Source organism: Hevea brasiliensis, chromosome 6 (assembly GCF_030052815.1).
Source record: "Hevea brasiliensis isolate MT/VB/25A 57/8 chromosome 6, ASM3005281v1, whole genome shotgun sequence".
Taxonomy (NCBI): Eukaryota; Viridiplantae; Streptophyta; class Magnoliopsida; order Malpighiales; family Euphorbiaceae; genus Hevea; species Hevea brasiliensis.
The window spans coordinates 17,478,339-17,550,427 of NC_079498.1; the positions used below are offsets into that span (position 1 = coordinate 17,478,339).

The 72,089-nt window shown below is 32.1% G+C and overlaps 2 protein-coding genes across 3 annotated transcripts in view; both read right to left on the reverse strand.

Moving 5' to 3' along the window:
• Window positions 1-26,200: 26,200 nt before the first annotated feature.
• LOC131180773 (protein ROLLING AND ERECT LEAF 2-like) lies at window positions 26,201-46,632 on the reverse strand. The gene is made up of 6 exons (XM_058148437.1): window positions 46,339-46,632; window positions 44,032-45,197; window positions 43,494-43,565; window positions 35,299-35,513; window positions 33,360-33,586; window positions 26,201-27,291 (listed from the first exon to the last, which is right to left on the reverse strand). The coding sequence occupies exons 2-6, from the start codon at window positions 45,134-45,136 to the stop codon at window positions 26,619-26,621; spliced, it is 2,292 nt and encodes a 763-aa protein (XP_058004420.1). The 5' UTR covers window positions 45,137-45,197; window positions 46,339-46,632; the 3' UTR covers window positions 26,201-26,618.
• Window positions 46,633-71,782: 25,150 nt separating this feature from the next.
• LOC110655157 (uncharacterized) overlaps window positions 71,783-72,089 on the reverse strand; it is a 9,810-nt gene continuing 9,503 nt past the window's right edge. For both annotated transcript variants that reach the window (XM_021811362.2, XM_021811361.2), the window contains one exon: window positions 71,783-72,089. This exon is cut by the window's right edge and continues 107 nt beyond it. In XM_021811362.2, the coding sequence (XP_021667054.2) occupies window positions 71,954-72,089 (136 nt within the window). In that variant the 3' untranslated portion in view covers window positions 71,783-71,953.

Genomic DNA, 72,089 nt, shown 5'->3' on the forward strand with positions numbered 1-72,089 from the left:
TCTTCAGAAAAATTGTGCCATTATAAGTCTAGTTTCATGTCCAATTGGCCAAACACCAATTGAACCTACACATCCAAAGATATGGCAGTCCAAACAGGCTGGACTCACAGCCTCCCTGCTGCTGTCACTAGGCAGCCTACCCATTTCAGTTTGCCATGCAATAGTTCACTCCAAATTATGGTCAACTTATCTCAAATGGTCACTAATTGACCATTAGAATGTTCTTTAACAATTTCATAAGCAAAGTCCAATTTTTCTCCCAAAACCCTAATTCCCATTATGAGTTTTCACAACATACCTTAATTAACTAACTAATTCATTATCCTTATAATTACATACTTTAAACATAATCTCTAGTTCACTCCAAGTCCATCAAAAACACTCAATCTTGTTCCTTCCTTAGGGCTGCCGAAATTTATGGTATACATACACATAAATTCCATTCATTTAATTCACAAATCCTTACTCACTTTAAGTCTTTAACATGGAATAAGAGGGATTTAGGTATAGATAAGCACTAACCTCTTTGCTCAACTTATTGAACTTGTGAAAACTCTAAAATTTCTCTTCTTTGTGGCTGCCTAAAGCTTCCTTAGGGTGTGTAGATAAGTTTTAGTGAAGGTGACTTAGGGTTTTGGGGGGGAGATTTAAGAGATTTTTAAGCTTGATTGAAGAAGAAAAATGGAGGACCTCTTGGCTATGGTGCTGCTGGAATTTGGGGAGGAAGATGGCTGTTTGTTTTTTTAATTCTTTGGTCTTTATTTGTCTCTTTTATTAGTTAATTAATTGGTTGTTTACATGTGATTGGTGGAAACTTTAAATGACATCATAATGATGTCATAAATGAGCCTTTTTTCTTATTTTCTATTCTTTTCTTATCTACTTATTTTAAATTTAATTTTTAGCAATATTTATTCACATTTTATGTCATAATAATTATTTACTCAACTGGACAAGTCGGCCAAAAATCGTCTCTGAAGGCGAAATGACCAAAATGCCCTCCGTTTGGCTTAACGGGTCAAAATTGTCTGTACCGATTGAAAATTTTTTCTAACTATTTTCTTGGCATTCTAATGCCATAGGAACCTCAATGACCCTTCTCTGGAGTCCCAAAAATTATTTTATGAATTTTTCCCCGGGTCTAGGGCTCCTAGTTGCGAGAACCGCAACTTCTCTCTGGGTTACCCATCGCTTGGGCACCGGCTCATTTAACTTGGTTGTATTTTATTTCTAAAATTTTTACTAAATTTTTCTTATTAATATTTGAGTTAATTATGGTTCCTGACTTTAGTTTAAATATTTTTCCGAATGTTCTAGCTGTCCGGACCGACACCGGTTACTGGAACAGTAGAATGTACGGAGTTGCTACCGGGAGGGTGTTACATTTCTGGTGCAATTTGAAAATTTCTGGGTCTGATCTGACGTGAACAGTATTCTGCAGAATTTGATTACAGTGGCAGACTAATCTGTTTGCTAATTTTCTTGTTTGCTAAGTGCTTTACCACTGCTTCTAATTCTTCGTTGGCAAACTGGTAGTCAGGTTTGATTATACTGAAATTCTAAGATTATTTTTCTTTTCTAAGCGCCTATTCTGTATTTTTAAAAGGCATATTACTTAAATAACCCTTTATTTAAAGCAATGTCTCATTATGTGTTTAGAGGGCAAAATAGACTTTTCATATATTAATCTCTAACGCGGGACTCAAAAATTTGCAGAACCATCAGTCTTCTATGCTTCTCCACTGATACACGGCATCAATCACTCTGCAAAATCTCCATTTATGTCTTTTGAAGTTTAAATTTCAAAATTTTTCCCTTTTCCTATGCATCTCTTCTTAAAATCTGATTGAACGCATCTTCTCTCCATTGTTAACCCGTTTCACTCACAACCCTCTCAACCATCATCTCCCTTCATCTTCTTTAAAATTTTTGAAACCCATTTGCTCTGAAACAAAGCTATCATTCCGCATTCTTCAAGACAGAAAATCCCTAAATCCTTCCTATTCATTCTTCGATATCTCTCTCACTCTGCCGAAGGAAATCATTCAAAATTGATTCTCATTGGGTTAAAATTTTTCAACGCATTCTCTCTTGTCGTCATCGATTTGTGTTCTCTCTATAAGTATCAGCTTTCTCTATCCCTACTGCCAACTTTTTCTGATTTGGTCATGGCACGGTCAAAAGGAAAAGGCAAAGAAAAGGTCACCACACCCTCATCATCTTCAGATTCTACCAATGCTAGTGTCCCTACATCACCTCCTCCATAGAGAGAAGTTCTTCTGGTCATTAGAAAATGAAAAGAAAAGTCCAAGAAGAGGACCAGTGAGCCTGTCTAGGAAAAAGGTTCTAAGAAGAAAAAGACTTCAAAAGCTCCAATTGTGCTTATGGAAAGGGCCATTCATGAACCAAGGTACATTCACTGGCCTGCTTTTAATGAAGTCTCTATTCCTTTACAGTCTCTGTTTGAATATAAAAAATGGGACAAATTATGCTCTAATACTGAGGGAATATATGTGGATTTAGTTTAAGAATTCTATTAAAATTTGAGAGTTGATGATGCTAAAAGTGATGAATCTTTTAAGGTTAAAATGAAAGGAAAAGTTTATAAGGTGACAGTACAAAGGTTAGCCAGAGCCCTAAGCATCCCAAACAGTGGGAATAGAATATGTTCTCACAAAGAAGTATTTGCTGTTGGAGGGTTCAATAAAAGAGATTTTGAGGCAGAAGTATTTAAAGGAGAAGTGAAAGATATGACTAGCATCACCCATGCTCACCAGCACATCAAAATTCTTCATAGCTTCATCATTTATGTGCTGAATCCTAAAACTGGTAGTCCAAACTATTTAAACACACTTGATCTCTGCATAATTTGGCATATTGTGAATGAAATTGAGTTTAATCTTGCCTACTTTATGCTGAAGCAAATTATGAAATGGAAACCACCCTATAAACTATCCTATGCCCATCTTCTTAATGGCCTATTTAGAGACTTTGGGATACCCCTGGAAACTGAAAAACTTAGAACAAATATGATCCTAATTACAAGTCTGCAGAAAGATGATGATGGCAGAAAACTAAGGTTTGAACAAGGTGTCAGTTCTAAGGGTAGTGCAAGTGGTGCTTTTGATGTTGAAGAAATTCTAGAAGAAGTGAATAATTTAAGACAATTTGTTGAGATTGAATTTGGAGAAATACAGATCTTTTCAAAATATTCTTATAAATGCACTTGATTCTAAGATTGATGGAACTTTGATGTTGATGTATAAAATTGTGGAAGAGCTATTCAAAATCAAAGTTCATTTGGGTCTTTCAAGCACTGAAGCTGGAGAAACCAGTAAGGCTGCTGCTACTGGTTCTGTTCCACGAACAGAAAAAGAAAAGGAAACAGAAGAAGAAAAAGAAGAGGAAGAAGAGGAAGAAGAAGAAGAGGAAGACGAAGAAAGAAAAGAAAAAAAAGGAAGAAGAAAAGGAGATAGAATAAGAAAGAGGAAGAGGAAGAAGAGGAAGAAGACGAAACTGAAAAAGAGGAAGAAGAATCCAATGATGGTAATGGAAAAGGAGGCAGCAAAATAGGAAATGGAAATGACATCAGTGACTATGCTTCAGAGCAAGAACCACAGACTCCTGCTCCTGCTGCACCTGCTAAAGGAAAGACAAAATCAGCTAAAGAGGAACAAAGAAGCAAGCAGAAAGAAGAAACTGATAAACCATCTGGCAAAAAGGCTAAAACTGGTAAAAAGCCTACTGCAGAATTCGGTACTACTGCTGCATCTGAATTAGCTGTTGGCCCTATTGTTCTCTAAATAGCTGGAGCTGCAATGGCTGCTGAAATCCTTCAAACCTTGAGTGATAAACCTATCAAGCCAAAAAGGGTGAAGATGGCTGCTCCGAGACAAATAAAAAGAAGCTCTAGGCTGAAAGGATAAATCCTCATACTAGATGTTTACTGATTTTATTTTGTCTGACAGCCTATCTCTTAGTTTGCTACTCTGTTTGCTATTTTTAGTTTTCTGGACTTTAATTAGTTTGCTATATTATCTATTATTTTGTTCACTGCACTTAAACTGAATTTTGATTTATACACATATGCATGTTTTCTCTCATGTTCTTTTGATGCTGATAAAAAAGGGGAGAAGTGAATGAGTGATTTTGTTGATATATTTGAGATCAATATACTGTCAATATAGCTTATGAAAATATCAAATGCATATTTAGTTAGTATTTTTAGTCACTTGTGCTTATCTAGTTAGTATTTTAGTCACACTTGCCTAAAACTCCCTGTGATAGAAAATGCTTATGAATATTTTATTGAAATTATTAAGGGGGAGTTATTTGTTAACATGTGTTGATATAGGTACATACATAGGGGGAGTTATTCCCACATAGACATCCATACACATACTCACACTTGTCAATTCTTAAATTGTGATTCAATTAAGTTTTGTCATCATCAAAAAAGAGGAGATTGTGACCCCATGAGCTCAAAGGAGCATAGATTTTAATGATAACAAAACTCAATTAGAATCAAACTAACCTTGTTTTAAGTATTGTGCTTCTCAAAGAACAAAGACTCAAAGAATTATGATGGATTTGTGCTTTTAAAGAAAGAATGACATTTTAAGATAACACAGGACGAATCAAAGGAGATAAAGGAAGAAAAGGTTACCTTCCAAAGCTGCATTGAAGATCAAATTTGAAGGTACATGTAGTATAAAAGTCAGTTTTAACTTTTAGGATTACTTGTGAAAAGAATTGAGGAGTAGAAGCCAATGATACTTATTTTTAATCCCTCAATTATTTTCTTTTAAATATCATAAATGGCTTAAAAGCATTTGATTATGATTTCGTGTAAAGTTTTAAAGTTTTCAAAGTTATACAGAAAAGTTTTCCTTGTATGCTAACTAGTTTGTTACTTGTTTTGGTATGCTAACTGGTTTGCTATTTGTTCTGGTATGCTAATTGTCTCAACTCTGCACAACATCGCAAAAAAAGACAAAATAACGGCTATTTTCTTGAAATTTGAAATTGTAACGTTCAAATGAGTTCTCAAAAGGTCAGAAATGATCCAAAGCTATAAATACACTTACTCTTGGCCATTTTGCACTTAATGAAAGTCTCTCTACTGTTCCTAACCTTTTAAGATCATTAAAGCTTTGATTCAAAGTGCTCTAATTGTTTTTATTACTCATCATTGGCTTACCTACTCATCTCTTCTTTATAGATTCTGTTGTATTGAGTGAGATTGAGTTTTAAACACTTTCTTATCATTTATGAGAGGTCATTCAAGCACCTATTGAAGCTTGATTGTGAAAAGTGTTTGGGATAACACTTAGTAGAAGTGTGAAGCTACTTGTAAAAGCTTTGGTGAGAAGATTTGTAAAGGGCTTTTGTCTCTTGCCTTTAAAAGAGAAGATTAGTGGAGTGAAGACTCAAAGTGGGATCTTTGAGAGAGTGGATGTAGGCTAGTTGAGCAAAATCACTATAAAAACTCAGTGTTCAATTTTCTCAACCCTTACTCTTTACATTTATGCATTTTAATTTTCTGATTGAAGTGTTTTTGCTTAGATGAAAGTTGATACTATTTAATGTTAACTCTGCTGCAAACTGAGATAATTTGTTTACTGTTGAATCTGTTGATATCTGATATAATTTGCTTACTGTTATATCTGCTGTCAACTAATACATTCTGTTTACTGCTTTGTTTGCTGTGTTGTGATTTTATTCAGATTACTTAAATTCTTACTGAATGCCAATATATCTTATTAGATCAGTATACTGAATGCTTATGAGCTAACTTTGCATCAACTTATCAATTGAGCAGTATTGCATATATTTCACAGTAGAAAATTAGGTTGAAACAAGCTGCAATTTTTCAAAGGTTTTGAGCAAGAATCGAAAATTTATTTTAAAGTTCAATTCATCCCCCTCTTGGACATATTTTGGGACATCACACATCTCATCAACATTATATGGCCCCTCGTGGGCCCTCCAAATCAGACAATAGTCATAAACTTGAAAAATTATGTTTTAGTCCCTATAATTGATATTTTGTAAAAATCCACTCAAACAAGCTCTAAAAATTCTAAAATTTTGCCCCATGGTCCTTAATAAATTTATAAAGCTATCGCAAAAGGAATTGTAATTTTTTAATCACCCATGAATATTTTATTTAAGAATATTACTCAATTCTATAAGTTTTCAACAACTAACATATTCTTAATTCAACCCAATTCAATATTTACATATTTAAACTTCTATTCTCAAGCTTCAACTAATCATATAAAATTTAAATATCATAATCTCAGACAATCTTATATGCCTATATGCTAAAAATCTAACTAAAATCCATCTATATTTTTCAAAAATATTCTACAATCACTCAAAAATTCAACAAACACCATAGAATATCTCCAAATAATTTTACTTTCATCATATATTTTTCTTAGAATTTTTCTCCAATTTTTCCTGTTTAAGAAACACTGTATTTATGCTCCACAGACTGAGAAATAATGAAAATAATCTTACTCGAAGCTTATCTGTGTCTCAAAAATTCAAAAAATTTATGAGGAAGCCTCTAGAAGTTGAATCATCCTCAAAGCTCATCGGAGCCACCACTAGAACTAGGGGTGTGCAGTTTTCGGTTTAAACCGAAAAACCGAACCGAACCGATTAATTCGGTTCAATCGGTTCGGTTTTAAAATTTAATCAGTTCGGTTCGGTTTATAATTTTGATAATTTCGGATTAATCGGTTTGGTTCGGTTATTTTCATAAAAAAATCAAAAAAACCGAACCGCACCGAAATTATTAATATATATAGGAAATAAAAAAAATCGAATCAAATTGAATCGAACCGAACCGAAATCAAAGAAAACCGAACCGAACCTTAAGATTTTTGAGTTTTGATTTTTAATTTTTTTTGTTTTTATGTTTTTATTATTTAGATTTAATGTTAAAAATATGAAATTTTATAAATTTCGGTTTGATCGGTTAAAACCGAACCGAACCGATATTTATTGGTTCGATTCGGTTCGATTTTCTCTTATCAATCGGTTCAGTTCGGTTTTTAAAATTTTTTATTTTCGATTTTCGATTTTATCGGTTCGGTTCGGTTCAGAACCGAACCGACCGTTTGCACACCCCTAACTGGAACCACCACGCACGGTGGCTGGCCGCTGATCGCCGGTGACATCTGCCGAAACTGGTTACACGAAAATATTCCTCTCCTTCTCCTGAGTCAATAGGTGGTCTTGGATCGTCGATCCAACGGTCGAATTGTCGAAAATCTCGTTGAAAAGTAAAAAAAAGTTAATTTTCTCTCTCCTCGCCGGCGCCGGAAACGGCCACCAAATCTGGCGAGGCTATTCTCATCTGAAAGAGCTCACTATTAGGAGTCCATAGCCACTGGAATCACTCCAATCGGATATCGGGATTGTCGGATATGAGCGTTTAAAGTTTTAGGACCCATTTTTCTCTCTCCTGTCCTGCAGCCACTGCTGCCTCTGTTGGAGGTCGCTTGACGTAGGCTAGAGGTCGCTGGTGGTTGCTGGTGCCGCTTAGGGTGTTGCCAGCCAGTGGGAGGGGTTGCCGGAGCAAGAAAAGGGAGAGAGGGAGAGAGATGAGAGGGAGAGTAGTGGTGGTGGAGGAAAGAGAGAGAGAGAGAGAGAGAGAGAGAAAATTCAATTTTTTTTTTTTTAAAACTGCTGTAGCAGCAGCAGTTGACAGCGGGTGTAGCCCACTACTACACACCACTGTTACCTCCCAATTCTTTTTTTTTTTTTTTTAAGTTGTTACATATCTAACTTTATTAATTATTAAAAAAATATAAAAATAAAAATTATTTATAAATATAATACGGATTTGAAACAATTTACAAAAATAATGTTTATTTAAGAAAATGTTAACAGGAAAGAAGTTTTCTTGACAAGTCAAATGAATAATTTTTTGTCAGAAAATTCAACTATATATTTCTTTTTGAAAATACTACTCTCAATAGCATTTTCACAAGCAAGTAGCTATATACTTTTAAAAACACCACTCTCAATGGTGTAGCTACATACTTTAGGAGTGGCATTTTCAGAAGAGTGGCATTTTCAGAAGCACTTAAAATAAACAACAAAATTATTTAAAAGTGTATAATTATCATTGTTTTATTTTTTATTTGGTTTATTTTAAATAATTTTAAAATTGTAAAAATCATTTTATTTAAATAATTTTAAAATATATATTTATTGTGCACTCATTAAAAGGAAAATGATTGAATAAAAATAACAGTAAGAATACAAATAGAATAATAATGTACACTTTTAAATACCTATAAAAAATAAATTAGTTATACGGGTTATAAGTGAAAAATTAAATATAAAATATCAAAAATAAAATTTATAATAAAGGTTAACATTTACCTTAAAATAATCTTTGTTAACATAAAATTTATTTGTAAAATTAGAAATTAGAGATAACTATTTAAATATACCCAATGATTTAAATTTTTCTTACTTATAATTTCTTATTTGATTGATATACGGATTAATTATTAAAAAAATGTAAAAATAGAAAGTATTTATAAATCTAATATGGTTTTGAAACTATTTATAAAAAAGATATTTACTTAAGAAAATATCATTGGAAAATGAGTTTTATTGACAAGTCAAATCAATTATTTTTTTTTTGTCAAAAATACAATCATTTACTTTTGAAAATGTACCAATGACTTTTTCTAAAGCATATAGTTATATACTTTTAAAATACCATTCCCAATGATGTTTTCAGAAGTACGTAGTTATATGCTTTTTAAATGTCACTCTTAGTGGCATCTTTAGAAGCACGTGAAATAAAATATAAAATTATTTAAAGGTGTATGATTATTATTTTTATTTATTTTTTCTATTATTTTTATTCAATTATTATTTTTTAATGGGTATACAATAAATATATTTTAAAATTATTTAAATAAAATAATTTTTTCAATTTTAAAATTATTTAAAACTAAAATCAAATACAAAAGTAAAACAATTAAAATATCATAAGAACTCTACCTAATTGACAAATTGGAATTTTATTTTATTTTTAGTGTGTCTTAGATTTTTTTTAGGGTAAACTCTAATATAATATATGAAATTTGATAAAATTAATAATTCAGTCCATATATTTCAAAAATCAAACAAGTTAGTTTATCATTTTTTATTTTGTTGATAGATTGATTCATTTGCTCAATTTCTATTTAATTTACCATTAATTATAGTAAAAATCTCAAAATGCTCTTAATTCTATTTTCAATATAAAAAAAATAATAAGTTTTGATGTTTTGTTTTATTAACAAAATAATATTTTAGATTTAAATTTTATATTCAATTAGCTAATAAATTTTATGTTTAAATAATAATATTAAATTAAATTTAAAATATAATATATACACATATTATATAATATATATATATATATATATATATATATATATATATATATATATATATATATATATATATATATATATATTACACTCATTACACTCATTAAAGGGAAAATGCTTGAATAAAAATTAAAAAAAAAAAAACACAAACAAAAAGTAATTCTGTAACACCCCTATTTGTATAGCCTGGTATATTTCACTGTTCCGGTGACCGGAGTCGGTCCGAACAATTAAGGGGATTAGAACCACACTTAAGACAACTAGATAAGCCATAAATACAAATAATTAGTAATTGTCAATTAGTTAAGTATAAATAAGAAAAACAAAAACATAAGAAGTTAAACGAGCCGAGAGTCACAGCGATGGGTGACCTTCTCGAGAAGAATTGCAAAGTCGATTTAAACTCGAATTTTGAACCATAAAATCTGACGTTGCGGTCCTTAAGACCATTACAAACACAGTGGAAAAGAGAAAATCACGAAAAAGGTTGTTAAGCCAGTCAAATAATTAGGTCAGGGAGCCAGAAGAAATATTGAATTATTTGCAAACTAGGTTGAACCGGCGAGGGACAATTTGGTCAATTGACCCCGAGAGCTGACTCATGACCTAACTGTCAAATAAAATTAGAGAAACGAAAATTTCAGAGCCGAGAAATTAATTAAAGAACCAAGGAAAAATAAATGGAAAAGAAAAAGAAAAGAAAAGCCTTTAATGACATCATGCCTCCCTCATATTATGACATCATAAGTCCAATTTAATTTTTTCATACACATTTTGACCAAGTTAAGATCTATTATTAAAGATAAAATATGAAAATGAAAAAAAAAAAATTAAAAGTCAAATTTATCTTCTTCCCATTTTGGTTGCCATCTCTCTCTCCCAAATTCTCTCTCAAACCTCCATTATCACCCCAAACTCCAAGCTTGAAATTGTTTCCTCTCTCCATAAATCTTTCCCTAAACTAGTAGAAAACCTTAATTTAAGTCATTATTTGGAGAGTGGACGGAAGAAAGACAAGAAGGAGAAGAAAAGGAAAGGAAAAAAAAGAAGAGAATTGAGGAAGAGGAATTTCAAGTGAGGTAAGCAATCTAAATTGACAATTTTAGTTTATTGATTATGTTTGTGGTTTGAGTAACCTAGAAATTTATTTACAATCAAAAGAAAACATTTGTGGAGGACCAAAGGGAATTTTGGCCAGCCTTTGAAGGGGGATGAATTTCATGAGTTTGATTGCATTAAACTTGTTAGAATGCTTGAATGAGATGTAAGAGTATGTTAAGATGTGTTGAATCAATCAAATGTAATAATTAGTGTGAATTAGGGTTTTGCACTTAGGTTTTAGGAGACAAAATTTGGAGAAATGGTGAAATGATGTGTTTGACCTAGTTTGAAGTGAGAAATGGTCATTTGTGACCAAATGAAGTGTGTTGGAATCATTTGAATTGAGGTTAAATTAGGATTCAATGTGGTCATGCTGTAGGCAGTAGGACAAAGGTCCTTTTGAGGGACCAAAACTAAAAATTTATAAGTCCAATTGGTATGAGACTAATTGGGAATGAAAATAGACACAAAATGACACAATTTTCATTTAGGAATCATGCCCAAAAAGTGACCAAAACCTAGTGAACAAATTGACCAAATCCGAAAATTCTCAGTCTGACCTGTACAAACTGACCAAATAAATAGTGTTTGTTCATTTGGCCATAACTTGAGCTAGGCAGGTCTAAATGACCTGAAATTTTACCAGTGGACAGATGAGATATAGACCTAAAACTTTCATGAAGAACACAAACCCAAATTATGCCATTAACCAAGTCATTTGGCCACCCAAATTTGGTGACCTAAAACTGCCAGAACCAGAATTTGCCCAGAAATCTGGGTTAAGTCCAATCCGGCAGCCATGATTCAAATGGCTATAACTTGAGCTGCAAAACTCCAATTGGAGTGATCCAAAAAGGAGAATAAAGTTAAGACAATATGAAACATTTTCTATGAAGGAAGTTCTACCAAATTCTAACAGAAAAATGACCAATGGAACAGTGTAACCTAAGACACCAAAACTGAAAATTTGCAAATTTGCCTAAAAGACTTGGAATTTGAGTAAACAACCAAAACCAACAAATTTAATGACCAAAATGTGGTATGTGGGTGAAGTTGGAATTCCCATACCTATTAAGCCTTAGAAAGTCAACAAATTGACTTGAATAGTGTAGTGAATAGTAACCCCAAAACACAAAATTTAAAGAACGTCAAGATTAGCACATTAGAGCTAGGTAAAAGTGAATTTAAATTTATTTTTGGATTTATGCTAAGTTATGTACTGAAACACTGTGAAACTGTGTGTTTCAGTGGAAAAGAACACCTGGAAAGAACCCGAGGAATCGAGTTAAGGGCAAGAGGTGACTCGCTTAAGGTTTATGCACAACGTATAATTTTTGTAAATTATCTTCTGCATATTGTTTTGAACAATTTGACATATTGAATTGTAACATTACTATGATGAAGTATTTATGATGCTTTTGATTTAAATTTTTGAAAGTTATTTGTGTATATTTGAAATGGCAATGTTTAGTAAATTGTTAAGATAAGTTTTGAAATCACAGTGTCATGACCATATATTTGAACACCTCACTAGCATGACTAGTGGGGGTAATCAGTTTCGAATTTTGATTCCTTTTTTGGCTGAAGTGTTGAGGTATGTGCCAATAGAAGAAGAAATTGAATGGATATCAATATATTTGAGCTAGCTAGCCTTGTAATGTGACTTCTCCTTAGCCTTTGGCTATTGAGATTATATTTGTTTCAAAATGGCATGATATAACTGTGGGTTTTATGAAATGTGATTTGATACTTCAAAATAAAATTGTTTGGATTAAAATCTCATAATTCATGTTTTGTATCTAATTCTCATGTTCAGTCCCATTTTTGAAGAAATGTGATTTAAATTCTGCATAAAGATTATTTTAGTATGTTGTGCACCACTAAGTCTTAATACTCAGCGATGACTGTTGTTACTGTCGCAGATATAGAGACTAGAAGAGCAGCAGAGTGAGTTGCTGAGGACAGAGAAACTACCTGCTTTGAAGCTATCGGGTATAATTTATACCCTGACTGTAAATATTTATTTTGATGTATGTAATGCACGTAATTGTATGGACATGTAAAATTGGTTTTGAGCAGCTTGTACAAAGTTTGTATAAAGTTTGTAATAAAATTTAGTTTGAATTTCTTTTAATGTAAATTTTTAGTATGATGTATATATAGATTGTTTATCTTTAATGAAATATAAATGAAAGAAATTCATTGACAGTATCTTGATGATTACTAAATTTTTGAAAATTGAGAAATGAGGATTGTTGAATTTTGAAACTTGAGAAATTGGTTGAGATTGATTGTGAATTTGAAGAAGTGGTTGAAATAAATAATTGGAAGTACTTTTTACAGCAATTTGAAGAACGTTTTCTCAAAATACAGACGGCACTCTGCCGAAATTTTTATAAAATTTATGGAAAAATAAAATAGGCCAAAAATTTTAACTAGTTTTTAACTTTAATTAAATGATTTTAATACCTATTAGAAAATGCTCACCACTTATAAAAGTAAGAAAATTGTTTTAAAATCCCTTGTAGGGTACTTAATGAGTTATTAGTAGGTGAAGTTCGGTAGTTCATTAGATATTTTACGGGATCATGTTATGCCTTACAGAGAGGTAAGGTGTGACAAATTCAAAAGTATATGCTATATATTTCTGAAAATATTATTAAAAGTGATATTTTTAAAAGTATATGGCTGCATGTTTTTTAAAATGCCATTAGAGCGTTTTCAAAAGTATATGATTTTACTTTCTAACAAAAAGTTGTTAAAAAGCATTTAATATGTCAAGAAAACTCCTCTCCCATTAGTATTTTCTTCAGCAAACACTATTTTTATAAATAGTTTCAGGTTCACATTAGATTTGTAGATAGTTTTTATTTTTATATTTTTTAATAATTAATCGTGGATAAACTAACATATTTATTTTAATTTTAAAATTAATATTTATTTATAATTAAATATGACTTTAAAAATCTAATCATATTAATTATATCATTAGATATTAGAAGTGCATTGTATATTACTAATTTTCTATTTTAGCAATTTATATGAATTTCAAACATTTTTTTCTTGTTAAGGAATTTTTTAGTTTTTTCCTCTATTTTTCTATGTTTTGATTGGATCAATTAATATATTTCATTTAAATTTAAAAATTAATATTTATTTATAATTAAGTATGACTTTGAAAATCTAATTATATTATTATTAAATATTAAAAATTCATTGTAGATTACTAATTTTCTATTTTGTGATTTTTAATATTTAAAATATTAAATATATTATTTTGTGATTTTTAATATTTAAAATGTTAAATATATAAAATATACTTAATAAAATATTCAATTCAACCAATTTAATATATAGTTTTATAATTTAATTAGACTAATTTAATCAATTTAACATATAGTTTTATAATATATTTAATTAATAAAATATTTAATTAATAAATTTATAAATATCGCAGAACTCTCTCTATATATATAAAAGCCATGTTGCATTTTAAGTTATAGTAACTATTATGGTTATTGTTATAACCATACTTCGAACATATATACTTATTACATTAATTAATGCATATTTAATATTAGTGTTTAAAAATATTAATTATCATAGTATTTTGAAAAATATAAATAATATTTGCACATAAAATTTCACAATATACACAGTTATATAAATCACTACATGAGAAATTATTAGCTTATACATGTGAACAACAAATTTACAATTCAACCTTATAAAAATCCATAAATATTTAATCATAATCCAATTACTATTATCATTCATTTTATAATATCCAAACTTTTTATTATTAAAATAATATCTGAGGTCAATAAAAATATCTCTATCAATATAATTATTTTTTATATAAAAAATAAAATAAAATAAATTATTAATAATGTAAACCCGTGAGACACGCAAACACTACTAGTATGATAGTATAATAATATAACAAAAGCAAATTATGGAGAACACTGATATATGAATACCATTCACAAATGATATTAATTTCACTCCCTCCATATGAGTCACTTTTTCTTTTTTGGTCAAAAAAATAGGATAATAGTTTCATTAAACATAAGCACATTACAAATATGAGCCAAAAGAAAAGATTAACAAAAGAAACCCCGGCCCAGGCCTAAATATAGAGTAAGAATCCCAATTAGTTTATAGTACCCAAGCCCTAAAGAGATAGGCCTAGGGCTCAATACAATGAAACCTAGCAATCATCGTTCGACCTCCAGAGAAGCAATAGCTGGGAAGACAACCTCACAATAATAGATATCAAGTAGACTAAAGCCCAATGAGGCCACAACACAAATCCTGACCAATTCAACGTCTCAGATGCTCTGACACAAACTGACGAGGAAAGAAACTTGATAGCTTTAAGTGGCAGCATGTTAGAACGCTTTGACTTCTCAATCTCCTATAGTCATTAAGGGGCCTGATGCTTAGATCAAGCATTAGAAATGTCCCTAGAGGCACCATAACTCCTAGAGTAGAGCCATAGTAAACACAAACATTGAAACCCCACAAGCACCTGCATGTAGCATGAACACCACAAGGTTGACTACAAAGCATATCTTTAAAACGAACTCCTTCTCTATGAAAAACACAACTTGCAACCCAAAATCAAGGCAAAACAAATATTTACACCCCTACCCGGAGGTGGAGAGGGAGGAAACCCACCTCTGGACAAGGAAGATAGCCATCCTCTACTTCGTGGGGTAGGAGACGCCACACAGTTCACAGAGAAAAGGAGCTTGGTTCCCTAAAGGAAAAGAAAAAAAAACGAGAGAACTTTCTAGCTTACAAAACGACAGAGAGAGGCTACATATAAGTCATGTTTGGCACACTACTTTTAATGCAATGAATATATTATAATTTTCCTATAACAAAAGTAGGTATATACCATGATTTTGATTTATCAAATATAAAATATATTATACTTGAAATTAAATGAAATATATCAAAAGATTGAGTTTAACTTGTTTAAAATAATAAAAGAAATTAATAATTTTATCATTAATCTAATAAAATTTATCAAATACTAAGTATATTGTAATTACTACAATTCTTATCTATGTATAAACAACATAATTATTTATTGCACGAAATTTATTTGAAATTTTAAAAGAAATGTATATTTTTAGTACTATTATACATGTAGAACTTAGTATTGTAAAAAGAGATACTGAATACATATGTTCACCCCTGAACTTTACTAAAAGCCTCATGGCATTTGGATTTTTCAAACATCCCATCTTACGCCTCATCATTGATGAATTGGAAATAAGTGAAAATTTCTACTAGATTATCAGAGGGAATGTTATACAAGCGCTCTTACATATCAAAATGATGTTAATATGGATAAGGTGTCCAATACTTATCTTACACATTTATTGTGCATAATTTTTTTTTTTAATATTCTCATGTAATAAACTCTCTCTCTCTCCCTCTCCTCTCATAAACTACATCGTTTTGTTGAGCCCATCTTTTTATCTTCGCCTTTTTCTTTTTCTTCTTTTTTTTTTTTTTTGGTAATTTTTCAAAGAAACATACAAAAGATTGTTGTGTGTTTTATAGGTGAGGCTAAAAGATTTAGTCATTTGGTGGGACAGTTGGTTAAGTTAAGGTCGTCGAAGGATACCGGTTGAGAATGGCAGTGTGTTTGGTGGGTGCAGTTAAAAGAATCGAGCTCACTAGGTCACTGAGTTTAGAGAATATTCTCAATGTCTATCCAAACTCAGACCTCTTTTTGCACAATCCTTTTGATGGAAATACCTTCAAGTTCTTGCTCTTGAAAGTGCCCCCCCAGATAGCCACCATTTGCATCTTTTAATTCAAACCCATTCTGGAGACCAATTAAGGCTGAGATTCAAGTACTCACCATCATGAAATGTAACGCCCCTGCACCAACCACTAGAGGAATTGTCCGCTTTGGCCCACTCCATCCTGACCCTCACGGTTTTGTCCCATAGGTGGAATGGAAAACTTCTCAGGAGGTCACCCATCTTAGGATTTCTCTCAAGCGAGCACGCTTAACTCCAGAGTTCTTCCAACTCTCTAAGCCATTCCATCAAAAGGCGCCTCCAATGATTAGTTTCCCCCATTTCAATGTATGATTCAGTTCATTTCTGCCCCTCATTTGGACAAGGGCACCAGCGAGCCTTGCCCTCCCAGAGGACCGCTCCAGCCGAGACCTTCCCTTTCCGCACGGGATGTTACAGGCCCACCAGCTTCCGCCTGGTTCATCCCCGAACCACACATCTACTAAAGGGTGTCAGGCTCTGATACCATCTGTGCTTTCAAAACTCAACCTTATGTACTCGTGCCTTGCACCAGATAGGCACACCACTTAAACTCATACTGACAAAAACATAGTATTTCTTGGAGTACGTATTCCCATGGCAGACCTCAACACATGGGTGGTAACATGAATTAGTGACTCGGTTACCCTAGCATGAGCTAGAGTTACATCAAGAGTTGCCATCAGACCAGAGGTTTCGAATTAGTTGCAAAGTAAAGGTGACACATATAAAGTGAGACCATTTGGTCTTTGGTATGGGATTTTGGACAGTTTTTATAGTACGATGGATGTTTTACCTAGAGTGTAGTGAGAATAGTATCTCCCTTGCATGGCAACAAGGTGCAGAATACGACTTTGCTTCTAAAAGGAGACAAGATACTATGAATGATGTTTATAGCCTATGAAGTAACATTTTAAGAAGTTTGCAATGTGATAAGAGAGCAGATGGCCTAACGTGATTTTGGCAAGGTGGTAGGTGCAATACTCCTTTTGCAGTCAGTTGTGATATAAGACAAAAGATTACTACTAGTGATGGTGACCTAAAGAATAGTATCCCAAATGGGACTGTAGAGTGTGGTAGAGAGTAATTGGCTCAAGTATCCTGAAGAGGATATAAGTTTCATTGTAGAAACTATAAGTGATCAGATCAAGATGGATGTAAAGCCTTTGAATTAAATGAAGGGTTTGGATGCCTAGTATCTTAAGTTTTAGCTAATTGAGTAAACATGGAAAAAAATAAAATATTAAATAATAAATAAATAAATAAAATAAAATTACTGTAGAATCAGTTCTCGAGGTAGTAAGGGTATTATAGAGGCTAAAGGATAAGAATAGAGATCACACAATAAATGTATGACTGCAATTTCTTGAGTTCCTTCCTAACTTCATATTGTTCAAAATAATAGTATAATCTAATTATAATAGTGTTAAGAGTAATAAATTAGCGAAAATAAATCACAGAAGGCCAGTGGATAGAGAAAGTGCAAAATGAAAATTTGGATAATTGATTGCAGATGGAACATAATCTAAATGTCAGTGGAAGTACTAGCTAGAGTGGTCAAATGACCAAATCTGAGTAGCACAGATATGTGATAACCTGGTAGAGACTCTGAAAGATACAGTTAGCAAGTACAACGGTCATGTTAGGAAGAGGAATGGAACTAGGGATAAAATAGTTAATTTCTATTTTGGGTCAGATAAAAATAAATGAAAAGACAACCTGAAGGGTGCAAAATAAAAGGAACAAAGTTAAGATATAGGGTAGGCTAAGTGTTATTCTTGGCAAGGTGAAAGACAAGGATGGAGAACCCAAAATGGGACCACATTAGTGAGAATAGTGATGGAGGTATGGAATCTAGTAATGTAATACTCATAGCATGATGTAGTTGAGGTAGTGTCAGGGGCTGGAATATAGAGCTTGGAGTTGCATGATTGGATCATACTCTATCTATTCCCTATCCCTAAAGTGGAGTAGATAGCAATGGGATAAGAACCATTTAAACTTCTAACAGTATGAGGAAAGTTAGTTGAGGAATGCAACCAGAGCAAGTAAAAGTTATAGGATGTGCAATGATGTCTTGAACTATCCTATCAGGCAGAGGAGCAAATTAATAAGTAATGAGTTAAATAAAAGTAAATCTAATAGTATAACTAGGCATGATAAGCAAGAGCGATGGTGGAAAATGGTACATAGGCTTAGGTCATGAGTAGAGATTGTGAGCTAGCAGCTATGGGGTCTTCGATCAAGGGTTAGATGAGCATTTGTAGTATGACCAATAGGGACCTTTCATAAGGAAACGTGAATGAAAATAAGTAACAAAATGACAGTAAGAGACAGAGCGGGAAGAGTATGTATGAGTGACAGTCATAAGTCACTGAGAAGCACAAGGATGAGAGTTATGGCAGTAAGCATGATTGGAATCCATTTTGAAAGAGTCTATTAGTGAGAGGCATCTTCTTGAATAAAGTAAAATATAGGGATGCAAAAGAGTTAAGGTAGGCATAAAAAGGTAGAAATAAAGTACAAGTGGAGATAGAAAATCTTAAGATGATATATCAGGCAAATTGATGGTACAACAGAAGGATTGTTGCAATTGATATCTTATAGAAAGAGATGATGAAATTTCAGGGAGAGGACCATGAGATATAAATAGTGTGCTGATGTCAGTAGGAGAAGATTTCTCTTTCTCTTCAAGTTTAGATCATACTTTTGGCTCCGAAAGTCTACATAAGCAAGGGAAATAATGTTGAGATGACCTAGTATTTAAGAACCTAATGTTAAGTATGAAAGGACGAACAGAGTAGTGACATGAATTAAGTTGAGTTAGTTATCAGGGCTTGCAACCCTTCTGAACCATAAACTGGAGGAAATACTATGGGTAGATGAGTTTCAGTGGATGAAATTATAGCTGATGGTTAAATTTGAGGGTGAAGTTTGGAAAGCTGTGGGCAGTATATGTGGTAATATTAGGGAGAATGGACACATGAAGTATTTTGTTTAGAATTAAGGCATAGCACACCTTTCCCACAACCATATCAGTTCAAATGAAACTTATAGTTTCAAGGGCTCCTATCTAACCATGATAAGCGATTTCCTACAAAGGGTAATAGGGAATGATAACTTCTTATGGTCAAGTTGGAAAATAAGATACAAGAAGAATTTTCTATGGTCAATCATAGGTGTTACATGATGTGAAGGATATGCTGGTAGGAGCCAATCGTAAGGTTAGAATTCTGAAAGTGATGAAACTAGTAATCAAGATAAGACTAAGAAATAAAAAGTAGATTAAAATTGATGATGGGATGGACATCCTTAAAGGAAAAAGTATAAGAATGAGAGAGGACAAAGGTTAAAGAATAAGTACAGCGGATTGAAAAGATATCAACAATAACAGAAACACGAAAAGGAAGTGGATAAGATCCAAAGGACAGGAAGAAAGCTCAGTAGAGTTGGTTACAATGATAAGAATAAGGTGAAATAAGTATGCTAGGGATACACTAAGGGATGGTTAAGACAAGCTATAGTGAGTTGATAGATTAAAGGAGTAATGTAGCCTCGACTTAAGTGACAATGTGTTAGCCAGTACACCATATAGTAAGAAGCTTTAGGAAAAAAAAAGTGAAGACATTTCCATTCCGGAGGAGGAGTGGGAAATGATAAAGTCGCATGAACTGGGGTATCAGGGAATATAAACACTTTTGTCATGTGAGAGAAGGGACCCAGTTCACTTTCTAATATTGATAGATGGTGTAAGGTATACTTGGCACTTGGAGGGAACTCCATATGACTAGATGCATAAAACAGACAGGAGTTGGTCCAAGGACCTTAGTTATGACTCAAAGTAAAGTGGAAATTCGAAGAATCATAAGAGATGCACAGGTGTTGACCACTGAGGTCATAAGACGAGTAAAGATTTCAAACAAGATGCCTAAGTTAGGTGCTACGGGAAAGCTTCTCATAGGATGCTTTAGGATAAGGAACATAAGTCATGTCCTTGGGAAACAGAAATTATTGAAAAAGGAAGAATAAGAACAAAAATCACTAAGAGACGTGTTAGGGCACAATGTAAGAGAGCTAACCACCAAGTTGATTGAAGTTATGAGACATCAAGTCAGGAGCAATGGGGTGTAGCGAATACTTGAAATGTCAGAAAAATGGCCAATGAATAGTTACAAGATAAGAGCCCTCTAGGCAGAGATGATGATAGTTAGGACACTATAGTATAATCAGAGAGCAGTAGAATGTCATCTATAATATACGAAGAGTTTGAAGAATAAGATATTTTACCAATCTCTGCATAGCTGGAGGAGTATTGATTGCACTTGTTCTAATAATCTTCTTTTCTTTAACCTTAGTTTGTTCGAAAATTTGGGGACGAATTTTTCTTAAGGGGGGAAGAATGTAACAACCCAATTTTTCTAATAAATATATTTTATTTTTCTTTTATTGAGCTGATAATCTATTGATATTTTATTCATGGATTTAAATTAATATTTTCACAATGGTAATTTTTGTTAAATGTGTATCATTTTTTTTCATTTATTATTATTATTATTATTATTATTATTATTATTTTAAATTAAAAACTAAAATTTCAAAGAATTAAAAATTTGGACCTAAGTGAATAACTTATGAAACTTTAGGGACTAGCTTTGTAATTAAAAGAAAAAAAAACCCTAGAAAATTAAAAATGCAGTAGCCCCCCCTCCTCCTCTCCCGTGTCACTCCCTCCCTCTCACTTTCTCCCTCTCATTTTCTGGCTAGTCGGCCAGCACCAACGCCGGCAAGGCATTGGTGGGACTCCCCCACCTCAGGACGACGTCAGATAGCGATAGCCACGGCAGCAAGCGGCAGGGAGGAAGAGAGAGAGAAAGAGAAGACAGTGAAGGAAAAGAGAGAAATTCATGCTATTTTCCAGCCACCAATGCCGGCGATCCAAGCTGCCATCAACTCGTGACAAACTCAGCTCCATTTTTCGACTAGCCATGCCCGGAATGATGAAGTTTCCAGCAAGAAACGAAGAGAGAGAATGAGAGAGAAAGTGATAGCAATGCCTTTCCGGCCATTTTCCCGGCGATCAGACTATCGGATTAAAAATCCGAGACCACTGATGGACTCAGGACAGCGAAATCTTTAAGAAAGGACCGGTCCCGCTTCGATCGGACACCGTTTGAAAAAGGCAATAATCGGACGATCCAAATCGCTTAGTGAGATTTTCAAACTTATTTGATTCCCAAAATTTAAAAATAATTTTATGATAATTATTAACAAAATTTAGACTTAATTTAGGTGTAATCAGATTGAGGATAGCTCACTGGCGCTGGGATCGCATTTTCAACCAGATTCGGCTGCCTCATGGTCCGTCTTAGAATGTGGTCGATATTATAGTCAACCCTAGCATTTTCAAATGTTCTGGACACGTTCCAAGTGTCAGATTTGGCAAAGATAAACCTAAACTCTATATTGCTCAATTTTTGCCTTGTACTGGATTAGAATAAAATTAATAAAATATTCGTGGATGATCAGAAAATTATGATTCTTTTTGCAATAGCCTTACAATATTGTTAAGGACCACGAGGCAAGTTTATAGAATTTTTAAAGTTAATTTGGATAGTTTTTTAAAAAATATTAGTTTTGAAATCTTATAGTTGAGTTATCTGGTGTTGTGATTATGCCTAGTTTGGAGGGCTCAGGAGGAGCCATATAATGATGATGAGATATGGGTTGAGTTTAGAACTGTTATTTGAATCATTTTACAGGTTGGGTAAGTCTCAGGTATAGAGAAAACTCTGCCAGATTTCCGGCATGAATTAGGTTATCTGTTTTCTCTTTAAAATCTTATTTTGAATTAGTACTAATAAATCTATAATATAATTATCTAGGTGATTGAGGTCAGCTATTTTCTCCCACCCAACAGCCACAATAGCCTCTGGTATACTGTGAGTAAATTATTAATTTTAATTATAATTTCAATATTATTATATGTTCAGGCATGCTCATGCATCACTTATAAATATATCTATGTAGTTAAATGCTAGGCATGTTTTATATTGCATTCTTAATTGATGAAGTGCCATGAATATTATTTTATGGTAATTTGGAGCAGTGTGCGTATGTTAACGTATGTGTGATGTGTGATATGGGTTATGGATAGGATGGGTAGACGTGGCTGGAACTTGACTCGCTGGGACCCGATCCTTTATGGATAAGTCCGGGTAGGCACAACTCGAGATGATTTCGCTAGCCCTCGCATTTGGTTTATTAAGCGAAAGTCTAGCTTGAGAGATACTTGCTGGCAGAGGTTGGATTAAGAGAGCTGTATAGGAGATCAACTCCCGTATATATACTGTTTGAATATGATTAGGTGTGTGAGTACTCCAAATTACCTTTTTGCCGTTATAATGTAATTTGTATGAAAATTATGATGGTGTTGCACTCTACTCTTTAGGATGCATAAGCTTTAGATAGCTATAGAAATTGTACTTAAAATTTGTATTTTACTCTCTGAATTGAACGCTCACTCCTGTTCACCATATTTTTTCAGGCTACAGGAGGAAACCTTTTTCAGAATAACCTGCTTCTTTTCTCGCAGGTTATCAATAATTACTTAATTATATTTATTATTCTCTAAATTTGTAATTTAGAACTCCGCATGTACTAGCAGTAGCATTAATCTTGTTAGGAACTGTATGAATTTAAGTTTTTGTATTAATAAATAAAAATTTTTTATGATTTTTAAATAATTTGTAAATAATGTAAAAGGGTTGAGCTGGACTCTCCTAATTTTAGTTCCTGATAATTATTGGGTTAAGTTGGTCCGAAATAAAATTATAATAGTTTAATTTAATTTATTTTATATGCATGTTGGGCCTAAATTTTAGGTCTGGTCATGGGTTTGGGAACAGTAAATCTTACTACAGACCTCGGGGGTATTATACCGGCTCAGGTCCTAGTGTCGGTCTGGCCCATAGGTTGAGTCGTGACAATAAATTACCCAAATGACATACAAGTGTTTCTCTTTTGAAATTATTATAATTAAAAAAAAATTTAAAGTGAATTTTCATTGTTGATTTTTGTTTATTTTTATTTGTTTTTATGGGAAAGAACATAAAGATAAGACAAATATACATCATTTTGAAACTAGTTATGTGTTGTTTCCTTTAATGGCTTCTAATGGATTTTTGTGTAGTTTCATTATGTAAATATTTAGGTTTTCCAATACTAAAAATGGTTTTGGCGTTTTGCAGACCAAGACAGACCATTACCTACTATATGTACATTCCTAACCTTCTAAACAATTCAAATTTGTTCAACTTGTATGCCAATTTTCTTCTTGATTTCTTGACAGAATCCTATTCCTGTTTGATCCAGGGTCTCACCCAACTAAAATTGCATATGACCATTGATTTCGATTATATTCTTGATAATTTTACTACAGCCAAAAGAGGAGGAAATGATGGTAAGAAAGACAAAGCCCACTCCCAAAACAATTTCACTACCAAACCCAGTCCTAAAAGAAAAGGCCAAAGGCCTAAAACACAAAACAAGCCCTAGGACTAAACAAATGGGTAAGGATTGGAAATCCCAACCTGGAAGCCATCAGCAGATGAAGCCATCAAAAAAAGGAACCATCAGTTTAATATCAAGATGAGCATAGAGCTTTCAAAAAGCACAGGCACAAGAGAGCTTCATAAAAAACGAAAGCATGCAAATCACCCAGCCATGAAGAACCAAGCCCCCAACCAAAATAACCAGAAAACAAGCCCTCTTGGTAGAAACCATTTCAGTCGAGGGAATTAAGGACCAAGGAGATGCTAGAAGAACTGAGAATAGGGATGGCAAAGCTTGGCGTCTTAATCTCATATAGCAAGACAAAAAACAGATACCCACTCAGTTCCTCTTCCTTTAGATAGCCTACTACATGGAAAGACCCTAAGATGAATTGCTTTACATAACCCAAATCAGATCTTTAAAATCCCTCACAAAGAAAAGCATTCCTAATCTGCAAGCTCACAGCCAAACAAACGATCCAAAACTATTAACTGTTGGGATTTGATTTAAAATTATGGGCATATCCAAGTTTGTTGCATTGCGTTTTTTTCAAAGTTTGCTGAATTAATTTTCTAACATTAACACCCAAATCTAGGAAGAGGAGAGTGTAAATCCATCTTCCCGACTGGGAAAGAGCATCCCCAACCCCTAAGATCTGGGGAATGACCACTGATCAGACGAAACTAGGATGATTGACGATGAGATAAATGGGTTTCTCGCACTTATAAGGGAGACGGAGCTCACACTTAACTTGTCTAACTTCACGCACATTACTAACTAGGATAACAGGGGTTTAATAATGCCAAAAACTAAAAATTTAAGTGTGTGACGGGACCAAAGAAAATATAAGGGTACCACTAGACTTTTAGTAAAGATTAAGGGTAAATTTATATACTCAACCTAAAAAAGAATTAAATGTATCGAAGTTCAATAAAAAATTAAATAAAAATTATATGTTAATTAGATTATTTATATCTTCATAAATATTTTAACTTCATTAGTTTTAATACATAATGATATATGCTAAGGACAAATTGCAAATTTGATTGCGCAATTTAAATAAATCGTAAGCTTTTTAATACAAATTGTATTTTTCATGAAAAAAATTATACAAGTACAATTAAAATAATATTTCCCGTTTGAGAGATTAAAAATATGCGTTGATAGCAAATGAGATTCTTTCAAATTAGTAGTAATATTTAATTAAATATAAAATTAAAAATTGAGTCAATTAAATTTTAAAATTGTATTGATAAATTAAGTTAATTTAATATATTTTTTTTCTTATACTGTCTTGCCTATTCAAAGATTCAATAGAAATTTTAATAATTTATAATTTAATTCACGAAATTCATAAAAAGTTACAATTTAATCATATTATTTGCTCTTTATTTTTGCACTCTTTCATCCTTTATCTCCTCTTTCTTTATACTTTACCTAAAAAAACATCATAATAATAATAATAATAATAATAATAAATACCATCCTTTCATTTTTTTTTTACTTCAAAATTACAAATCAAAACCAAATATTTAACAATTCCAACATTACAAGTATTTCTTTTTAACCATTATCTTTAGAAAATATTATTTTAAAAAATTATTAAAACAATATAAAGACTAATTTAATATTTAATAAAATATTAAACACCAAAATATTATTTTTAACATTCAAATTCAGCTGCTCTCATGTCTCTTTCCCCTAAATGTTGAGCAAAGCTAAAAATGGAGACTAAATTTATCAGTCTCAAAGTATAATCGACTCGAATTTTATCTTTTCTGTTTAATTATACAAATTGACCATTATTCCTAATAGTATGCTTGAGAAGAGCTTTTAGAGGTAATTTAAACTAATAAACTTTATTGGAAAGATAAGGTTTTTTAAACTAATAAACTTGATTGAAAAGAGTTCTTTTTTTTTTTTTAATGAAGATGAGGTTTACCTCACTTTTTCAATCCATAAATTAGGACTCTAAATAAAGAGAGGAAGAAAGCATAATAATGAGAAGAATAAATGCCTCTGCCCTTGCCCTCATCAAAGGCTAGATTAGAAATTCTGTGCACTTAAATGGAGCTCACAGCTTCAAATCAAAGCCGAGCTCCACACTTTGAGAGGCAAAAGCACAAGAAACTCAAATAGAAGCTCAAAATCACCTTAGAAGGAATACTCCACAGCTAGAAAATCCCCTCTTAATATTTACAGACAAAAAGCAGAGATCCAAACAGGATAGGCACCCGAATTCATTTACTTGAAATCTAGTTCAAAACCGGAAGACAGAATGAAGTGTTGTTACTGGGATCAATTCCAGAATATAAACCCAAGCACATGATAAATGTATACAGGGAAATGTTAATATTAAAATGCAATGCTTAATCAAAATATTTAACTGGGGTGGAATTTGATCTGAGTTCTTATAGTTGCTGAGAAAAATTGGTGACGACTAAGGAAAACTATACAGGTCCTTTTACATTGAAAAATTACTCTATTTATCACCATCAGCAACAGGCGATAACATTTTTTTAAACTACAAACTCACCCCTCCTCCCTTTATACCCACTCTTACAAATTACTATCAGCTTCTTTATTTCATTTTTGTACCACAAATGGCTTCCACGTACTCTTTTATTACTTTCCTCATGTACAAATGACCACATCCAACTGAACTCTGTGCAAAGATCTTCATTTATCAGAATTTTGAACACTGCTGCACAAATGAAATTCTGAACCTTTCGCTGCAACCAAATTCTTTTTTCAATTAAACAACTTCTTGTTGGAATGGAGGTTGTGTGGGGGGATTCTTAGCATCCTGGATGGACTTATGGAGCTCTGCATACATTTTCACAGAACACTCTGCAAAGTTATTCAACTGACCAAGAAATCCCTCCAAGCTCAATCGGAAACGCTCAAAACCTGATATACAGTCTTCTGAAGCTTCATCTCTCAACAAATTAATTCCTAAATCGCTGCCATTTCCTAGGTTTGCACTCTTCCCTTGATTTTTTTCTTGGCGGGGTAAAAGGTTAGCAGTTTCTCCTGCCAAACCCTTTATAGCCTCCACAACTGCCTTTGCAGGCAAGTCCTCAAGCTTCTCCAACCAGACTCCACAGGTGACATATATTGGAGGGCCACTTCTTCTCAAAGTTAATGAAGGGGATGGTTGTTTCCTTTTCTTCTTTGTAGGTTTTTGTGGAAGACAGACACATTTGAAAAGCCAATCATTTATAGCCTGCAGATAGGACTTCTGAGCACCAATCCACTTTGTAAAACATGATGACAGAGAATCAAGTTCATTTTCTAGAAGGATGGTAATCTGCCGATGTGACTCTGACTGTATAGAGATTTTAGCGCTCCCATTGTTGTATGCTATTGATATAATGTGGAACTGAAGCTTGTGGCAACCAAACATCACCTGCCACATCCGGCTTAGCCTGCCATTGTCAGCAGGGGTGAGAAGTTAAAAGTGCTCACCAGAAATGTTCAAATTGTAAATGCTCCTTCTTATTCATTCTACAGAAGAATGATTATCATAAAAGTTGGTTAAGATCTCAGCATACAGTTAGCAGTAGGCCAAAGCATGGAAACCATGTAATTGATGACATGAAAATTGGATACACTTAGCTGGAAACAACAGGCTGGAGAAATCCCATCACACAAATGGTGCACTGGATACATACACATATGACACTGCAAATCCAGTTAGTATAACTACTAGCATTGAACAGCAGAGTCAGAAATTAGAATAATACGCTGACTAAAACTTGAGATAATTTTTCCTTTGTAAGAGAGAACAGATTCCACCGATCTCTCAGAACTTGAGGGCTATACATATCAGCTAGAAACCAACTTTTTTGTCATATGTGATTTTTTATGGAGGCTACCATATCCTAATGAGACTGACAAGATACAGTGTTCTATCATAAGTAAATACAACTACAACTCACATTCACACATGAAGGGATGGGAAAACCATTTGCTGCCAACAGCAGCTAGCTTCAAGACTGAGAATCAAAAAGGCTCAACCTGAATGAAAAATCCTTGCCCAAAATCTGAGGACCTATCCAAATTAACAGTTTGCTTGTGGCAAAACCACATGGGATATGGCAAAGGGATGTTAATCCAGGCTTACTAGTTACAATATAACAAGTCTTCATACAAAGCGATGGCCCCATGGAATCCAACTCCACCAAAATAACTACTCCACTATCATAGATAACACAACTTTTAATATGAAAGAAACCTGTCATAAATAAGCCTTAATTTTTTTCCTAAATCAGAAATTAATTCAGTTAACCATAATTTTGAAAAAATGAATCATGATTTAGTTAGTGACATTCACAGAGTTTTGGGATAATCCAATTCTACGATACTGATACCTATTTCATTCTCATTTAACTAAATGGTTATTTTTTGGGTGATAAACTGGTGGACAGGTGAACCAATCACACTACCTGATATTTTCATACTTAGGCCAGACATCCAAATAAATCATTTTATCTATAGCAGTTATAATATATTGTTGCTTTCATCAACATATGAAGTTGAACTTAAAAAGTCTCTTAACACTACTGAGTACTGACTTGCATGAAGAGCATCCGAGCATCCAGGATTTGAGGCTGAAAATTGTCATGAGTGTTATGGAAAGTCAATCACTATGTTATGGAAAGTCAATCACTATATTATTTCTCTGTATATTTTGTATTCTGTATTCCTATTTAGGATTTCTTATTTAGGATTTCTTCCTAATTAGTAGAACACAATTATAGGAATCAATTGTATATATATACCCATGTACAGATTAATTGAAATCAATGAGAATCATCTCTTTCTACATGGTATCAGAGCAGGTCATCAATCTAGGGTGACTATTTGTTCTCACTACCCAGCTCAGGAGAGACCTTGGCCGCCGACCGGCCGTTTCAACCCAGATCAACATTGCCGGCGTCGTCTCAACCCCCTCATTCCACCACTGTGTGCTGTTGCCTGATCCAGTATAACCATTAAAGGACTTCTGAGGTTTGGCTCTCAGATCATATTTTGGTATTTGCTTGATTTGTGATTTTGGGTTATTTTGCTGCTATAAGCATTTTGGATTAGCGTTTCGGTTAGTTTTCTTTGTCTCAACAAATAGCAGACAATAAGAATGTTATTTCTGATGTGATTCCGGTGATGACTAAGATCACGGAACACAAACTTAATGGTTCGAATTACCTGGAGTGGAGTAAGACTGTTAGGGTCTATTTGCGTAGCATTGATAAGGATGATCACCTTACTAGAGATCCACCCACTGATGATACACGACAAACTTGGCTAAGGGAGGATGCTCGGTTATTTTTGCAGCTTCGGAACTCGATTCATAGTGAGGTAATTAGTTTAATTAATCATTGTGAATTTGTTAAGGAATTGATGGATTACTTAGATTTTCTGTATTCTGGTAAAGGGAATATCTCCCGTATTTATCATGTTTGTAAGGCATTCTACCATGCTGAGAAAGATGATAAGTCTCTCACGGCTTATTTTATGGATTTTAAACGGGTATATGAGGAACTTAATGTATTGTTGCCTTTTAGTCCTGATGTGAAAGTTAGCAGCCTAACAGAGCAACCGGCATTATGAGTTTTCTTGCAGGCCTTCCTTCGAGTATGAGGCGCTAAATCTCGATTCTCTCGATTCCGAGATTTCCTCTTTGCATGAAACGTTCACACGGGTCCTTCGTGCAGAGTACTCAATCTTCACGACTGCGGTAGTGCTCTTATTAGCCGTAATCCAAATGGACAACGAGGGTAATAGAAGAGGAAGTAGAGGAGGAATTACGAGCAGCAGTAATGTCGTAATGGAGGCTAGTTCTAATCAGGACTCAAGAGGAGTCATTTGTTATTATTGCCATAAGCACGCCATACAAAATATAATTGTCCGTAACCCGGAGAAAAATCACCGATCACGGATGGCAAATATGGCGTGAAGAATTCTCTGATATCTTCCTCTGAGAAAACTATTTTGGTATCTGCAGGATTTTGCACAATTTTCCCGATGTCGTGCATCTCTAAAGCCTACCGGTTCCTCACATCGCTGCGATCATTGAGTCGAGTAAATCCACTACATGCCTTATGTCTTCTTCATCCAAATAGGTTATTGATTACAGTGCGATGGATCACATGACAGTAATTCTAGTCTTCTATCCGCTTTAGTCTAATCTCACTTCCTCTCATTACTTTAGGTGATGGTTCTACTTCTTGTGTCATGGGTTCAGGCTGCGAACCCGACCGTCAATTTCTTTGTCTTCTGTTTTGTGTCTACCAAAATTCTCTTTTAATCTACTTTTTGTTAGTAAACTTACTCGCACCTTAAATTGTTCTGTTTCCTTTTTTCCTGACCAGTGTTTGTTTCAGGATCTTACGACGAAGCAGATTATTGGTAGAGGATGCGAGTCAGGTGGTCTCTACATTCTGGAAAATCATGTACCGCGGTCGCTTGTTTGCTCCAGTACCTTAACACCTCTTGAAGCTCATTGTAGATTGGGTCATCCTTCTTTGTCTACCAAGAAGAAGTTTGTGTCCTCAATTTGATCTTTATCGATCTAGAATGTGAGTCGTCGGTTGCAAAACATCATCGTTTGCCTTCTGTGTCTAGAGTCAATAAACGGGCTTCATCTCCTTTTGAGTTAGTTCATTCTGATGTTTGGGGTCCTTGTTCTGTTACATCTAAAACTGGATTTCGTTATTTTGTTACTTTTGTTGATGATTACTCTCGTGTTACCTGGTTATATTTAATGAAGAATCGTTCTGAGTTGTTTTCTATCTTTTGTACCTTTTGTAATGAAATCAAAACTCAATTTAATATTTCTGTGCGCATATTAAGAAGTGACAATGCCAAAGAATACTTTTCAGCACAATTTCAGCCTTATATGACACAAAATGGCATTCTTCATCAGTCTTCCTGTGTGGATACCCCATCCCAAAATGGCGTGGCCGAAAGAAAAAATCGTCATCTTCTTGAGGTAACTCGTGCTCTTCTTTTTCAGATGAAAGTACCTAAACACTTTTGGGCGGATGCAGTTTCTACGGCATGTTTTTTAATCAATCGTATGCCGTCTTCTGTCCTTAATGGGGATATTCCTTATACTACTTTATTTCCTACAAAATCTTTGTTCCCTATTGAACCCCGTATTTTTGGTTGTACCTGTTTTGTGCGTGATGTTCGTCCACAGGTTACTAAATTGGATCCAAAATCTCTCAAATGTGTCTTCCTTGGGTACTCTCAGCTCCAAAAAGGGTACCGTTGTTTCTCTCCTACTCTTAATCGTTATCTTATTTCTGCAGATGTCACATTTTTTGAATCCACTCCATTTTTTCCTCCATCATCTGTGTATGAGAGTCGGGGAGGAGGATGATCTCTTAATATATACTGTCCAACCAATGTCTAGTCCTCTCCCACAGCCTGTTCCTTCTGTCTCTAGACCTACTCGACCTCCCGTTGTTAATGTTTATTCCAGGAGATTGGAGATTCCTGACTCAAATCCTCCACCAGCTACTTCGTTAGGAGATCCTGTACCTCATACTGATCATGATTCTGATCTAGACTTACCCATTGCTCTTCGTAAAGGTAAACGTTCATGTACTTACCCTATCTCTTCTTTTGTTTCTTATAATCAATTGTCTTCTTGTTCTCGGTGTTTTGTTACTTCTTTAGACTCTGTTCCTATCCCTAATACTATTGATGAGGCACTGTCTCATCCTGGCTAGTATAATGCTATGAAAGAGGAAATTGAGGCTTTAGATGCTAATGGTACATGGGAACTATTGCCTTTGCCCACTGGTAAGAAAGCTATTGGTTGCAAATGGGTATATCTGATGAGTAAATCTGATGGTTCTGTGGCTAGGTTAAAAGCACGCCTTGTAGCAAAAGGATATGCTCAGACATATGGGGTTAATTACTCTGATACTTTTTCTCCGGTAGCTAAACTTACTTCTATTCGCTTGTTTATCTCTTTAGCAGCTACATATGATTGGCCCCTGCATCAATTGGATATTAAGAATGCTTTCCTTCATGGTGATCTTCAGGAGGAGGTGTATATGGAGCAACCACCTGGGTTTGTTGCTCAGGGGGAGTTGGGTAAAGTTTGTAGGATTCGGAAGTCTCTTTATGGCTTGAAACAAAGTCCTAGGGCATGGTTTGGGAGATTCAGTGAAGCAGTACAGGAATTTGGTATGCAAAAGAGTAAGTGTGATCACTCAGTATTTTATAGGCAATCTGAGGCTGGTCTAATTCTCTTAGTAGTCTATGTGGATGACATTGTCATCACTGGGAGTGACTCTGCAGGTATTTCATCTCTTAAAACCTTCCTCCAAACTCAGTTTCAGACCAAAGACTTGGGATTGTTAAAGTATTTCTTGGGTATCGAAGTTATGAGAAGTAAGAAGGGCATTTTCTTGTCTCAAAGAAAATATGTCCTCGATCTATTGACAGAGACAGGAAAATTAGGTGCTAAGCCTTGTAGCGCACCAATGACTCCAACTTTACAATTGTTAGCAGGGGATAGTGAGTTGTTTGAAGATCCAGAGAGATCTGAGAGATTGGTAGGAAAATTGACTGACCGTACAGTCACTCGTCCTGACATTGCTTATGCCGTTAGTGTGGTAAGTCAGTTTATGTCTTCCCCAACTGTTGCTCATTGGGAAGCCTTGGAGCAAATCTTGTGTTATCTGAAGGGCGCTCCAGGAAGAGGTTTGCTATATGGTAATCATGGGCATTTGAATGTTGAATGTTTTTCAAATGCCGACTGGGCTGGATCTAAGGTTGACAGGAGGTCAACTACTGGATATTGCGTTTTTATTGGAGGACATTTGGTGTCTTGGAAAAGCAAGATGCATAGTGTTGTTTCTCGATCTAGTGCTGATTCCGAATACTGAGCCATGGCACAATCAGTATGTGAGGTAATGTGGATACTTCAATTACTAGATGAGACAGGTTTTAAGACCTCCCTGCCTGCGAAATTGTGGTGTGATAATCAAGCTGCTCTTCATATTGCTTCTAATCCGGTGTTTCATGAGCGGACCAAACATATTGATATTGATTGTCACTTTATTCGTGAAAAGATTCAACAACAGATCATCTCAACAGGACACATCAAAACTGGAGAGCAGTTAGGAGATATTTTCACAAAAGCTCTGAATGGAGCTAGGATTGATTACATTTGTAACAAGTTGGGCATGATTAACATCTATGCTCCAACTTGAGGGGGAGTGTTATGGAAAGTCAATCACTATGTTATGGAAAGTCAATCACTATATTATTTCTCTGTATATTTTGTATTCTGTATTCCTATTTAGGATTTCTTATTTAGGATTTCTTCCTAATTAGTAGAACACAATTATAGGAATCAATTGTATATATATACCCATGTACAGATTAATTGAAATCAATGAGAATCATCTCTTTCTACAATGAGCAAATCAAAGTGGCAACTTGAATTAAAGAAACATGACAAGGAAGCACATACCCATCAATTAATTCCTCAAGTTGTGGCTGAAGTTCTTTGTCCCGCAATTCCTCAATCGTCTTAGATATGGAATCGATTCTATGAATTGCAACTCTAATTCTTGAGTGTAGATCCTTAACAACAGCACGAGTTTTATCAATTTTTTTGTTGTTGTTTTCTCCTTTAGATTCCAGTTGCCTAAGGATTGTGCGCTTGGCATCATACTCTCTTCTGACCATCCAAATAGCCTGAAAGAGAAGATATGTAAATATATTTGCAATTGAAGGAAATACATACGTTATTCAAAATTCAACTTTCAAGAAATTTTGAGTGTCATGAATTTGGGATTTTTTTTTTTAGTTCAAAATTTGTAATGAGTTACGTTGGTTAGTCATTAAAGCCAACCACATTACTAAATGTTATATGCTGCTAGATATGCTACGTGGTAATGCCATTTAGTGCATCTCAATTGACATACTATCTCAAGATCCCAATAAATTAAACATTGAATACATAATTAAGCTACCAGTTGCATTATAGCATCAATTAAATAAATTATAAAATTTATTATAAACTATTAAATGTCCAACATATTATATACATATATAAGCAATACGAAAATTAAGAGTAATTGCAGTTGTTGAGTTAATTAAAAAAAAATGATGTTATATCATTCAAGATCAAGTTTACATTTTTTTTTTTTAATCTGGATGTTAGCTATTTTCATTCAAGGATAGATTGTCCACATGACCAAAACATCCATCCTCACCCCAAAATTTTGTTCTCTCTCCCAAATCTGGTGGTGCAATCTCAACCATCACCACATATTGATTATCTTCTTAAACTCTGCTGCACCATTACATTACCATGCAAAACCAATCAAAACCTGCTACTGAACTAGGCCAGAATCAATTTGAATCACTTTCTCCAGCACAGGTCCATCCTCCTTAAACCCATTTAAGAATCAAGGACAAACAATAAGAACTACCAGAAATTATCATCAAGACAAGCAAACCCATCATGTATTTGTAAGGAGGCAGCAATATTATGGGTGATTCAAAAGTTAGAGATGTTTCCCTTCAGGCGGCCAGCCAATGCTTCTTCTACATTGCTCTCTTTTCTGATACTTTTTAAAAAAGTAGTCAATTTTTTATAGATATTTTAGTAACTTTATCACCAAATATAATTACCATTTTATTAGTTGATAACAGGCATTTAAGTCGAGGTGAGTGCCACTTAAATTCTCCTTTTATATATAGTATTAGATATCAACAGTACAGCATAATGGGCAAATTTAATAATTATATTTCTTTGACATTTTGATATTGTGCAAACAGTTTATTGAACATGAACAGATGGCATCATAGCATTTCTTACTTGAAAATATAAGCTTTAAACCCAATCCTATTGAGTATAACTATATGGTTTTTTTTTTTTTTTCTTAATTCTACTGGGTTTCGGGGTATATCTGCAGCTTCGTCTAGGATTGGTGAATTCTTTTTCACTTCTTCAGCAAGTTATCTTACGTCTACCTCCTTTTCTAGCCTTAATAAATATTGATTGTTACTAATTTTCAATTTTGAGTTATGCCATGTCAAAATAACCAACAAGCAATGCATCACACAACCCCTGGAAGGAAAAACTAACCTATGAAGCAATATATTAATCACAGCTGCTAAATAAATAGAAAAGGAACATAGACAATTTGACCACAATTTGACCAGTGAAATAGCTAATAATCTAATAGGGATAGGAAGCAAGGAAAATGCAAATAGTTAATGTTCTTATTGAATAATAAAAAGATGCAAGCCTATACAACTAAAAGGTCATGCCTAACCATTTCCACCAGATTTATCGATTTCTCCTATCAAATGAATTAGGCAAACAAGTAAATAACTCTGCATATCAATTGAAAAACATGTTTAATAACAGTCCTGTAACTATCAAGAAACCCAAATACCTTTACTTCATCATAAAGTTTCTTCTCCCAAGCATATAACCTATCCAATGTCGAAGCATGACTGCCTGAGATCATGCAAGAATTTTCAAAAATATTACCATTGAGATCTTCAGTGTCATCCCCTGCATGTGGTCCAAGAGGATTCCTGGATGAATATGATCGTGACGATGTTGTCCTATGCCAAGTTAAGTATTTCACAGAATTTTGAGCAGGCTCTGAGAAAACATAAAAAAGAATTAGCGGAGTTGTTCTGGCAAAGAAATGAAGCACTGTAAGTGCAAAGAAGGTAACAAAATTACCATTAAGAGTATGCTAGTTAAACAAGTAGAGTAACTCAGCTTCTCAAATATTCATGACTATCATGTTCTTATTGCTGTCATGGTATGATACTTGTAATGTACATATGCCTAAGTATAAACATCATAAATAGGAAATTTCACTGAACAATTTAATCAATCAATATGCATAAAGCTCTTCTTAGAGCATGTTTAGCATTGTTGTTGCTAATAGCAACTTTTAGACAAAATGTTAGAAGGAATTCTCTTTGGTAATGGACTGTAGATTTTTATTTCATATGCCAAAAGCTAATTTTGAGAAAAATTTCATATTTGAAACTTTTGCAGATAGCTATTCATTCTCTAAAACGAAGAATTATCATGCACGTTTGATAGCTATATGCAATAGCACTACCAAACATACCCTGAAAGTTGGAAAGCAAGTGCTTCAAACACTCTGAACTGCAGCCCCTGACGCGGGGCTTGGAGTCCCAAACAGCAAAGAACACACTCTGGTGTGTTCCAGCAGTCCAGAACACACCCAGGGTTTGTTCCACAAGGCACAACAGAGGCAGAAATTAGTGTTTCCCTCTGGCAGCTTGTGAGGATGTGTTTTTCAGGTGTTTTTCAGTCCAAACACATTTCCAAGTGTATTTTTAACAGTTCTAAGCAATCCTAACATGATCCTACTTGTTTTAGGAAAGTTTTTTCTTGTTTTGGGAGAGTTTTAGCTTGTCAAAATTCAATTACTTTATTTTCCTATTTCAATTTAGAATTTTATTTTTGATTTCCTATTTCATCTAGGATTTATTTAATTTTCCTTTTTAAGTAGGAATTAAATTTCTTCCTATTTTAATTATGATTTCCTGTTGTAATTTAGTTTATCTCAACTTCCAAGTTAGTAGAGTTATTTTCCTATTAGGTTTAGGAGTCCTATATCCATATAAATATCCTTATATTCTAGGTAATTTCAGTTCAGGTTTCTATTAATAAAAATTGCAGAACTTTCTGTCAATTTTCACTCTGTGTGAGTGTGCTTTCTTTATGAGCTTCACACTGCGTTAGGGGGATATCAATAAGGGTGTGTGGTTCCAATTCGTTTTTTTTTTTTTTTGCAAGAACTAGAACTGAACTTTGGTTCTTTCATTTTCTTGGAACCCAAACCAGAAACAAATTTCGGTTCGGTTCCAATTCAGTTCTAAGTATTTTTTTTTAAGTTCTGATTCTAGTTTCAGTTCCAATTTCGATTCTGATTTCAATTCAGCTCTCAGTTCCTACACTGAAAATTATAATATCATTGTGTTCCTTTTAAAAGAATAAAAATAATTATAAATTTTTAACATCAAAATACCAATAATAATAATAATAGTGCTAACATTTAAATAACAATACTAATATCAACATAAAATATCAACAAAGAAGCATAAAAATAAATACTTATTCAAGAAAAATACTAAAATCAAACTAAGAACTCTCATATAAAGAATATAAGTTAGCACCAAAATAATAAGTCATGTAATATTCTCATCTCAAATATAAAATACCAAATCAACAAGTATAACATAAAGTCAAGCTTTATTGTCATATTTTCCACTTTAAAAAACTCTAATCATCTTCCAAGTTCCAAACCTTCCTCCAATATGATGGCACATTCATTTTCACACAATTAATTTCATTACGTGACAAAGAAAGTTGAAAGAAAAAGTATGACTAAAATACCATAAAAATAATAATACTAACATTTAAATAACAATACTAATATAAAAAAATATATTATATATATGATATTAAGTATATTATATTATTTTTACTTATTTCTAAACTATATAGTATTTAATTATAAGATACATATATAATTAAGGATAAGAAAGTATATTATATGACTAAAACGTATTTAGTCATATAATTAATGATTATAGGGTGATTAAATACATTGATAATTAAACAGAATAAAAGTTAATATTAGGCTATATATATGTGTACTTATATAAGAATAAATTATGATATATATATATATATATATATATATATATATATATATATATATATATATATATATATATGTAAGAGTGTGTGTGTGTGTGTGTAATCGATTCTTCGATTCAGTTCCGGTTAGATTCTTGATGAAGAATCAAAATCAAATCAAAACAATAAAGTAAGTTCGGTTCAGTAAGATTTGGTTCCTATAGTAACAATTCTTTTTCGGTTCCGGTTTAGTTTGATGCAATTCTTTGGCTCAATTTGAGACCCCTAAAACTGTGCACACCCCTAGCTATCGGAACCAGGAAATCGCCACAATCGAGATGACTTACCTTGATGGAGGTGGCAGTTACGGTGATTCTCATGATGATGATCGGGGAACTAGAGCCCTTAACCATAGGGACAAAACATTGCAACGGCGGGAGCAATGTTTGGAGCAATAGATGTATTTCAGATTCGAGCATATCTAGAGACACTTCAAAGAAATTACATATTGTCTTGGTGCTTAGACAATAAAACAAACAAGAATTGGATTGACAAAAGAAGGCCAGTACATGGGCAATATATCTATGATGAAGATTTGGAAAAGGAAGATAAATATCAGCCAATTAGGCTAATAGGCATTAGCAGCATAGTAGAGATAGGAAAAGAAGCACGAATTAATCAATTAGAACTATTTCTAATTTCTATGGAAATCTCAATATACAAGAATTCTTATATTGGATCGTGAATGTGGATAGATTCTTCAACTATATGGACATAGCACCTGAAAAAACGAGTCAAATTGGTAACTCGTCGATTAAAGGGTGGTTCTTCTGCATGGTGGGAGCGATTGCAATCTAGGAGAGAGAGGGAAACAGACCAATCCTACATGATTTATAATGAAGTATTTGTTGAAACAAGAATTTTTGCCTCTAGATTGTGAGCAACTTTGCCAACAAGTCCAACCAAAGCCAATAGTTGTTGAAATATGAAAAAGTGAAGAACAAAGGGCGCTTCGGGATTCAACAATGCAGCTTGAATTCGAGGAGCCGAAGTTTGAATAATCTAAATTAGAAACTATAATTGAACTTCCTTTCGCTATGGTTAAAGATGAAGAGCTTCAAAATGTGTTCTAAGCATTGTGGTTAAACTCGGACCATACTAGTCAGTCAGACCGGTTTAACTGAGAACTAGACTCTGATTTGGTTTAGTTTAACTATTACACTCACATTTTATGAAAACTGGTATGAACTGGATACATGGTTTTAAATAACGACCGTTATTATAGTTTTGAAAGTGCTCGTTACGCGATACACTGTTATTTACAAGTAAGTTTTCAGTTATAGGTGTAACAGCCATTACAACTGTTATGTATTAGTAACGCCCGTTATTTACTGTTAGATAACGGTCGTAATATCCGTTACACCAATTTTGAACTCTGTATGCATATACTTCTCTGGCATTACTATATATATTTCTTGTTCTCTCATTTTCACCCAACTTGCTCTTTTCTTCTTCTACAAAATCTCTCCCTTATTGTTTGCTAACCTATGATCATCAATTCCACTCTATTCTACAAAGCTACTTCTTGCAAAAAGGTGTGTTATTTGCTGTTTTTTTTTTTTTTCTTTTCATTATCAATCTCCTCTCTTTTTTTTTTCTTTTTTTTTTGCTTTTTTTGCATATTTGTTAAGAAAAATTTATTGTTGATGTTAAATTTGTTGTTAAGTTTATAGTTAGACAGGTTAGTTTATCCAATCTATAGGTTTATTTGATGTATTTGTATCATTATATAATTATGTATCTTAGTTTTATTTATATCTACCAATATATAGTCATTTTATAAACTTGGCAAATTTTCAAAAAAATTTGTGTAGCATCAAACCTTTACCGTTACGTTACGACTGTTATAGGCTTGTTTCCGTTATCCGCAACCGTGACTTGAAACCATAACTAGATGAGTAAACGATGAATCGATAACCCAGCTAGGACTAGAACGAGTATTCTGATTCCTTAAAAAAAAAAATTTGAAATGATGGCTACAAGTCTCGAACCTGAGACCATCTTTAGATATTTAATAGCCATGAACCACATCAATTATATCTTTGTTGTTGACTCAACTCATATGTATACACACACACACACACACACACACACACAATTATTGCTTTATTAACTTAAACTATATTATATTAATGAAAAATAATTTATAACTATTAATGTATGGCAAGAAAAATAAAAAATTCTCAACTTTACCCATTACAACATAATAATTAATGATGCAAATAACTTATTTTACTAATATGTTAATTTAAATTATTAAATTATTTTCTATTTTATCAACCTTTTACAATAAAAGTATATAAAATTTTCTCTTATCAACATTTATTTTTCATTAATATGAATAATTTTATTATCATTAAAATTTTAATCTTAAGTATTTCTTTATTATAAATAATTAAATATTATAATTTACAATTTTATTATTTTTAAAAGAAAATTTATATATTTTTATTTTAATAATTATTCATAAAAAATATATAAAATTATTAATTATAATAAAACATTATTATTAATTTTATAATATTTATTTAATGATATACTAGATAAATCTTGATTCGAACTCAGTTGAATTTTTAAACCTTTGACCCTCAGCCTTTACTGGTTTTGACTAGGCCGGATTTCAAAACATTGGTACAATTTTATTATTTTTAAAAGAAAATTTATATATTTTTATTTTAATAATTATTCATAAAAAATATATAAAATTATTAATTATAATAAAACATTATTATTAATTTTATAATATTTATTTAATGATATACTAGATAAATCTTGATTCGACCTCAGTTGAATTTTTAAACCTTTGACCCTCAGCCTTTACTGGTTTTGACTAGGCCGGATTTCAAAACATTGGTCCTAGGGAATGAAGAATATCTCGCCATGGAGACTTCGATGGAAGTTGAAGGAAAACAATCCATGTAGACAATGTTGGACATCCGGAAAATTCAAGTTAAAGGGATGATAGATATTGAAAATCTGCCCAAACTCTTTAGCCTCTATTGTTTTTGTTAATTTTATTTGTTCAGTTGTTTTTCTAGAGACAAAGGCAAGGGTCAAGTTCAATTCATTCTTGTTCAAATCTCCATTGCTTACCTCATCAAAGAAGGCAATGTGGTTTGCTTCCCCAATGAAGATTTTTATTCTCTTTCCATTCAAAATATGAGGAAGAGTTTATTCCAAGTAGGGGGGAATGATCCGGGAGTTATCTTGTTTCACTGCAACCCAAGAACGAGTTTTTCCCAAGCGAGGAGTATGACGCGGGGTTTGGAGTTCCAAACAGCAAAGAGCACACCTCTGATGTGTTCCAGCAGTCCAAAACACAACCAGGGTGTGTTCCACAGGGCACAACAGAGGCAGACGTTCGTGTTTCCCTCTATGGCAGATTGTGAAGATGTGTTTTTCAGTCCAAACATGTTTCCAAGTGTATTTTTCAGCAGACCTAAGCAATCCTAACACGATCCTACTTGTCTTGGGAGAGTTTTAGCTTGTTAAAATTAGCTTATTTTATTTTCCTATTTCAATTAGGATTTTATTTTTATTTCCTATTTCATCTAGGATTTATTTAATTTTCCTATTTTAAGTAAGATTTAGATTTCTTTCCTATTTTATTTAGGATTTCCTATTGTAATTTAGTTTATCTAAACTTCTTAGTTTGTAGATTTGTTTTCCTATTAGGTTTAGGAGTTCAAAATCCCTATGAATATCCCTAAATTCTATGTAATTTCAGTTCAGGTTTCTCTTGATAAAAATTGCAGCAGAGAATTCTCTCTCAATTTTCACTCTGTGTGAGTGTTTGTTCTTTGTGAGCTTCAAGCTGCATCAGCCCCTCCCATGCAATGAATATACTCTTCACAACTATGTGACTTGATTCAACTGGACTTTCTCAACAAAGCCCTTAAGGAATAAACATCAATACAAATTACAAAAGTATATCAAACGAACAACTTTCATGGAACCACTCCTCTAGTAAGAATAATTACACAAACTACTCTTGAAATGTGTTTTCTAGAGAATATAAATCCATCCATACATTATTGTTGTAGCAAAACAGCAAGTTTGCTATAGCTAAAATTATAAAACATGCATGAGTAGTGAGCTCTTACTGAGAAAATGAGCTATTCTTTTGAAAAAACAAAAAAAAAGGGGAAGATTTTATTGAATATGGCAAAGAAAAGTACAAATAAAAAGTTCAACATCTGAAGAAAGACAAGTAGGAAAACTTCAAACAATAAAGTGGATGGCATTATTCACTGATATTTCATTGCTATGACTACCAACATTTGTGTTCAAGTGGTGCTATTTCCCATGTAAATGGGTATATTTGGAGTTCAACCTTGTGTGCACTATGATGTGTACTGTCATGAGACATTTTATTCACAGTTCAGAACCACCAGCAAAACCAGAATAACCAAAATCAGTATTGAACCAAACCAAACCAAACCAGCCAGTCCAAGATTTTCTTTTTTTTTACAAAAAAAAAAATTGAAAAAAAAAAATCAACTGCTGGATTTGATCAAAACTGGAACCGAACTGAAACCAAGGGAAACCCTGGAGAACCATCTCCGGCCCCCCTGAGCTTCTGATTCAAGCCCACAACTGGCCCAAAACCAGCCCTTGGCCACCCCTGGATAAAGGAATAGACATTTACAAAGGCTACCATTTTACCCTTTTTTAAGGTTTGGAGTGGGAGTGGGATAATAACTATGTTTTGTTGGCCCATAAAAATAGTAAATTATGTTCTAGTCCTCAAGTGTTGCCTATAATTTATACAACAAGACGATGTTTTCTATAATTACAATCTCATCCAATCAAAAATAGAAATAGTGATAGTGATCAAAATACTTTTATTAGGTTATAAATTTAAGTATATATAGAGCACTAAATTATTGCTTAAAAAAATAACCCACATAAATTAAAGAAAACAATGTTAGTTGTAAAACAACATCTAAGACTCTAATGCAATATCAGTTTGGGGAAGTAATTTGAGAGAAATTTTTGTAAAAATGGTGAAAATTTAAAGAAAAAGAAATTAAAAAAAATAACCAGTGTAATTTTTTATTAAAAATAATGTAATAACCCTTAAATACAATATTGCACATCATAAGGTTATTTTAGGCATATCACTAATTTTAGCATACAAAACATTATTAACTTAGACCTAGTTGTTATTATTTAACCAAAACATAGGAGGGGGTTGTAATTTTGAGAAAATGTTGTCCTAATTAGTAATTATGGGCAACCATCAAGGACTAAAATGTAACCCCCAAAAAAGAAAAGAACATAAGCATAAATTATCTTACAATATTGATCTCCAACTAACTCCATAATTCTATTTACAGATAATGTATCCAACCATAGCTTGGGAAAATTACTTGAATAAAATAGTAAAATTTACATAAATATTAGAAGAAATATTCTACCAATATCTCCTATATACCTACTTTCATCATAATAAATAAATATGCAGGAGAACGCTTTGTTGCTCATGAGAGAATCAAATAGCACAACACTGAGACTCATTTCATACCGATTATGGATAAAACAACTAAGAGTAGCAGGCCAGTTGCTTGTTCAAATGACATGGTGCAGAAGGAAATATATGATTTACATTCATTACAAACAATTTACATTGTTAAAAAAATTATTTCAATACTTCAGTCCAATAAATTGTGGATAGTTAGATGGCATTTACTTTTGGGATTGAAACTGTAAGGATAAGTTAGAGAAACATCAGTGAGTCATCCAAACGGTCAAAGTTCATGCCGATTGCATCTTAAAGATAGGCATTCTGAAAGCAACTCACTGCCCATATAAGTGTAACCCAGATATGAGGTCTGACTGTTTTGTAACATGTAAGAGGGAAAAAAAGTATAGCATAGAAATAAGGATGTTTACCATCTTGAGCTTGACTAGGGTCTTCCCCACAAGAGAAACAAGCCTTGAGGAATGTTGATACCATTGATTCATCTGCCAGTGAAAATATGCTAAGTAAATGCTACAACTTACTCATATTAGAACAAGGAACCTCAATATATAATTTTTCAATGGCAAGAGATGAAATAGAAATTTCTTTTTTGATTATATGCAAGAAAGCCAATCTAGTCTTTCATATAATAATATGGTTCATAGGTCTTGCTAGAAATCTGGGGAGCCCAAAGCGCCGAGGTAGAATCTTTCTTAATTGACCTTATTAAAGAACACACTTATGGGTTTGAAACCACATCCAACCCAAAACTTCAAGGCAATGGGTCTATAAGTCTTTCCCACTTATATATCTCTCACTCATCTCATCTTCTTCCAATGTGGGAATTCAACACTTGCACATTCCCAACTATAATAGGAAAAAGTATCAAATATTATTGTTCCAAGTATCAAACAAGCCCAATCTCATAAGCAGATATACTGATGGCAGAAGCTAAGAGATTAACCATACTTTCTTTTGCTGCAACTATTGGACGGAAATGCAACTTATTTGCTTCAAGCATCCTTGGAACTTCTTTCCCAGCATCAGAAGCTTTTATGAACAGATTTTCAACATCCTTTATGCTCGAAAATAAGTCCTTGGGGGAAATCTTATTTTCAGTTTGATCTTCTCTTACATTTGTTTTCTTTGTTTCAGATGAAACAGCCAGGGCTGAGGATTGAGTTCTCAACGGTGACAAATCAGGAGAGTTACTTTTCTCCCCATTAAATAACTCAGTCTCGGAAGCTGCACTTACAGTAGAAGGCATAGCAGGTGACGCACTAGGTGCAACATGATCTTGTACCCTATTAAGATTTTCAAAACTTCGAACCAAAGTATCTGCAGGAGGGTCATCAAAGTCATGTTCTGAATCTTCAGATTCTTCACTTGCATGAAATGAATGTTTCTCTTCTTCATCTTCCAACTCAGGAATTCCCTCCTCTTCCCTAAGCCGTCTTAAATCATCAACATTCTCCAACCCTGGCTTCTCTTCTTTCACTTCTTGAAAAGAAAACTGATGGTCATCTGGATGAAAAAGTCCAAAGTAATCCCATGGCGGAGTTCCTGGTGGGACTGAAGAAGCTTCAAATGGTGATGTTTCAGGTTTTTCAGTGGAAAGAGGTGTAATATTCTGTGGGGTACTAGATGAGGTTACTGTCCCTGTAACAGCTACAGGAGGTTTCTCTTCAACTTTTTTGGAAGAAAACCCTCTAAATTTCATGTGATTTGCCTGAAACCGACTGGAGCTGGGAGGAGACGGTGATGGAGAAAGGTTTGCATCCACAGGGTGTGATAAAGGTGGAGAAGAGGTTGAGAAATGTGAAAGGGACTTCTCTACTAAAGCAAAAGGCTCTGGCGTTGCATTAGTGGAAGTGTACAATGAAGATTCAGTTGGAGCTTCAGATTCAATAAACTTCCTTAGAGCAGTTCCTGTATTTTTCAGTGACTGGATATATGTAACATGAGCTGCAGCAAGTGAGCACCTGCCATCAAGTGCCTGCCTTACAAATTTCTTTCTTTCACGACAAAGCTGCAAAGCCTTATCTTCTTCTATTTTAGAACTTGTGACCCCCATTTTAGCTACTCTGGATGTATCGATATCCCACTAATTCAACAATTAAGGAATGGGATTCTTCCTGAAAATTAACCAGTTTCAGATAAAAAAATCAAAGAAACTTCTAAAAATCCATATAGAAATAGACATATATAGATCCTACCAAGTTACAATTCTTCCCTAGCATACCTAATTTAGGAGGTAAAAAACCAACCAAAATAACAGACATGAAAAAGTAGCAATGTTACAATAACTAATTAGTCTTATGTTCAAACTGATGAAGTAAGACAGCACACCCAGCTTGTCATAATTGTGAGATGTGAGATTAAGCATTGGATTCAAAAAGCATGCTTCGTTTGAAGATCCATAAACCTAGAATTCTGCTTGTGTTAAAGAAATCACACAACAAATCTCTAGACATCTTTAGTCTTTAACTTTAACCAAAAGGCCATGGAAATAAATAACTCAAAAGTTGCTCAAAATCGAAACATAAGCATAAAAAGAAGAAAACAAAAAAGAAAGGAAGGGAATCTCTATGAATATTCATGCGCCTAAGCTTCAAGCGAAAAACCACTAGAACTGTATTGCAAAATAGCCATCAAAGCACAAAATCTCCAGATAATAAGTTTCTATTATATCATAACCCATACGCTCCCTGGCCACAACTGCCAAATCCACCTAACCCCCACCCTTTTCCACTTCTATAAAAAAAATTAAAAAAAAAAAGAGTTCATTGGCATGTTATATAGCCGTCCATATTAATTAAAATCAGAATAAACTAAAAAATTTAAAATAAAATAAAGATACGATCAAGAGGAGGAAGGAGAGATGAAATGAGGTATAGTACCTCAAGACTGAAGAAAACCCAGTAGAGTGAAGAAAAATTGCATAGAAACGGATTAAAAAGAAGGCGTAGAATTCAGTAGAACAAATCAAAACCTATGGAAAATAAAAATTAAAAAAATAAAAATAAATAAAAAAGCAAAACAATAAGACGAAATAAGACCCAGAAAGAGACAATAAGCAAAACATCTAAAGCAAAAAGTCACAAAACCGACCAAACAAAAAATCTCAAACCCACTAACTAAATCAATAAAAGAAGTTCACCAAATATCAAAAATCACACTCATCAATTATCCCGTGAACGAATTAACGATTAAAAAAAGACACAATTCAATAGAAACCAATTGAAGTGGAAAAAAGAAAGTGGAGCTTTGGGTCACCTGAGAAATTGTTAGTGAAGAATCAAAGGTGAATATGAGTAGAGAAACCGCGTGGAATTCAGGGACGACTCATATCAACAGAATCATTCCCCCTTTTTTTCTAGTAGTTTAGAGAGAGAGAGAGAGGGAGAGAGAGAGAGAGAGAAGGAGAGTTAGAGATAGAAAGAGGGAGCTCTAAATAGAGGGAGAGATGAGTGAGGGAAGTGATTTAGAGAAGAGAATCGGATGGAGGCGATGGGCAGAGGAGAGGGACAGAGGGCTGTGGGCTGCTTGCTTCCATGCAAAAGGGAATTTGGAAACGCATATAGAGGGAGAGAGAGAGAGAGAGAGAAGGAGAGTTAGAGATAGAAAGAGGGAGCTCTAAATAGAGGGAGAGATGAGTGAGGGAAGTGATTTAGAGAAGAGAATCGGATGGAGGCGATGGGCAGAGGAGAGGGACAGAGGGCTGTGGGCTGCTTGCTTCCATGCAAAAGGGAATTTGGAAACGCATATAGAGGGAGAGAGAGAGAGAGAGAGAAGGAGAGTTAGAGATAGAAAGAGGGAGCTCTAAATAGAGGGAGAGATGAGTGAGGGAAGTGATTTAGAGAAGAGAATCGGATGGAGGCGATGGGCAGAGGAGAGGGACAGAGGGCTGTGGGCTGCTTGCTTCCATGCAAAAGGGAATTTGGAAACGCATACACCAACAATAACCGTAGACTCTGGACCCCACCTCACCTCCACTTCTCACTTCATTAAGAAAGCTCTAGGTCGCGTTACGCCCACGCTCCATCTCACCAAGAATCCATTTTTTTTTTTTTAAATTCTCATAGAAAAAACTTTGTATTACATTAAATTAATTTTTTAATAATAAATTAAAATTAAGTGAGTGAAACACTCAAACGCTGCTGCAAAAATTGCCTTATTATTTCAAGACAGTATTTCATGAGTGCCACGATGCTCTCCGATGAGTTTTCTTTATCCAGCGTCTTCTTGCTCTTCCATTAATGTATTCAAGAATCACTAACATTGTCTCCTTATCAAATCATCAACTTTGATAGTTCAAAGCACTTAAAAGATAATCTTTTTTTAGCCGCAGAGTCATGAACTTTTGGATCATATCAATTCATTCAAAACCTTAAAGTGATTGATTTATAACTATTTTTACTTACTCAACACATTAACATAGATAAGTGAAAAAAAAAAAGGAGTGAAAATAAATAAGAAAAAATAACTTTAAAAAGATATTTTCTCTTATTTGAATAAGAAAAAAAAAGAAAGAGAAGAAAAATAAGTCTTTTTTTTAAGTTATTTTTTCACTAAATTAAAAAAAAAAAGAAATAATGTGTAAAAAATTAGACTTATATCTAAAAAATTGTATATTCACCCTTTATTTTTAATGTCAATTTCTTTTTTTTTTATTTTTTAGTCATCCAAATACAAGGAAGAAAAATAAAGAATAAAAAATATTTTTCTTTTTTTATTTTTCTCTCACAAAATTTTTCCGAACATAGCGTAAAGTTCAAATTAAAAATTAAATAATATTATTAAAAATAGAGAAAATGATAAAGAATAACTTTTCACAATTTTTCTCTATACTTTTTTTTAACAATTTCCTATGAGGAATGAATTAATTCTATCATGCTGTTAATTTTAGCTGTTAAAGTTAATAGCTCTATCCAGGTAAGCACTCTTAATCTCTAATTAAACAGAAACACTAAGAAGCTAAAAGGAAAAAACAGAGCAATTCAAAAAGAAAAACAGAGCAAGCAAAAATATTCAAACAATTAGTACAATTTCTTCCATTTTAGGAAACAATTGCATTAAGACATCATCCTCAACAATGGCGATAGAGACTCTCAGCCTCAGCAGAAAGTGACATTAGTTTTCCATCTTCATTCATCGAATCTTTTTTTTTTTTTTTTTGGATAAGCAATGGAAATGGAACATGTATAAAGCTGATCAACAGCGATAACAAGGAAAATATATTTGAAATGAAACAAAGGCAAATGGCTAGTGCAGCAGGTCATGGTTTCTTACCCTTTCAAGAATCAGCATGACAATGAAGGCTCTCATTATCTGCAATTACGGACGATTCACCAACTGTGCAAGCAACCTAATATATCTCACGCTTCCAATAGTTCAAAAACACTTCCAATATTCACTGCACCTTTGCCGTGGTTCGGCTAGACATACCATGCAACAATTTAACAGCTTATGGAAGCTAAGTTTTCCATCGATACGCATTAGCCAGTTGCAGGTAGAGTTGGTTATTGTCAGTTAATTAGTCTCAATCTGAAAGTCTCTTCTATTGAGAGAATTGCTTCCCAATCTCAGTTTGAATAAAAAAAGGAACCACCCATTGACAGAATTGCTTCTCAATCTTAACTCCTCGTGCATAACATAGAACTTTTGATTAATTAATTTTTAATTATGTTAAATTTATTCTAATTTTTGTTTAATTAAGGAATTAAGTGTGCTGAGCTGGCAGGGTTTTAAGTTCAGTAGGGTGTAATTAAATCACTCTTCATAGGTTGTGATGAAATTATTAAAAAAAGATATATAGGATAAAATTGTAAAAATTATGAAAGGTTGGGATTTTTTTTCTCTAAGGTTTTTGAAATGATAATCAAGCAAAGTTTAAATTTTGATTATTTAAATACATCACTAAATGCACGTTAACTACAATATATATACTATATAATTAAAAGTTTCAGTTTAAAAAAATATGAAAATAATTACTGGATTTGTATGATTTTATTTATATTAATGTATTTATTCAATTATTATAATTTTAGTAAAATTAATATTAAAACTTATAATTTTATGTATAATGATAAAGTGTCAATGAAAAGGAAACACTAAGTGGGTTTTTATTTTTTTTTTTTCTAATAATAATAAGTGGGCTTAGCTAAAAGGCAATAAAGCAAATTGCTAAACAACCCACAATCAAAGGGATAAAGATGTGTAAAGCATCTCTTTTTCTGGTCTTGACTGTAAGAACACCCACTTTTCCACCTAAGTTTTTAGCTATTTCTTTCTTTAGCCCTACTATTTTTCAAATAACTATCTTTAAAAAATGAATTTTTTTTTATGTGAAAAGAATAATAAAAAATATTAAACATGCCCAAAATTCATGTAGGAAAATTGGCATAGGCACACATGAATACTTTGCAATATGAAAATTTATTATTTAGTTTTGTATTTTAATAAAATTAATTATTTAATATTTTTATTTTAAAAAATAAATTATTTAGTTTCTTTATTATTAGTATGTAAATTGTTTAGTTTTTTTTAATTAATTTTTTTGTTCATCAAGTTAATTAAAGGAAAGAAAATAATTATAGAAACTGAATAGTTGATAAATTTAAAATTATAGACACTAAATAATTGTATTATTCAAATTATAGGAATTTAATAGTTGAGTTGAGAAAATTTTATTTTAAAATAATTGAAAGAATTAAACAGTTTACAAATTAAAAAAAGTAAATAATATATTTTATTAAATAAATAGAGTAATAATTAATTTTGTTAAATTAATAATTTTTTCTTAATACTATGTTTAGATAAATTTTAGGAGATGAAGAAAAATATTTTTTATTTTCTCTCTTTGTATTTGGATGAGTAGAAAATAAATGAGAGAAAGTAAAAATTGACACTAAAGTCTAATTTTTTTTCTTTGATTTCTTATTTTGCCTCAATTTTAGAAAAAAAATAATTAAAGAAAAATAAAATTTATTTTTCTCCCCCCTTTATTTTCCTTTTTTTATCCAAACCAAAAAAAAAAAAAATCTTTTCAAAGTTATTTTTTCCCACTTGTTTTTCTTCCTCTCCCTTTTCCGCCATCCAAACATGGTGTAAGAACATAATACTTATTCCAAACATTACTAATGATATTATAATAGAAATAAGTATAAAAAATTGGCTTTTCATGCATGATGTTAATATATATATTAGCTTTATTCACCAAATGGAATACCTGCCATATTTTATCTAATAAAATAAATAATAATTAAAAATTTCCAAATCAAGCTTTGTCTCCTGTATATAAATTATTATTATTGACTCTTGAGTCTTGGAAATCACATTTCTATAGTTGTTCTTCCATCGCTGTCTATTTCAATGTTAGCACTTATACACTGTGTAAGTAAAGAGATGGTGAATATTGAAAGCATCCATTATAATAAAGTAATGAATTCTGAAAATTGAAGTTTATTATATTTAATGGGTTGGTTGGTTGCATGAGGATTAAAATAAATAAATAGTTTAGCTTTGAGATTGTGACAGCTTTTTATAATTATTTTACCTCAATGGACAAAGGAGTTGCATATATTTTAAGTATTATATTCCAATTTCCATTTTTATAACAAACCATACATTACTTTTTTTTAATTACTCAATTAATGCAATAGCAATAATTAAGTTAGTAAAAAATTAATTTAATATTATTAATTTTTTTAAAAAAATAAAATTTTAAATGCAAATTTCTATTTTAATTAAACAAAACAAAAATAATAATTAAATTATCAATTATAAAAAGCAATGATTATATATGTCAATTTTGATTGGTTTTGTTAATTGCAATTACAATATCATGTGTTTTTTAATTATATATGTCAATTTTTTAAAGTGAAATTTATTCCTTTTTTTTAAATTACTTTCACATTATATAATATAAATATAATTTTATACACCAAATTATTTTATATAAATTATAATTTAATCTCTAAAATTTGATAAAATTTATAAATAAGTTCTATAAGTTTTACATTTTTAAAACTCACCTATTTAGTTTTTGAGATTTTAAGAAACCTACATATCACTCTTTATTGTTAGAATTACGATTAATTCATCATTAATTCTATGACTTTAAAAATATAAAAATTAATTTATAGATTTCACTAAAGTTTAAGAATTAATAAGTAAATTTTGTTAAATCTGTTTCCCTAATAATTAAGTATAAGAAAATCTCACAATTGTTCTTGAAAGTTGCAACTCATGTGAGGGGAAAAGAAGACCTTTTGACTAACGTTGAAGAAAGGCAAAGAATGGATCCTATGATTTATATCATTTTTGTAATTTAAATTTTAGTAAATCAATATTCAATGATAAATTTATTAAAAAAAATCAAACATTATAATACCGTCAATAACCATATAATATAGTCTTATTTTTTCTGTCCGCCACATTAACAGTCATTAATATTATTAAAATAGTATTTAAAACTTTTTTTTTAAATTAAAATAGTATTTAAACTTTTTTTATTAATATTTAACTATAAATTATTAATTTTATCAAAACTTTAAAGGAAAATTTATATTTTGGCTATTAAATTTTATTCTATATTATATTTTAAATTTTAAAAAATTAATTATTTAATATCTAAATTTTATACTATATTACACTTTAATTCAAAGATTTTAAAAAATGAATTACTTAACCCTTATAATTTTTATATATAAAAAATTTTAGTAACTATAATTTCAATATTTACAATAATTTTATGTATTAATAAAATGATTAAATTATTGTATATATTAATATTATGAGGATTAAAGTGTGATGTAGTGTAAAATATAGAAATTAAATAATTAATTTATAATAATTAAGGAACTAAAATATACTATAATGTAAAATATGGTCACTAAATAATTAATTTTTTTATTTAGCTCCATATAACTTGATGGCATAAGATACTTCTCGAAATCTGACCAAGCTAGGTTCGAGGCTCCCCTCTCTCTTTCTCTGTACCTTAATGATAAAAAAAATTAATTTTAAAAAAATTGAAGATTAAAATATAATATAAGATAAAATTTAGAAATTAAATTATAAATTTTTAAATTTTATTTAAAAATAATTAAAACAGCATGATGCTTTTCAAAACTTTCCCAAACAAAATTACTGATAAGAAAAAGTAAAGAATCTCAAAAGGGGAATGTCAGTGATATGTTCCATTAACTGACTTAAATATTTAATTACTTTGCATGCATGTGATCCTTTTTACTTTGTTTTTTTTCATCCTTTAGTACTAACCATTTTCTATTAGTAGAATCTCTCATGTGTGAATGGTATAGCTTAAGCATTATGTGAATAAAATATAGATCTATTTAGATTTCTGAAATAAAATAAGTTAGGAATAAAATAACTATTTATAATAACAATTATATTTATTTGACATATATATTTTAATTAAATTTAGATAAAAATAATTATTTAAAGACCAGTACACTAAAAGATGGATTTTGTCTCGGATTTTTTGCCACTAACATATGCACACCGGCTCATCCTTTTTTTTATATATATATTAAGAAGCATATCTATTTTTTTGAGTTATGCGTGTGTGTATTTATTTAAAAAAAATTAAAACTCTAATTTTAAATCTTTTATCACTAAATCAAGATATTATTGGTGAGTCCCATGGGAATTGCTATTAAAGAGAAAAAAAAAAAAAAGACATCATGGGAATTTAATTAAGATGACCAACAATAAAATAACTATTTACCATAACAACTCCCTAAAATTTAAATTTGTAAAAATAAAATTAAAAATAAATTTTAATATATTTAATAAATTTTCACATTAAATCTTAATTATGCTGTTCAACTGTAACTTGCATTTAAATATGCATTATATATATATATATATATGTTAGTGTTTAACTAACAATAGTTGTTATAATTAAGTTAGCACTACTAATGAATTTATTGTTGTTGTTATTATTATTATTATTATTATTATTATTATTATTATTATTATTTAAGTCTAATAAAAAATGTAATTTATTAAAAAATAAAAATTTAAGAACTTAATTTGAAATAATAATTTATGTGCAAAAGCAAAAAAAATTGAAGAGTTTAAAAATGAAATTTTAATAAAGTTAACACTGCTTATAATCTACTTATTAATTTTTTGACCTAGATGCTAAAAAAGTATTTAATGTATAAAAATTAAAAAAAAAAAAATTGGAGGGTTACATAGAAAAATTATAAAAAATTTAAGGACTTAACAATAATTTTCCATGTGAGTGGCCTTCCATTCCTTTCTTGTATATAATTGCGTGGTCCTTTCAATAAAAGGAGTTTGGTCTTATTTGTATATTTTCTGCCTGTGTAGCTTGCTTGCTTTACATTTTTCAATTTTTATTGCACTAGCTTTCAAAAAGCACGATTAAGGAAGCTCTTACATCAAATTTTGCACACCTTTATTTAGAATATATATATATTCTAAATTGTAAGAATTTAAAATTTATTAGATAGTACAGGAATATATTCTTTTTCATTCACATAATTAATGACATTATACTATATATGCAAGAGGGAATTATGTCTATATTCATGTTGAGAAAATTAATATTTGAAGACTCTATTTATTTTGTGAAAAATAATTTATATATAAAAAATATTTTACATGAAAATTATTCTTCGATAAATTTTTTTATTGATTATTTTAATATTAAATTAATTATAAGTATTTATGTCATACATGTATAATATATAAATATTTCCATAATTTAATAAAATTGTGAAAGTTTAGAAAATAATTTTTTTTAAGAGAAAGTCATTTTCCTTAAAAATGATATAGTTTTCCATTTGACTAGGAAAATATTTTCCGTTAGCTAATTTGCTTAATGCCCCAGATAATAGGGAAAATATTTTTCACAAAACAAATAGAACCTGAATATTAAAATTATTTTTATATTAAATTTAACATATTTAAGTCATATGATGAGGCACCCTAATGATATGCACTAGGACACAACATCAACAATGCCATCCAATGATCATACATCATCAAGGTCATCTTTCCATTCAAGCTAATACAATCCCAACAAGTGAAAAGGCATCAACCAGAAATGAAAAGGAAGCCAAGGAATCAAGTCACAATAGAAGCCAAGGAATCAAATCACAATAGAAACTTGCTATAAGGCAACTTGATTATCAAAGATAAAATAAACAAGTGGCTGGTCTATCTAAGTCCATGTTCTTTCAACGAAACAATAGAAGAAAATTTCAAACTCTCTCTTTGAAGGAGGTTTCAGCCAATACCAAAAATTAGGGAAGAAGATGGCTCTTCAAACATATATACAAGTGTTCAAAACCCTAAAAACCCTAAAATAGATAGGACAAAACATGTGGCAGAACCAATACAGAATAAAATATAATCTACCAATACTTTGGGACCGCAAGGACCACATGCATTTAATAGCACTACAAAACAATTCAGAATATCTTGGGACCACTAGGACCACATGCATTTAATGGCACTACAAAACAAGTCAAAATATCTCCAATTCAAATGCACCATTTAGATTGCACCCATGTGTCCTCTTTTACACTTGGCCGAATGGTTGTCTTCCATGTGGCATCTATGTGATAGCTTGGTAATCTTTCACGTGGCTTCTATGTGGTAGCTTGTTGTCTTCCATGTCACACCTTACCCCTCCGTAAGGCATAACATGATCCTGTAGAATACTTAATGAACTACCGAACTTCACCTACCGATAACTCATTAAGTACCCTACAAGGGATTTTAAAACAATTTTCTTACATTTTGGAAGTGGTGAGCATTTTAGTGAGAATTAAAAACCATTTATTCAAAGCTTAAGGACTAGTAAAAAAAATTTTGTCCATTTAATTTTTTGCCGCAAATTTTATAAAAATTTTGACAGAGTTCTCTCTGTATTTTGAGAAACCAGTTCTTCAAAGACCTGTAAAAAGCACTTCCAAAAGTTTTCCATAACTTCCAATCTCCAATAAAACTCAAATCAACCGAATTCAAATCACTTCAAAGCAATTTCCACAATTTAATCAAATTTGGTCATCACAAAATTTTTAATACTTCATTAGCAGGGCATAAAGCAGAAAATTCATATTTACAAATATTAAATTTACAGAAGCAAACCCAAAATAATATTATTACAATTTATTTACAACTGCTCGACTTTATATTGATACATACAACATTTCCATATTTACATCAAAATTTATCTACAAGGGCATAAAATAATACCCGTACAAAAGATCAATGTAATCCTCGATTTAATCGCAGCTCACTCTGCTGCTTTTTCCTTGCTCTTATCTGCGACAGCAAAATAAGCCATCGCTGAGTATAAAAATACTCAGTGGTGCACAATAAAAATTTAAAATGCCATAAATAAATCATTCGTAGCCAAACACAATTTAAATATTTGTCAATCACATTTCCTCAATATCAAAGTCCATAATGATACCATTTTGTCAAATAATCCATTAAACACAGTTTAGTCAAACAATTTCATAAACACAGTGTTGCCAAAGTCATACACAACTTAAGCAATGACACAAAATTTCCGATCAATGCCGTGTTGTACACCACGACAAAACAATCGACAACCCCATTAATCGAAACCAATGAAGGAGGTGGCTAGCTAACTAATGAGTACTCATCCGATCTCGACCTCAACTGGTAAGCCAGAAAGGGAGGAAAATAAACGATCTCAACCCCATAAATGGAGGAGGAATAATAAGTAACTGTCATGCTAAGTGTGAATCAAAAATCCATTTCAAACATTTCATTCAAATATTGCATACAAAAATCAAATCAATTTCCAAAGTTACAATTTGATCACAAGGTGGCAACACAAAAGTTCATAAATTCATAATACGTACTAAATCAATTTTTCAAGGATAAAATGCTTAAATAGAGTTTATTGTGCACAAACCTGACTGGAGTCGCCTCTAGGCCTTGACTCAGTCTTTAAGGGCTTCCAAGTCTTTTTCAGCTGAAATAGGCAATTTCACAGTGTTTCAGTACCATAACTTAGCATAAATCCAAAAATAAATTTCACTTCATTTTAACTAGCTCTATTGCGTTAAATTCGACGTTCTCGAAGTTTTTGTGTTTCGGGTTACTATTCACTATACTATTCAAGTCAAATTGTTGACTTTTTAAGGCTTAATAGGTATGAGAACTCCACCTTCACCCACATACCACATTTTGGTCATTAAACTTGTTGGTTTTGGTCATTTTCTCAAAGCTTAGGTCATTTTGGCAAAATTGCCAATTTTCGGTTTTGGTGCTCCGAAGTTGCACTGTTCCATTGGTCAATCTACTGTTGGAATTTGGCAAAACTTCCTTCATAGAAAATGTTCCTTATTGTCTTAAGTGTATTCTTATTTTTGGATCACCCCAATCGGAGTTTTGTAGCTCAAGTTATAGCCAAAATACGATTCGTTCACGTGCCTTTGTTCATCTTTGAGATTTTGGTTCTGGCAGATTTTTGGTCCAACTTTGTTCAGTAATTTGATCAATTTAAGTTCATAATTTGGTCTAACTTTCTTCATATGAAATGTTCTACTATGTCTTAGGTTTCCATCGGTTTAAGAATCGCCTAAATCGGAGTTTTCTAGAGAGAGTTATAGTCATTGGAACTTTACTGCTCAATGGCAATTCTGCAGAATCGCAAGTACAATAACTCCACTTTGCTCAATAATTTGACTAGGTTAATGGCATAATTTGGGATGGTATTCTTCATGAAAGTTTTAGGTCTATATCTTATCTAATTGCTGGTAAAATTTCAGGTCAATTTGACCTTCCTAACTCGAGTTATGACCAAATGAACAGTTACTGTTCATTGGTCAGTTTGGTGCAGTGGCAGCCTGCTCTCAATTCACTTTGGTCAATTGGTTCACCTAGTTTTGGTCCGTTTTTTGCCATGGTTCCTCAATAAAAATTGTGTTATTTTATGTCTATTTTCATCTCCAATTGGTGGCATATCAATTGGGCTTGTAAAATTCCCGTTTTGGTCCTTCAAAGTAGGTTTGGTCATGCTGCCAGCAGCATGACCATTTACCTCCGAATTTAACTTAATTTCCTATCATTCCCACACAACTTATTTGGTCATAATTGACTATTATTTCACTTCACAATAGGTCAAACATGCCATTTATGCATTTCTCCAAATTTTGGTTCACAAACCCTAACCTTCAAACCCTAACTTCTCCATCTCATGCATTTAATCACAAGTAGTGCACTTAGTCTTAACCATTCAACTAAGGAAGGTTTCTAAACTCATTCAAACCCATTAAATTCATGCAATACATACTCCCTTCAAGCTGGCCAAAAATTCAGTTTGTCCTTTCTCCATATTTGTTTCATTTAATCAAGTTCCATGCTCATTTTCACAACTAATTATGCATTTAAATGAATGAAAAAGGGGTTAACATACTAACCTCAACTTAAATCTTCAAAACCATATCTTTTGCTTCTTTTTTTTCTTCTTGTAATCTCCTTCTTAAGTAGTAATAACAAGCTTTAGTAGAGTTTTTATAGGATTTATGAAGGTTGAGAAGGAAAAAATTAAGCTTAGTGTAAGCTTATTGGAAGAAAATTCCATGGAGGATATTGGGGAAAATGGGGCGGCAAAGAGAGAGGTGAAGATGACTAATTACTTTTTTTTTCTTTTCTTTTCTTTAATCTTTATCCCTTTTTGAAGACCAAAATTCCAATTTAACAAATAATTTAATTAATTTATTTATGACATCATGCATGATGTCATCACCTTTTTACTTTTTGATTTTCTTCTCTTTTTTTTTTTCTATTTTTCTATCAGTTCTTTAATTTAATTCTCGATTCCGAAATTTTCTTTTCTCCGATTTTATTTGACAGTTAGGTCAGGAGTCAGCTCTAGGGGTCAATTGACCAAATTGCCCCTCGCCGGTTCATCCCGGTTTGCAAATAATTTCATATTTCTTCCGGCTCCCTGACCTAATTATTTAACTGGCTTAACAGTTCTTTTTCGTGATTTTCTCTTTTCCACTGTGTTCATAAGGGTCCTAAGGACCGCAGCGTCACTTTTTACGATTCGAAATTTGAGTTTAAAATGACCTCGCAGTCGTTCCCGAGGAGGTTACTCATCGCTGCGACTCTCGGCTCGTTTAACCTCTTATGTTATGTTTTTCTTATTTATAGTTAACTAATTAAACATTACTAATTATTTGTGTTTATGGCTTCTCAAGTTGTCTTAAGTGTGGCCCTAATCCCATTAATTGTCCGGACCGACACCGGTCACCGGAACAGTGAAATATACCAGACTATACAAATAGGGGTGTTACATTCCACGTGGCATCTATGTGGCAGTTTGGTAATCTTCCACGTGACATCTACTTGGCATGTCCACTTGGCAAATCACTACACACTTGGACTTCTCCAAATCACATGGCAGCCCATTGTTCTCTCCTTGGCCGAATGTATGGAAGGCGTCCATGATCAGGTTTTAAAGCTCTCTTGCTTTGGCTCTTGTGATTGGTCCTTGGTAGCTTGGTAATGGTGGAGCACCTCCATCATCCCCTCCCTCTTGAAAAGAATTCGACTTCGAATTCAAACCTGCACCAAAATAGGGAGAAAGATCAACAACATTAAAAGTATTACTCGCACCATACTCATTTGGCAATTTGATCTTGTAGGCATTGTCATTAATGCACTCCAAGACATTGAATGGTTCATCCCCTCTAGGTTGCAACTTAGATTCCCTTTGTGTAGGAAACCTATCCTTCCTTAGATGCACCCAAACTAAATCACCTGGTTCAAAAATAATTGCCTTTTGGCCTTTCTTAGCATGTGACTCATTTTTCTTCTCAATATGCAACCTAGCTTGTTCATGATATTCTTTTCACCAATTCGGCCTTGCTTTTTCCATCAAGAGATGCAATATGCTCAGTAGGTAATGGTGACAAATCTAAAGGAGTAAGTGGATTAAAACCATATACAAGCTCAAAAGGTGAATATCCACTAGATGAATACACAATCCTATTATATGCAAACTCTATGTATGGTATGCATTCCTCTCAAGATTTCAAATTCTTCTTTACAAAAGCCCTTAAAAGAGTTTATAAAGTTTTATTCACCACTTTAGTTTGTCCATCCGTTTGGGAATGACAAGTAGTAGAGAATAACAACTTTGTTCCCAATTTTCCCCAAAGTACTCTCTAAAAATGACTCAAAAATTTCACATCCCTATCAGTAACAATAGTTATAGGAATGCCATGCAATCTAACAATCTCCCTAAAGAATAGATTGGCTATATAAATAGCATCATCAGTTTTCCTACATGGGATGAAATGAGCCATTTTAGAAAACCTGTCAACAACAACCAATTAAGAATCATAACCCCTTTGTAACCTAGGCAACCCTAAAACAAAGTCCATGGACAAATCAACCCAAGGGTGCTTAGGCATGGGTAATGGTGTATATAACCCACGAGGTAACACCTTAGACTTAGCTCTTTTGCAAGTCTCACACTTTGCACAAATTTTGTCAACATCCTTTTTCATATGCAGCCAAAAGAAATACTCCTTAAGAATATCTAAAGTCTTGGATGCACCGAAATGCCTCATAAGACCTCCATAATGACTTTCTTGCACAAGCAATTCATGTAAAGAACTTTTGGGCACACAAAATTTATTTTCTCTAAATAAATATCTATTATGCCTAAAGTACTTTTGAAATGCAATTTGCTCACATACCGTATACACTTATGCAAAATCAGAATCATGTTCATATAATTCATACACTTGTGCAATCATCAGAATCATGTTTATACAATTCCTTAACATACTCAAAACCAAGTAATTTAGAATCAAGTGTTTTAAGAAGTTATACCTTCGTGATAATGTATCAGCCACAACATTCTCTTTACCTTGCTTGTATTGCACTACATATGGGAAGGACTCAATGAACTCAATCCACCTTACATGCCTTTTATTCAACTTCCCTTGGCCCTTAAGATACCTTAAGGATTGGTGGTCTGTATGTATGATGAACTCTCTTGACCAAAGGTAGCGCTGCCATGTTTCCAAAGCCCTCACCAATGCATATAACTCCTTGTCATATGTGGAGTAATTCAAGGATGCCCCATTTAATTTCTCACTGGAATATGCAATGGGCTTCCTTTCCTGCATCAAAACAACACCAATTCCTTTCCCAGAAGCATCACATTCTATTTCAAATGCTTTTAAAAAATTAGGCAACACAAGTAAAGGTGCTGAATATAATTTATCTTTCAACATATTAAATGCATGCTCATGCTCATCACTCCAAACAAAAGGAACATTTTTCTTTACTAATTCATTCAAAGGTGCGGCTATGCTACTAAAATTAAGAGCAAACCTATGATAAAAACTAGCTAGCCCATGAAAACTCCACACCTCTGACGCATTAGTAGGTTTCGGCCATTCCCTAATGGCTTTCACCTTGTCCTCTTCCACCTCAATACGGTTGCCACTCACCACAAACCTAAGAAACACAAGTTTTTCCATGCAAAAATAGCACTTTTTGAAATTAACATACAATTTCTCATTTTACAACACATCAAAGACAAGCCTTAATTTCTCCAAATGATCATGCATGCTTCTGCTATAAACCAAAATATCATCAAAATACACAACTACAAACTTCCCAATGAATGATCTCAACACATGGTTCATCAATCGCATGAATGTGCTAGGGGTGTTTGTGATCCCGAATGGCATCACTAACCACTCATAAAGACCATATTTAGTCTTAAATGTTATTTTCCACTTATCCCCTATTTTCAATCTAATTTAGTGATAACTACTCTTAAGATCAATTTTGAAAAATATGCATGTACCATGAAGCTCATTTAAATGTCATCAAGTCGAGGTATGGGGCATTAATATTTTACCGTAATCTTATTAATGGCATGACAATCAACACACATTCTAAATGTCCCATCCTTCTTTGGTAGCAAAAGTACAAGCACGGCACAAGGACTCATGCTCTCCCTCACATACCCCTTTTCCATCAATTCCTCCACTTCTTTTTGAAGCTCCTTGGTCTCTTCAGGATTGCTCCTATACGCTGGTCTATTAGGAATTTGAGCCCCGAGAACGAAATCAATTTAGTGCTCAATTCCCCTAAATGGTGATAAGTCGAGTGGCATTTCCTTCGAAAAAACATCCTTGTGTTCCTGCAAAAGAGAAATGGCAAAAGTAGGGAGGCTAGAATCAAGGTCATAATCTAAAAATAAATACTCTTTATACATAAGAAGGTATAAAGGTCTCATGTCATGCAATGCCCCTCTCATTTCTTTTTCTCCCACGAACAATGTTATTCTTTTTTTCTCTTTTTCTTTTGAACCAGATTGCTCTCCTTTTTTTCACTCTCTCATTTTTTCCCTTTTTCTTCCCTTTTTCTCTCTTCTCTCTTGTTTTTCCTCTCTTGCTCTTCATTCTTTTTCCTCATCTCACATTCAGCCTCATTTCTCTCTTTTTTTTATCTCGTCAATTGCTCTCATGATCCTCATTTGATCTTCACAAGCTTGTGAAGGACTCAAAGGATTCAATGTGTATGTATGTCCATCCTTCATCAAAGTGTACTTATTCTTCCTTCCATCATGAGTGACACTCCTATCATATTGTCATGGGTGGCCTAAAAGGATATGTGTAACAACCATAGGAACAACATCACATGACACCTCATCATTATATTTCCCTATGGTGAATGGAACTACAACCTATTTGGTCACATTCAATGTGTTGCATTCATTCAACCATTGAAGTCTATAAGGTTTTGGATACTTCATACAATTCAGCCCTAATTATTCCATAAGATATGAACTCACCATATTACAATAGCTTCCACTATCAATTATCATGCTACACAATGTATCATTCACGGCATACCTTGTATGGAATATGTTTTCTATTTGAATTGCATCACTATCTTCCACACTTACTTATGCACTCAAAGCTCTCATGGTAAACATTATATAGGACAACCCCACCATGGGATCTTGCTCACCCCCATCCAACTCTTCTTCATCATCCAATTCGGCCAGTTGATGCTCTTCCTCTTCCTCCACTTCATCTCCACTTTCTAAACCTCCATCTTATATACATCGCCCTTTGATTTGGACATTGATTTGCATAATGTCCATGCCCTAAACATTTGAAACATTTCACCTCCTAGCCCTAGCAGCTTCCAAGCTGGTTTTGTGGCGGCCGAATATGCTCCACTACCATAGTTCAAGGTCTTCTTCATTTTTAATTACTTCTCTACCTTGATGGCAAAGTGTACCAATTCAATTAGATTGTTGTAAGAATGCAACTCTACTACATGAAATATCTCCATGTTTAAACCAGCCAAAAACCTTGCCATTGTAGCTTCCATAGGTTCCTGCAATTGTGCTCTAGCTAAGGCAATCTCCATGGCCTTATAATATTCTTTCACACTTTTACCCCCTTGTGTCATTCTTTAAAGCCTTTGATGCAGCTCCCTAAAATAGTGTTGAGGCACAAATCTTTCCCTCATAGCTTCTTTCATGGCCTCCCATGTAGCAATAGGTCTAAGGCTAAGAGTTCTCCTCCTAACCATCAACTGATCCTACCACACTATGGCATATTCTTTGAATTCAATGGCTACTAGCTTCACTTTTTTCTCTTCGAAGTAATTGTGGCACTCAAAAATAAGCTCCACTTGCCTTTCCTATTCCATATAAAAATCTGGATTTTCCTTCCCATGAAAAGATGGAATCTTCATTTTAATGCTACTTGCATTCGCATCCACTCTCTCCTCATTCCCATCTCTCACTCCATAATCCCAATTCTTATAATTTCTACCACTCCTTCTTGCCCTAGCTCCTCTACCCCTTAGCGGACGATTTCCTCTACCACCCTGGTTGTGGTAGCCATAATTAAACTTATCATCAACATCATCATCTTCCCAATCTTCCTCATTATGATCTTCACCACCAAAGTTCTCAACCTTTACTCCCCCTCTATTTACTTCTCCCACATTCATCCTCTCATTATTTTCCCCATTAGGTCTATTCCTAACTTCTTCTCTATCCCTTGCCTCCAACCTTTCAATTCTGTCCAACACAGTTGTCATCACAAAATTGTTTCTTTCCACTTATCGCCTCAATGCCTCAAGCAACATACGGTTATCCACATTCCTTCCTTCCCCACTACTTCCATCTTTTACCACATTACTTATATAGGTTTTTTGTTCATTAGACATTTTTCAAGCTGCAAGAAAAGATGTTAGTACACAAATGGCTTTTCACTCTTATGTCCTCAACCTCTTAACTTTTACCTCTTAAAATTTTCTTCACTATGCTTTTTTGAGAACAAGGTCAGGTGACAACTCTCCAAACACTTAAAAGATATCAATGATAATCAATAACGACTAGGAAGACACGAGTTTGCAAGAAATATTCAAGGAGACTCTAAAACCAATAAAATGATGACTCCAAGTTTGAGGCAAATAAATTATAAATGGAATAATTCCTAGAAAATGATTTAAGGACTCTCTAATATGATGATATCAAGCTTAAAAATCACAATTCACAACCATATAGCACAGATTGCACCCTGACAACAAATATAAGCACAATATACTTAAATTTTGGATCACCAAATTAATCAATGAATTTTAACCTAAAAATTGATGGAAAAGTGCACTATATGATGAATGAAATGAGGGTAAAATTTGAGCAATTTTTGGGTGGGTTAAGCTCGTCTAATAAAATTTAAGCAGTCATATACCCCCCCCCCTTTGGTTTACCTATCAAATGGATGAATTTTGGGCTAAAATTTTTGGGTCAAACTATTCTATATGAGGACTGATTTGTGGTAAAATTTCAAAATTTTCTGGGTGCTTTTGATAGGGTAATTGAATTTACCTATTTCTAACTCCAATTTTGGTTCAATAGTCAAAAGATGGAATTTAACCCCCCCAAATTTTTTGTGAGAGGTTCTGAATATCCCAAAGTGAGATCTAGAAAGTTTGAGGTCAAAATTCCAACTCTAACTATATGTTCCAGATTTGGTTTCAATAGCACAACAAATGCAACTTCATAATTCCAGCACACAAAATCACTTCGATGCAACTGTGGCAGAATAAAAACTTGATATCATGCAAGTTTTTTTTTTTTTTTCAAAGCTAGAAGAAGAAATAGGCTAAGCTTGATTAGATGACACTTAAGCTGACAAAACAAGGAATCAAGGACAGATTTTGAAAGTAAGACTCTAAATGTATTTCAGCTATATGAAAACCTAATAGAATCAAGAACAGATGATTTCTAAGAAGCAATATATTGTTCAGTAACCCAAGGGAACTAAGCTAGATGAAGTTAACCCAAAAACCCTAGAAATATTCACTATGGCCGAATGCCCTAGTGAACTAAAAGAAATGTAAAGACTTAAAAGAAGAAGATCTAAATAGAAGGTTAAAGTTTAAACTAAGGATAAATACCTTGAATGATGTCCAATGCTCTGATACCAAATATGATGAGGCACCCTAATGATATGTACTAGAACATAACATCAACAATGCCATCGAAGGATCATACATCATTAAGGTCATCTTTCCATTCAAGCTAATACAATCCCAACAAGTGAAAAGGCATCAACCAGAAATGAAAAGGAAGCCAAGTAATCAAATCATAATAGAAACTTGCTCTAAGGCAACTTGATTATCAAAGATAAAATAAACAGGTAGCTAGTTTGTCTAAATCAATGTTCTTTCAAAGAAACAATGGAAGAAAATTTCAGACTCTCTCCTTGAAGGAGGTTTCAGCCAATACCAAAAATTAGGGAAAAAGATGGCTCTTCAACCTTATATACAAGTGTTCAAAACCCTAAAAACCCTAAAATAGATAGGACAAAACATATGTGGCAAAACCAATACAGAATAAAATATAATCTGCCAATACTTTGGGACCACAAGGACCACATGCATTTAATGACACTACAAAACATGTAAGAATATCTCCAATTTAAATGCACCAATCAGATTGCACCCATGTGTCCTCTTTTACACTTGGCCGAATGGTTGTCTTCCACGTGGCAGCTTGGTAATCCTCCATGTGGCATTTATATGGCAGCTTGTTGTCTTTCATGTAGCATCTATGTGGCAGCTTGGTAATCTTCCACGTGGCTTCTACTTGGCATGTCCACTTGGCAAATCACCACACACTTGGACTTCTCCAAATCACATGGCAGCCCATTGTTCTCTCCTTGGCCGAATGTATGCAAGGCGTCCATGATCAGGTTTTGAAGCTCTCTTGCTTTGGCTCTTGTGATTGGTCCTTAGTAGCTTAGTAATGGTGGAGCACCTCCATCATCATAATTAAATATTTTTTATATTTAAAAATATTTGTCAACATTTAAATATGGTTATTGAGTTATGAGATGGATATGGTGAAATAGTGGTGAGACATAAACATTTAGTTTTCATAGAATTTATGAGAGAGAAAAATAAGGGAAGAAATGATGGAGAAAAATAAAATTAGATTTATTTTATTTTAAGTGGAACTAGTCATTATAATTAAAAATATTTTTAATTAAATATTTAATGTCACATCAACAATATTAAATGATATTAGTGAAAAAGTTTAATTGGGTAATGTGCTAAGCCTTTATTTTTTTATAGAAAATAACTTGTATATGAAAAACACTTTTAAAAAAGTATTTTTCATTAAAATATTTTTCGTTGTTTGATTATAATGTTAAATTAATAATATGTATTTATTTTATATATATATAAGTTTATTCACATTTTAATAAGATTATCAAAATTTAAAAAATAGAAAATGACTTCCTCTTTTGAAAAATGAAAGTTATTTCTCTTAAAAATGATTTTATTTTTCCTTATATTGTTCACTTGTATGACCATAAATTTGTTATTTTTCATCGAGTTCTTTAAGTAAAATAGCACCCCAATATTTATTACTGGCGTCAGTCTGAAAAATCTTTTTTTGGTGCTTGGAATTATTAGAGGAGACGGATTTTGTACTATTTTCTTTAAAACTTTATAACTGTGGATATTTCATTTGGGATGCTCCAAGATCAGAAATATGCGATTAAAGGTGTGATTGTCATCTACAATGGGATAATGATAATGACGATGATAATGATAATTATCGCAGCCGTAAGAGGGGGTGGCGTCAGTCTGCAGAATCCTTTTCCTTTTCCTTGTGCTTGGATTTTTTAGAGGAGGGGGATTCTGAGCTATTTTCTTTAAAGCTTTTATAGTTATAGTTTGGTCATTGCCCCAGGTAGATTAATTTTTTTGAGTGCTTCAAATACCAAAAAAGTAAAAAAAAAATTTTAAAAATTTATTTTTGATAAAACAAATGGAGCTAAATCACAAGTAATTTTAATTATAAACTAAATCGCATAATCCTAATTAAGAAGTGTTATTGTTTTGGTAATTTTTCTTAAATTAATTATATATGTGACTATAAGACTCATAATGAAATAATAGTTTGTGAATGGATACACTAAAGAGTATTTTGACTGACATGATGTGAATATATTAATTTAATAAATTTTAAAATTTATTTGAAATTGTATTTATGATTATTTCATATTGTAAATTATTAATATATTTCGTCCATTTCTCATTTTCTAGAGTAAAAGGCATTTGATTTCACCACTGTAAATAAATATTAGATTTATATATAATTTATTAGTAATTATGAATTTTAAATAGCACAATTTTATCTATTAAGAACACTTTCAAAGTGAATTTCAATTTAAATCCATATTCAAGTAAGAGGTTCTCCGTTTTATGAATCTAATATAAAATTATAACTTTAATTAATTATTATAATTTATAATTTATCAAATTTAAATTTTATTTTTTAGTATTTTCATCAAAGTAAATTTATTTAAATCCGGCTCTGCTCGAGAATGGATGGTGACAAACTTGCAACCAGCTTCTGATAAGTTCTGGTAATTTGCCTAATTATACGCGCAGAACTGCCATTTTTTAATTGTCCACTGATGCAATGAAGAGATGTTTAATTCAGTTGTTAGATGCAGATTGATATATATTTAAATAATTAAATTAAAATATTTGATAAATTAAATTGATTCTAAAAAGCAGTTGCAGAGTGCTTATCAATTACTATTTATATTAATTCTAAAATAAAATATTCTTTATTAATTTTTATCTTCGATTTCACTTTATTTTATAAAAGATATTTTTAAGTTGCTCCCTCACATAGGACTCACACTTAGTGGCCGTGAGAAGATATTATTGCCATTATTGGTTAGGGACTCACACTAATTATCTTTCACTTTAATAATTTTCAAATATTAATAAAATTTAACAGAATAATAATATTGTTGGTTGGAAATTTAAAATAAGAATACATTTTTTTTATTCACAAATTAAACGAGTCCACATAATAAAATAAATTTCGACTAAATATTTGATAAAAAATAATCATTTAATATTATAATTATATATTAATTTTTATCCTTCAATCAATCACCATAGACAGCTGCCAGCAGCCGCTCTCATTGCTTTGAATACATTCTTTTCACTTTATATGACCAGCGACTTATTGATATTTTGAGTTAGGAATTAAAGTTCAATTCATTTAATTTTTGTTTTAAGGCTTTAGAATTTTATAATAATTTAATTTAATTAGTTTTTTAATTTTATATTCAAAATAAAAATATTTATTTTTTTATTTGTTTTAAAAAAATAATTATTTGAAAATTTAATTAATTTTTTTTTATAAATAATTTATTCCAAATAAATCTATGAAGGTGTAAAATAAAAATTAGAGGAAAAAGAAACTATCGATTTAGACTTCTCTTAGAAACGTAAGATTGACTTAGATTTTGATATATATATATATAATTAATAAAAATCATAAATAAGAGAGAATAAAAAAGAGAAAATCAATCAATGAATTTGCTAATTTAGTGACGCTTGAATCATTTTCACTGTAAAATGGTGAATTTAAATTTCTATAAAATTAATTAAAAAGAAATAGAGAGAATTTTGCTAAAGAGCTGAGGTTATGATTTTCATCTTTTGACAGAGGATCCAGCCAAGAAAGATTTTGGCCTCATTTCAGTGGCTACAGAGAGTATAGATTTGTGGGCGACAAGTAAGGAATCTATGGTTGCCTTTACGCATGGGATGTTGACGATTTACACTACTTGGGGTTGGCAAAAAGATTGAGAAAAAAAGGTTGCTTACCTTATTTTGATTGATCTTAACATCTAAAGCCCCAATCATTCTGGTGAGTGGTGACATTGCCTAACTTTGATTTCTTTTATATCAATTAAAATTTTGGTGACCCATATGGTATGGTCAATTTTTCATATATATAAATAAATATATATTTTTTCTCTTATTATTATTCAATCAGTATTTATTAATAAATAAGTGACATTTTTATTTTTTTTTAAGCTTCTTTTGGTTTCTATCCTTCTCCCCACTTTTCTTTTCTTCCTCTAATTCTAAAACTAGTGAAAATTTTGTCTCAAAGCACTAGAATCTACTTGTGGCAAACAAATTTTTGTCTTTTAATTTTACTTTTTATAAAAAAAATTTGAAAATATATTCATCTGTAAATAATAAAAAAATAATTTTCTAATAAAAATAAATAAATTATTCATATCTTTTATAATTAAAAAAAATAATCATTATAAAATATATCTAAAAAATAGTTTATTTTAAAATTTTAATACATATTATTTATTTATTTTATAATAATATAATTAATTTTTATCATTATAAATAAATATTTTTAAAATAATTATTATAAAAAAATTATAATATAATTTTAATTATAAAAAAAATACCATTATTTATCATTTAAAAAATTTTATTTTTTTAATTTTTAAATAATTTTTCAAAATACTATTCTAATTTTCCATGAATGAACAACTCCATAATTAATTTTCAAGAGAATAGTGCTTAAACATTCCTTGAACAATAATAATAACAATAATAATAATAATAATAATAATAATAATAATAATGATTTAGAGATATGCTTATCCTTTCCTTTAAGGCTTGTTGCTGTCAATTAAGATCCATTCAAACGTTTACATATTTGCTTTAAATTAGGATCTAGAAAGTACACGCACTTCGATTGAAATGTTGGCTGCCGGTGTCCAACACATGCACACATCTCCGATACGTGTCCGGCATGCTTTCATACGTGTCAATTTTTTTTTTAATATTGTTCCATTTTGACAATATTCTCCAACATGCCTGAATATAAACATAGCTACCACACAATTACTACCAGCCAACCGTTTTCATTGTCTTCGATAAAAAAATTTAAAAAAAAAACAACTTTTTCTATTGTCATATTACCCTCTTCCACCATTACGATTTATTAAAATAATTTTTTTATAGGTTAATTTATGATATAATCCTTAAAATTAGATAAATTTTTAAAATAAATAATTTAATTCCTAAATTTTTAATTTGCTAAAGGTGTAGTAATGGACATTGACAAGAAAAATTACCTTTAATTTGCTTGTTGCATTAAAATAATTTAGAGGATATTTGATTTAATTTATAAAAATTAATTTATAAATATTTGATAATTATCATTTAATTTGAGTTTATAATATTTTAAATTTTAAGTAATTATTTATTTTTATTAAAATACTTATAAGTGATTGATAAATAATTAATATATTTAATAAAAGTAGTTTATAAGTACATTTATTAATAAAATGATTAAAAATGATGTTAAATAAGATTTATAATAAAATTTTAAAAAATTAAATGTAAATAAAACCAGTTTACAACACTAAAATGAAAAGTTAATTTTCAACTTGTTATTTTTAACTTATAAGCTTAATTTATAAGTTAAAAAATTATTATAAGTAAAAAAAAAATATATACTTTTAGAGCTTATAAATTAATTTAATTAACTTATAAATTAAGACAAACCTTCTTAGTCATAGCGACCACCAAAGTTAATGGCAAAAGTAGCCTTGAAGAGGTGGGAATGGTGTGGGTCAATCTCCCCCCATTTTCTTCTAGAAATTTCTTCTATTTATGAGAGAATTAATATAAAATCTTCCAAATATCATTTCTGATGAAGGAATATTTTGGGAGAAGTAAGGTTCCAAATATCAAACTTGGTTACAGTTTCGGCTCTTCAAAATTTTCTAAGTTTTCACTTTTTATTGGTGAAGCAGCAATGCACTATAGCAAAAGCTGTTGCACAGGAGCTTCAGCAGGTAAGAATGTGACAGAATAAACAGTAGGATCTTTTGTAGTTTTTTTTATACAACTTCAGATTAAAATTCAGCAATTTTAATGATTTTTTTATAGGCAATGTCTGCATATGGATATGAAATCGTCCAGACAATCATGGTTGATATAGATGGATGAGCATGTGAAACGAGCCATGAATGAAATGAATGCAGGTGACACTTAACAAAATTGCTTGCTAAACAAGAAAACAATGGTCACTTTCAAATCTGAACTAATTTTCTGATTAAATTCTTGAACTTGGGCAGCTGCAAGATTAAGGGTAGCCTGCTAATGAGAAAGCAGATGCAGAGAATATTGTTCATAAATGCTGTGTTTTTCTTTTCTTTTTTTGTCTTCTTTTAAGATTTCCCCAAAGCTTATATTTGACATTATGGGCACATTTGACATACATGTAGTTTTTTACTTTTTTTTTAATATAGAAGAAATATTACTACAATGAATGATAATCACAAAAGTGAGTTATTGTTCGTTCTAAAAAAAAAAAAAAGTGAGTTATTCTTTTTCAAAATATATATTTTTTAAAATTTAAACTAAAAAAAAAAGCTCAAGAAAAGTTGAATAAAAATTATTTATTGGGGAGAAGAAATGCGTGTAATTAAGTCAATTTGTGATGGAAGTTATGCAAAGAAAAATCAATTCGCAATCATTGAATGGGTGACAAAAAAAAAAAAAAAACAAAAAGCCGTGAGGGGCTCAATAATTAGAGACAAGAATTAAATCAACAATGCCAATCCACGATACAGATTATCATAGTTGAAAATAAAGATTGTTAAGGCCTACGGCTCTATAGGCCGAAGAGCAATCCTGATCGTGCACGATATCTCTTTTGACTTCTGCATTATGCTACAGCTAGACTCGGCCTCCAGGCCTGTAAGCAATAACCGGAATCATGAATCCCAGAAGTTTCGATTTCAATTTGATGTGGTCTAAATTCAACAGTCTAATTTTTTTTCAGATTTTTTTTTATTTTTTAAATAAAAAAAAGCAATTCGACTACAAATCATCCAATTCGAATTTCAGGTCAATTCTGATCCGATTCGTTTACAGTTTTAAGTTTAAAACCTGGCCGCCAGGCTGGTTCTAGTATGAACCTCCAAAATTTTGGTTCTAGCTCAATCTGGTCCAATTTTTTTTTAAATTCATTTTTAAATTTTTTTTAAATGAAAAAAAGGCAATTCAACGAGAACCATCCAGTTCGAGTTTTGATTTAATTTTAGTACAATTCATTTAAGCTTCAAGTCAATGACGGATTTAGCCAATTCAGGTTCTAAACCGGCCCTTTGGACGGGTCTATGCCAAGGTCCTATTGCGACAGTGGAAAAAGGTTTTTGCCAAGGTATAAAAACGACTTTCCTAATTTGCCCTTATTTTTTTGCTAATATTTACTTTAGCAAATTCCAATTCCAACAAAAAAGAAAAAAACTAAGTCCCCAGAAAAACAAGAGTAACTTTAATCAACACGTTAATCTAATAACAATTCTGGTGATTAACATTCTAAGTTACACAGCATTGCATGATAATATATTAACATCCATCCAAAAGGGTTAGTCTGTATCAAACTATACAGGAATATTCAATGACTAACAGACACGCTCTACGTCATTCGAGCATATGATCGCGTCACTCTTTTCAGATTAGTAGCAGATGAAACTTGAGATGAGCCACATGCACCAATATCTGCATCAGCATTTCTGTTGGCTTTAAGCTTTCTCCTTTTGGATCCTGCAGGT

Bases quoted from the DNA above. Each gene is read 5' to 3' on its own strand.
- LOC131180773 (XM_058148437.1), bottom strand. From the start codon at position 45,136: ATGGGGGTCACAAGTTCTAAAATAGAAGAAGATAAGGCTTTGCAGCTT. The intron at 35,514-43,493 runs GTAAACATCCTT...ATGTTTTCTCAG, and splicing joins CCCTAGTCAAGCTCAAGATG to AGCCTGCTCAAAATTCTGTG. The intron at 33,587-35,298 runs GTATTTGGGTTT...CTTCTCTTTCAG, and splicing joins AACTTTATGATGAAGTAAAG to GCTATTTGGATGGTCAGAAG.